The sequence below is a fragment of the Apodemus sylvaticus genome, chromosome 2 (assembly GCF_947179515.1).
Source record: "Apodemus sylvaticus chromosome 2, mApoSyl1.1, whole genome shotgun sequence".
In the NCBI taxonomy this organism is placed as follows: Eukaryota; Metazoa; Chordata; class Mammalia; order Rodentia; family Muridae; genus Apodemus; species Apodemus sylvaticus.
In genome coordinates, this window is record NC_067473.1 from 121434401 (window position 1) to 121494345 (window position 59945).

At 51.2% G+C, this 59945-nt stretch overlaps 1 protein-coding gene across 1 annotated transcript; it reads left to right on the forward strand.

The window, feature by feature from the left end:
• Window positions 1-5180: 5180 nt before the first annotated feature.
• Window positions 5181-55459, forward strand: Aldh1l1 (aldehyde dehydrogenase 1 family member L1). The gene is made up of 23 exons (XM_052174312.1): window positions 5181-5298; window positions 10260-10406; window positions 12334-12568; window positions 13217-13382; window positions 16274-16375; window positions 17015-17104; window positions 18021-18158; window positions 20638-20763; window positions 23608-23699; window positions 25830-25977; window positions 26853-26972; window positions 27915-28042; window positions 32005-32155; window positions 33519-33589; window positions 35974-36079; window positions 39090-39177; window positions 45354-45447; window positions 46709-46808; window positions 48146-48244; window positions 50795-50960; window positions 53256-53361; window positions 54455-54654; window positions 55166-55459. Exons 2-23 carry the CDS (start codon window positions 10280-10282, stop codon window positions 55219-55221), a joined length of 2709 nt encoding a protein of 902 aa, XP_052030272.1. The 5' UTR covers window positions 5181-5298; window positions 10260-10279; the 3' UTR covers window positions 55222-55459.
• The last annotated feature ends 4486 nt before the right edge of the window (window positions 55460-59945 follow it).

Consider the following 59945-nt stretch of genomic DNA (forward strand, 5'->3'; position numbering starts at 1 on the left):
TCCATCATCCCCTCCCTCACCCTCCATCATCCCCTCCCTCACCTTCCATCATCCCCTCCCTCACTCTCCATCATCCCCTCCCTCACCCTCTATCATCCCCTCCCTCACCCTCCATCGTCTCCTCCCTCACCCTCCATCGTCTCCTCCCTCACCCTCCATCGTCCCCTCCCTCACCCTCCATCATCCCCTCCCTCACCCTCCATCATCCCCTCCTTCACCCTCCATCATCCCCTCCCTCACTCTCCATCATCCCCTCCCTTATCCTCCATCATCCCCTCCCTCATCCTCCATCATCCCAGCCCCCACCATCCTGCTCTACCCATCGCCAGGCTTTTCTGCTCCCCAAATAAAGCCATCCACTTCAAACCCCCAAGGCTCCCCAGGCCCAGCTCACCCCACACTCCCTTCTGATTGCCCTAGGGACCTCACCTCTGAGGTCCCAGTCCTTAGGTCCTGTTGATTCTGGCATATTCCAGTGTATTTCAGTTAATGTGACTTAACCTCATTCAGTACAACAAACTCAAGACTCATCCATGTCACCACTGATCTTATTTTCCTCCTTTTTAAAGTCTAAATTATATCTCTTGAATTTTTTTTTTATAAAAAGAAATGGCAATTAAGAATCTGTTAGTCACTAGGATGCTTTGCGAGGATAGTCTTACAAAATCATAAGTTCTGGTTACTACTGGGACACAGTGTCCAGTGACACAGCTGCTGGTGACCCCTGACCTTTCCAGCTTCTCCACTGCTGTCTGGTGAGCTGGGCTTCACCCCTCACAGCTGACCCCGCCCCTCCCTGCACATACTCTGAACCTTTCTCTGTTCCCTGGCTGGAAGTCCTCATTTCTTCCTGATCCAGGTCACTTGCCAAACCTGTGATCTAGGCTTTCTTGGCAATCCTCTCTCTGTTGACCTCTGTTGAGCTCCCCTCATCGTCTTCCCTCTGGGTTTGCAGCTGCCTCCCTCTGTGTCAGCCCATGGAGGTCATCTGCAGGCCTGCTCTCCTGGGCACTGGGATATCAGGGTTTGACCTGACAGCCCACAGGCTCCACCCAAGGCTGCAGAGGTATGGTGTGAGGAGGGCCTTGAACTTCCAGATCACACCTCATCTCTCCTGGAAGAGTGACGCTGTGGTTTTAGGGGCCATGATCTCTGGTTCAAGGTGGAACTAGAGTGGGGTCTGACTCCAATACCTGCTTTTGCCTTCTACGTCAAAAGCACATGTTGGGCTGTTCCCTGGGGGAAAATATGGTGACCACTGTGATGTCTGGAAAAATGAATAGGGTGTCACGTGTATCTCACAAGATGGGATGCAGGTGTCTGAATAGGAGTGGGGCCCAAAAGAGGAGAACTCTGCCCCAAATGAACATTTGCAGCTGAGTTTGGTGATTCCCACCTGCAATCCACCCCCCCTCAGGAAACTGAGCTAAGGAATCAGTCTTGAGGTCCAGGCTGGCCTGGGTGTACACAGTGAGACCCTGTCTCCACAAAACACAACAGTTTGGGTCACTTACCCTGCTCACCTCGACTTTCCAAGGCCATAGCCCTGGTTAGGTTAATGTTTCCTCTACTTGGTGAGTTCCAGAACCAGCTGAATCATGCTTATACAACAGAAGAAAAGCTGTTCTGCCCATGGGCTCCCCTGTGCTCCAGCTTCTGAGCCCAACCCCCCTCCTAACTACCTCAGGATGAAGCAGCAGCCCTCCCGACTCCCAAGCCCTCATCCCTTCTAACCCTCCTTCCCCCCATCCCCTCATGCCCCATCCCCCCATCCTCCCCATCCCCCCATCCTCCCATTCCCCCATTCCCTCCACCTACTTACTCTCAGCCTAGAGATTAGCCAGTTCACACCACTCTCTTCCTAGGGACCTAGTCACAGGGTCCTGCAGAGAACTCTAGCAGTTGTCCAGGCAGTACCAGTGCCCCTGCCTCCTGCCTCTGCCTCCTGCCTCCTGCCTCCTGCCTCCTGCCTCCTGCCTCCTGCCTCCTGCCTCCTGCCTCCTGCCTCCTGCCTCCTGCCTCCTGCCTCCTGCCTCCTGCCTCCTGCCTCTGCCCCATGATGCTTCCTCAGCATCCCCTGCTCCCATAGAAAAATAGAGAGAGGCTCATACGGGAGTATGGCATTGGAGTGTGGTTTGTGTAGGACATACGTGCCACTCCGTGCAACTGCTGGACACTGCTGGCATGGTGGGGTAGAGTGATCATTCCCTGGGTATCATACAGGTTGGGACACAGGCTGGTTCTGCCACTCTCTGACCTCAAACATGTTTTTCTGTCTGTCTTTGAAGGCATGAATCCAGAATTCACACAATGTGGCTTCTGCCATTTTCCCTTTGTTAGAAACAAGTCATTATATCCAGCCTACACTCATGGGAGGAAATGAGACTCCACAGGCCCTCAAGGAGGGATTTCAAAGCTTTTTCAACTGCCACAGCCTGTGTACCAGCCCTGGTCACTGACACTTCCCCCATGTACAGAACCAGCACACTGAGCTGGGCACTACGAAGGGAACCATAATCCCATAGTTGGAGGCAGAAACAGGAAAATTCCCAGTTCAAGGTCAGCCTGGGAAACCTTAGCTCATCACTTCCCTAGAATCCATTCAACTGGCAGGAAGTGTCACAGTTGCAAGTCAGAGCTGCTTTCCACAAAGAATAACAGCAAGAAGCTCAAAAGACAGGCAAGAGCTGGGCATGCACCCCGACATCTTGGTCAGTCCCTCACGCACAGCCCCTCTGTGCAGGTAGGCTAGTGGTGGGGAACAGGCTCCTGGGGCAGGTCCCAGGACAAGCACTCTGCTGTTCAAAGCCAATGGTGGAGACAGGGAGGCCCAGACTCTCGGTTCTGCACCCTGAGCTCCTCTCCTGAAGAACAGCCCACATTGGCATCTGTGACACTTCCTGCCAGTTAAATCTGGAGAGTCAGGGGCGTCTGTGTTTGGCACTCCGGCTAACCCTGTGCATCTTCGCTGGCCTTTTCTCCAGCGTGTGATCTAAAAACTTGGTGTTTCTTTTATGAACCTCACTGTGGCAGCTGATCTCCGCTGTCCATTTTATGGGATTTCAGGTCTCCCTGGAAACAAACCTCTGGGCGCCACTGTGAACGAGTTTCTAGATTCGAGTTACATGAAGACACCCTGGGCCCCTTAAATGTGGGTGGGTCTCACCCTGCTCTGGGCTGGGGTTCAGTATTACATAAAAAGGAGAGAGTGGGCTGAACACAGGATTCTTCACCCTCCGCCTCCTGACTGCAGGTGTGATGTGACCAGCTGCCTCCCGCTCCCGCCACCATGCCTTTGCCTCCACGATGGGCCATACCCTCAACCATGGGCACTAGGTCCCCTCCCCCATCACTACAGGAAGCTCTGCTATGTCCCCCTCTGCTCAGTGCCTCTTATAGGATGGATCCCCTCAGATTTCCCTGGATCTTGTTTTGACAGTCAGCTTCCAGACTGACCTTTGGGGGATTCCACCGCCCGCCCTTCTGCCAACTCCATTCCAACTGCAGAGTAGAGAGCACACCAAATCCTGACATTTAATCCTGCTACCTAGAGATTTACCCCTTTACAGGCAAGCATGCCACTCAGTGCTGGAATTGCCAGCAGGACAGGGTCATCGCATACTCCTGTGAGTGGCATAAGATGGATAAGACTGAAATCAGAGGGTCATAAAGGAAAGTTAGAGCCTCACCCCAGGCTGCAGTCAGGGACAGCGTCTCTGAAGATGTGGTGTATTAATAACTCATAGGGATAGTAAACAGCACACAAAAAAGTGGAGGACTTTTTGAGCAACTATTAGATGCCTTGACGAGGAAGCAAGAAAGGTAACTAACTGTTGCATTTCCTGACCTCAGAGAGCTTACAGTCTGGTGGGAGAGCAGGGGAGCACAGACGACAGGGGAGACTCAGAAGAGGTAGGGTCAGTTCTCTATGGGGAGTAGCTGAGAGTGGTGGAGTGCACAGGAGCCTAAAAGGCTCCTTAGGTTGTGTGAAGGGGCACAGTATGTTTGGGCTGAGCAGCCCGGAGCCTGGCATCAGCTGGCTGGTAAAAGACAGAGGTGCTTGCTAACACAATCCAGGGTCTGCTCAAGGCAGAGGCAGTGCAAGGGTTATGGTTAAGGCAGCCTGGTGTACTGAAGAGGGGGGCAGGGCTTGGGCAGGAAGGAGGCTCAGGGGTGGTTTGAGTGGCAGGGCAGCTAATGGAGTAGCACAGGAGGCATCCTTGGAAGGGAGCCGGCAGGACAGAGCTTTGGTTAGGAAGTGATGGACATGTTCCTGGACCCTCTATTGTCTTCTAACTTACCTCAGGTAGGACAATGACCATGCCCAGGGAGGAGGTCTGTGGCACCTGGACAAGGGGGAAGGGCCAGAGGAGAACTTCTGAGAAGAAAACAAGAGGCAGTGAAGAGGTAGGAAGGGCATGGGATTCAGAACCTCGGGCCCACCAGGACACAACCCCAGGTCCGCAGTAGATGGATGCAAGGTCCACCTTGCATGTCTCAGTCAACAGCATAGGAGTGCTCCTTGCTTAGCATGCTTGGGTGAGGGAAATGACCCAGGTACTGTAAAGCCTGAAAGCAGGGACTAGGCCACACAGCTAGGGCTAGCCCTTTGCCTCCCCTCCCAGCTGCACTTTCCATAGGTCCCACCTTCGGCAGATTAGACCCGCCTCCTGCCCCCTTGCCTCCCGCCTCCTGCCTCCCGCCTCCTCACCCATGAGTCTATGCTTTCTCCAGGCTCAGGACTCAGGCTCACTGAAGTCCCATCTCTGACTGGTCTGGTGAATCAGCGGCTAGCTCTGGAATGTGGGTGACCAGCTAGGCTCCGGGCTTGCTAGGCATGGAACTCAACCCGGAATGGGGGTCGGGGAGGCGGGGAGGTCTCCAACCCAGCTAGGGGTACTCAGCCTTTTGATGTCGCGCCTGTGGCTGCACGGTGCTTTATAGACGTTGGTGGCCCATTTCGCAGAAGGGAAAGCCGGAACCCTCTGGGGATCAAGGTACCAGGAAACGGACAAATGACCTGCACTTGGTTCTGCTAGTCCACTTCCCAAATCCTCACCCCATTCTCGGGACTGGGGAAGGATCCCCGGATTGGTCAAATCTGGGGGCCTGGCCGAAGGTCCTCCTATGATTGGAGAGATCTAGGCTGGGCGGGACCCTAGGGTCCGCCCCTTCCCTCGCCTGGAGGAGGAGCGCTGACCCCAACCCTCTGCACAAGACAGAAGCGTGTGCACCCTTCTGGGAGCTCGCTACCCCTGTGCTGACTGCTGACAGCTGACTGATCCTCGCAGCTAGCAGGTACTTCTGGGTTGCGAGTGCAGGGCTCTGGGCTGGTGACTCTGTTTTCCCTAATCCCGGTCTTTGACCTTGGGTAAGTTTCTTTTTCTTTTGTTTTTGAGAGAGCCTTTCCGCTACAGGGAGACGCTGAACCTTGGAACCATAGCTCCTGCCCTGCGAACTATAGTTCGTGCCTTTTTTTACTCCTTGAGGGAGGTTTCTTTCAGAGTAGCCTTAGCTGTCCTGGAACAAGTTTTGTAGACCAGGCTGGGTCTCTGGAGTGCTGGGATTAAAAGCGTGCACCACCACCACAGCCTCATGTCCTGGGAATTTTCTTAAGCATGGCCGAATCTTGGTTTCTGGTCTATAAAATGTGGAGGTGTGGTGGCTAACAGTGCACTTCTCCTGAGGTTCCTGGAGAATTCTGGTCCTAGGCAGCTGGTGGTGAGTGTTGGCACTGCCCTCTGTCTAGATAAGTTCTCCATGCCCAGGAGACAGCACAGTCATATTTTACAGAGGCACTTGAGACGCAGGGAAGGTGACGATTCACGTAGGCCTTGCAGGCTTGAGAGCTGGGTTGCTCTATTTTAGCCTGTAGCCACACCCAGGACCATGGAAGTGTCTGATCTTGACCCTCTGAGGGACATATCCACCCCCAACCTGGAGCCTGGCAAAGAGGCTATCACAGGAGAGGGACAGTCTTGAGCAGTTGTGGAAAGAGGTCCCTTCTATTCTAGCAGAATGCCTGGCCATGGGGTGAACCCTGACTACCACCAGGTCTGCTCCTAGCCTGGGACTGCAACAGGCTATAGACAGAGGGTTCCTGCCGCTGTTCTGCTGTCCTGACCCAGGAAGATGAGGTTGCAGAGCAGGAGCGTTCTGAGTCCCTGAAGGCCCGAGTCTTCAGCAGCCCCTGGGGGTATCCATGGCAAGAAGACAGGGCTGGCAGTCTGCACCATATATCCTTGGGGCTCAGTGGGCCCGCCAGATCCTCATCTGCTATCTGTGTGGCCAAAGGCAAGCTTTAGGTGACAGTCCTCACTCCATGTTCCTTCTTCTCCCTGAACTGTGATAATGGCCGATCTGTAGCTATCCTGACTGAAGCCAAAAGTGGGGTTTTGTTTTGGTTTTGTTTGCTTGTGTTTTTCTCCTTTACTCTTTCTATAAATAATAGATGTTCACAGGGAAGGGAGGCAGGTGAGGGAGCACAGATCTGAAATCTCAGCACTCTAGGGGCTGAGATGGGAGGATGGACATTTCAAGGGCAGCCTGGGCCATGCACTGAAACTCCCTTGGAAGAAGGCAACAAAAACACACAGCACACATGCACCATACTGCAGACACATATAGACACACACATAGACACGCACACCATACCCCAGACACACACACCATACCCCAAACACACACACAATACCACAGACACACCGTACCAGACACACACTGTACCACACACACACACAAAGATATACCCACATACCACAGACCCACACACATGCAGAAACAGACACACACACATGCAGACACAGACACACAGACACACACACACATACCATAACATATACACACCATACCACAGACACACACACATGCAGACACACATACCATAATACAGACATACATACCATACCCCCCCCACACACACACACACTACTGCTTTGGGAAATAACAGTGAGCTGCTATCTGCTGGATCATGCTGGCTCACACATCCACGCAGCCACAGTTTGCTACATTCTGGTGGCATGGCCTACAAACTGCAGTTCACCACAGCACAAACCACCTGTTGTCCTCTGATCCTCCTATAGCTTATAAGGGAACTATGAGTCAGGACTGAGCTATTTTCATGCCCCCTGAGGGGAGTTTGTACCCACTTACTGTTTCCCAAACCTCGCCAACACTGGGTATAATATTATTTTCAGTACCTGTCAGTTTTACAGGGGAGTACATACTGTGTTTGACACTACATTGTTCTAATTGGTTGTGATTTGAACATGATTTTGTCTGTTGGCTGTAAGTTTTTCCTTTGAGTAAATTGCTTTATATGTGAAATTTTGTCATGTTCAATTTGCATTCCACTGTAAGAGCCAGGTTCTCTCTCTCTCTCTCTCTCTCTCTCTCTCTCTCTCTCTCTCTCTCTCTCTCTCTCTCTCTCCTCCCCTTCTCCTCATCTTTCTTCTCTTTATCCTCCATTTTTGAGAGAGGGCTTCATGTAGCCCAGGCTGGCCCCAAACCCTCTATGTAGCTGAGGATGACCTTGACCTCCAGTCCTCCTGCATCTGCTTCCCAGAGAGCTCTGTTAAGAGCCTGCACAGGCACGCTTGGTTTCTGTGGAGCTGGGGATGACACTGCATGCATGCTAGACTGATGTTCCGTCAGCTGAGCTGAATTCCCTCCCACCTTACTATATTTTTTTCTTGTCTTTGGTATAAAAATATTTACTTTTAACCCAGCTGGACCTTTTATTTTGAGCAAACTGTAGACCAGAGAGTTCTATTTGTTTCTTTAAATTAATAATCAACCCTCAGAACTTGTTTTAAGTTTATGGGAAACATGAGGGCAGAATTGGGTTCCCATATGTTCACTCCGCCCGTGCCTTCTCCCGTTAAACATTTACTGTGCTGTGCGAGCCGACGCCAGTGCAGCGTGATGACCTTAAATCCATGTTCTGCAGTGGGCTGTTCCCGTGCTCTTCAGGTTTGGGCGGTGTGTAAGGACGTGTATCCAGCCTTGTAGTCTTAGATCCCACGAGTGTTCTTTACCCACTGCCCTCCCCTCCGCCCTGGAAACCACTGGCCTTTGCACTCTCTGGTTCCCTGCCGTGGCTTTTCAGAGTGCTGTGCACTTGTGATCATAGCAGACGGCATCTCTGCAGATGAGCTTCTCTCTCAGCGGTTTGCGTTTAGGTGTCCCGAGTGTCTTTTCACAACTTCCTAGCACATGCCCTCTCCATCTGGCTCATGGTCCATCATCTGAACCTCAGCACCACAGTCTTTTGTTTTGTTTTTCCATTCACTCCCTAATGGGTGACATAGTTGCTTCCAGGATTGGTCAGTTCTAGGTAATGCTGTCATCAACATTTGTATGTGGGGCTTTATGTGGACATTAGTTTCCTGTGCCGTTGAAGAAATGCCCATGCGGGGGTGTCCTAGTTAGGGGTTGCATTGCTGTGATGAAATGTCATGGCCAATAGCAACTGGTCATCATCAACGGAAGTTAGGGACTCAAACGTGGCAGGTGCCTAAGGCAGGGGCTGATGCAGAGGCCGTGGAGGGGTGCTGCTTTCCGGCTTGCTCCACGTGGCTTTCTCAGTGTGCTTTCTTAAAGAACCCAGGACCGCCAGCCCAGGACCCCAACCAAGATGAGCTGGGCCCTCCCACCCCAGTCACTAATTAAGAAAATGCCGCGTAGGCTTGCCTGCACCCTCATCTGATGGAGGTGTTTTCTTGCCTGTGGTTCCCTCCTCTTCCGTGCTCTAGCTGTGCCAAGTTGAAGTAAAAGTAGCTGGCCCAGAGTGGGTTCTAGAACCCATAGTTAAAGTGAGCTGCGCCTTAGAACAAGAATGCTTTTGGGAACTGGAGGTGGGGGGCTTACTGGGTAAGGAAGAGTGCTTGCCGCTCTTGCAGAGAGAGAACTTGCATTCTATTCCTAGCACCCAAGCCAGGCAGCTTACGACTTCCTGCGGCTCTAGCCCCAGGGGAACTGGTGCCACCTTCTGGCCTCCACAGGCTCTGCGGTTTGATGATTTAAATCTTGTTGAAGCATGTTTGAATTGAGTTGTTGCCCTTCTGACAGAGTTCTGAGGGTTGGCTTTTCAGGTCTCCAAGTTTATGGATTCTTGTTTTATTTTCTTGATGGAGTCCTTTAAAAGTAGAAATATTTAACTGAATGAAGGAGGACTTAACTCTCCTTTTCCTGAGCCCTCCTGTTCTGTGCTTTCAAAGCTATTGATGAATGCAAGGCTGTCCACGTCACTCTTCTCATCTTCGGCTTATGACCTCAGGACTGTGATTCATTGGGACGTGAGTCTTGTGGAGGTTGTGGATGTTTGAGCCAGTGTGGCCTCCTCTGACAGAGCCAAATGCTGACCCGTGACAGTTCACACGCTCACAGGCTAGTGAGACGGTGGTGGAATGAGGCACGGGGTTGGGTCTGAAAGCAGACGTGTGAGGTTGGCCAAGGCATCGCTGCTCTGTGCTGAGAGGGCTCTGGGTGTCTGGTGAGCAGCAGGCATTTCCGGTGCTCATGCAGAAGCTTGCTGTGCGTGGGGGGGGGGGGGGTTTGTGAGGCTGCTTCACACTTCTCTCAACATTCTGCACTGCTGAGTGTGTGAAGTGCGCACTGCTTCGGTCTTTTCCCTAAACCGTGTATATGTGCTAAATGGACAATTTAAGGAAAGGTACCAGAGAGTGCCTCAGGTTTTACAGGAAGGTACTGAGCTTAGCGGCCATTCTCACTGCCTTCTCTTCATTCCAGAGTCTCTCTTCAGCCTTCCCCATTAGCACCCAGTCACCCTGTGCTCTGGAGGCCGATGTCAGCAAAGCTCCTTTCTGTCTCTCTTATGGCTTCTGGGCCTGGTGGACTAAGCTTGGTGTAGCCTCAAGAGAAGTGTGGTGGCTTTCTCATTAGCAGCAAGGGAACAAAGGCTTAAAGTGGTGTGACCAAGGTCACAGACGGGTCAGTTCCAGGGGATGTTCTAAAATGTCTCTGAGGACTTGCACCAGGTTTGCTCTGACAAGTTTGCAGGGATTAATGAGGGGAGCCCCCTAAAGCTACGGCCACTGTCGGAGCTAACAGATGCCATCAGTCTTCACAGTCACAGATGTCAGGGTTACCCCTGCCCCCTTGCACAGTGGCAATCTCCCCAAAGCAGCCTGCTGTGCCCCAGGGATGACCAGTGCAGGAGAAAGCACCCATTGGAGCCTGGGCAGTTTCCCCCTGACTTCGGCGAACCCTTTCTAACCCTCCGGCTGCTCCTTCTACAGGCGCCTTCCAACCTGTTACCATGAAGATCGCAGTCATTGGGCAGAGCCTGTTTGGCCAGGAGGTTTACTGCCAGCTGCGGAAAGAAGGCCACGAGGTGGTGGGTGTGTTCACCATTCCAGACAAGGATGGGAAAGCGGACCCCCTGGGTGAGTGATCTGCTCCCGGCCAGGGGGAGGGTGGGAGGGGCAGAAGCCCTACAGCGGGCTGGTGGGTAAAGTCCAGGGTCTCATAGCATGGCTTCTGCTAGAGGACACTTACACATCTTCCATCCCGAATCCACCCTGATGCCAAGCGGCTGCCGGACGGCTCTGGAATAAAGTGTCTATGGGGTGGGAACTGTATCCTGACCGACGGCTATGGAGAGCCCACCTTGTCCCACACCTCTCTTCTCTGACCCAAGTGTCTAAGCCCTGAAGGGTTCCTAGGGGTGGTTACCTGGGGTTGTTAATTCCCCAAGGTGGATGTGCTTCATGTCACGTCTCTGGGGCTCTGTTAGCCCTGAGTGCTCAGTCCACACAAGGGTTCCTGCACACAGAGTTCGCAGAGCTGGGAGGTTTCCCCTTTAGCATCTTCTGGGTGTTCCTACGTCGTTGGGGAGGAGCCACTGGAGAATCACAGTCCTGGACCCTTGCCTTGGACCTGGAGCCCAGCACCCAGGATGGTGGGGCTTCCATATGATGAACAGACCCTTCTCAGGCCTGGTGGAGAAGGACTGTAGGGCACAGCTTAAGGACAGGAGATTGAGAGTAGGCAGGTGGCTTTACAGGGCCAGCCAGATCCAGGCAAGCAGCCACAGTCTGACCCCTGGACTCTGCTGATACCTGCCAGGTCTCAGCCCTGCACCTGACCACGGCATGATATCCATGACCCCACTGCCTGAGCTCTACAAACAGATACTAGCAGTGAACAGACAATTTCTGCCCCCAGTGCCATCCCAGGCCTGGTTGGGACCATTGCTTGGCCTTGACCTTGGATGGCCTGCAGGAGTCTCTCTGGCCACAGGGAGGCTGCTTTGGAAGTGTAGTCTGACCTAGCCTCATCGCAGCTGGCCACACTGTGAAGCAGAGGTTTGTCCTGGTCTTCCGCTGGCTTCCTCTTTCCCCCTGTTTCATTTACCCTGGTACATGGGATGCCGTCACCCACATCCCAGAAACTCTCCTCTTTTCAGTGAGCATCTTGGCAACACCCTCCTACTAATTCCAAACCTGGTAATACTGACAGTGTAGACTAGCCTTCACATCAGGTCATGGTGACAGAGATGAGGACAGAGAGCAGAGTCAGGCCAGTCAAGGGTGGCCAATACAACAGGAGTGCTCTCAAGAGACTTGCTAAGGATATTCATGAGTACTGAAGATTGGTTGGCCAAAGAGAGCCCCTTGTGGTCAGGGTTTTGCCTTCCAGAGGTAGCTGCTACCACCAACCTGAGGATAAGAGGGGATGGTGTTATGTAGAAAAAGGCCTGTAATGAGGCAGGAGGAGCCCTACAGGCTAGGACTGGGCCTCCAGATTGCAGGTGTTAGGACCAGAGTGTGTACATCGGTGCCAGGTCTATGTGCTGGGAACAGGGATTAAGCAGCTTCTCCGGAAGGAACTCCTGTAGCTGGGGTGAGGCATCTGGCTAGGGTGGTGGACAAGATGCCCACCGGAAGGATCCAACCCTTTCCTCACCTTCTTGCCCTCCTCCCCCCGGCCTCTTCACCTCCTCCTGGTACAGCTGACACCCAGAGGGTGGAGAGGTAGGGAAAGGAAAAGTAGAGATGGTGGAGGAGAAGAAGAAGGCATAGCGTAGGGCATGGGTGGGCCTCTGAAAAGGACTTGTAAGGAGAGCAGCCATGGGGAACCTGTGAGATCCGAGCAAGGGAGGCATTCGGAGGCCTTAGGCTCGCCGCGGCAGAAAAGTCCTTGCCCAGTACGCACCCATGGCTAGCCCCACCCACATCCTAGCAGAACTTCGCTGGACAGTGGGGACTGGAAAGGGCACCAAGAATGGCCCCGCAGCCTTCTCTGGGTAGAGACAGCTGACAGCGGGTGGCTAGGACAGAGAGGAGGATTGCTCACCTGCTCTCTCCACAGGCCTGGAGGCTGAGAAGGATGGTGTGCCCGTGTTCAAGTTCCCTCGGTGGCGGGCTCGAGGACAGGCTCTGCCCGAGGTGGTGGCCAAGTACCAGGCTCTGGGTGCAGAGCTCAATGTGCTCCCCTTCTGCAGTCAGTTCATACCCATGGAGGTCATCAACGCCCCCCGGCACGGCTCCATCATCTACCATCCATCTCTGCTACCCAGGCACCGAGGGGCTTCAGCTATCAACTGGTAAGATGGAGTCCTACCCCAAATTTGCCTGGTACGTCACCCTCCCTCAGCCTGAAACATCTCTCTGGGGCAGTCAAGTGCATTGTGCAGACGCCGACCCTGCCCTGGCATGTGGCTCCCTGAACCACAGCAGAGGAGTGTTAAGACAGCATGTTTGCTGGGTGGTGGTGCACACTTTTAATCCCAGCAAAGGCAGGAGGATCTCTGAGTGTGAAGATAGCCTGTTTTACAGATTGAGTTCCAGGATAGCAAGGGCTATACTGAGAAACCCTGTCTCAAAAAATAAAACAAAACAAAACAGATAAGGCTTTGTAGCAACAGGAACAAGAGCTTTGCTGGTATTGCACCCGCAGGAGGACAGAGGGTGCAGGGGGGCCGTGCTAGGATGTAGTGGGGGCTGCAGAGGGTGGGGCATCAGTCCACTCATCTCACCTGTTTTGGGGGGTATTACCTAAGGCAGGATGATTGGGCATGTAACTGGCAAGGTTGGCCATCATAAACACTGTTTCTTTCCTTCCCTTTCTATAGGGGCAGGTGTCATCCCTCCTATGGGAGGAGGTATCCGCCCCCCCCCCCCCAGAGTGGCAGCTCTCGGGGCGTCCTCTGTGACACTTCCTATCAGAGTGGCATTTTCCTCCTATCTTCCAGGACCCTCATTCATGGCGATAAGAAAGGAGGCTTCACCATCTTCTGGGCTGATGACGGTCTGGACACTGGTGACCTTCTGCTGCAGAAGGAGTGTGAGGTGCTCCCAGATGACACCGTGAGCACGCTGTACAACCGTTTCCTCTTCCCAGAGGGCATCAAAGGGATGGTAAGGCTGAAGGCTGGTCTCATCTGCCCTCCTATCACACGCCTGCCCTGACAGAGTCTCTCGATTCTTGGCACTGCTGCCAATCCCCACTGGCCAGGCACACAGCCCCAATTTCAGGACATGTGAAAGAGGGTGCTCCCTCTTTAGGATCTCAGAGGGATGGGATAATAAACACAGCTGAACTGTGGGAGGGCAGGCAGAGTCCAACTCAAGAGGGAGTTAACCCAGACGGGCAGTTTTGGTTGGGGTCATTGACTAGACAAGTCCAGACACAGGGTGGGCCAGGTGTGCTTGAACCCGAAAGCCTCTGAATCTTTGGGTTCTCACATCTCAAATTGGCCCTTCTTCTGTTGGTTCATTTTATAATATTTTTTAAAGATTTATTTATTTATTATATGTAAGTAAACTGTAGTTGTCTTCAGACACCCCAGAAGAGGGCATCAGATCTCATTATGGATGGTTGTGAGCCACCATGTGGTTGCTGGGATTTGAACTCAAGACCTTCAGAAGAGCAGTCAGTGCTCTTAACTGCTGCGCCATCTCTCCAGCCCCCTAGTTCATTTTATACTCAGGTCAGGTGTACTCTGTGACATGAAAGGTCCTCGACTCCTATGTTCCAGGAAGTTTTCAGTTCCTTAGTCCATAGGGTGACAAACCTCATTTCTCCAAGATACATGGATGAAAGATCAAGGAAGACTCTGATTGGATATCCTGGGGTCATGTGGTTACTACTGACTCAGTTGCTGGCCAGAACAACAGGAATGTTCTGATCTGTGGGGGACTCTGCAAACATCACAGCCTGTAGAGTGTCATCCAAGAGAGGCAAGTAGGAAAGCTGGTTCACTATGACTCAGTAGCCAGTATTGGTTCACACTTCATGTTTTAGGCATATTTAAGAACAGCACAATTTGGTGAAAAAAGATTTCCTGGTGATAAGTTACTCAATCCTGTGTGCACAATAAAGCTTAAGACTGCTTTGTAAAGTATATATGATGCCTTCCATAAAGATGGGTTCTGTAGATTGACTGAGGAAAAACAAGCTCATGATAAGGGTCTGGAGGAGGATGTAGTGGTCCCAGCTACATAGATAGCACAGCAAAAATGTCACCAGGCTATTAACCATGCCCTTCCCAGACTTTTCAGCAGACCACGGGTTATTACACACCTCTCCATTTGAAGAGACACCCTGCATGGTTTGTTTGTTGTTGTTTGGTTTGTTTTTGATTTTTGTTGTTGTTTTTTGGTTTTGGCTTTTTGGGCTTTTATGTTTGGTTTGGTATGGTTTTAGAGACAGGGTTTCTCTGTGTAGCTCTGGCTATCCTGGAACTGGCTCTTCAGAGCAGACTTGCCTCAAGCTCAAGATATCCACGTGTTCTTGCCTCCTGAGTGCTGGGATTAAAGGTGTGCACCATAACTCCAAGCTAATCCTGCTTGTTTAACATTCCTGATTTCCCTAGTCCTTATCTGTGAACACAGGCATCTCTGCCTCCTGCGCTGATTGGCTGCCTCAGTGCATCCTGCTATGACCAACTGGGGAAGACAGGCACTCAATTGCAGTGGTGTAGGGCAGGGCTGTGGAAAGACAAGGAAGGACATGGGTGCCTTGTAACCAGTGCCCCCAGGAGGTCCTACTGGCTGTGTGTGTGTGTGTGTGTGTGTGCTGATGTTGTTCCTGTAGAGGAGTCTAGTGAGAGAGGACCAAAGCCCTTGATAATCAGGCTAGGACCGTTTCTGGACAAAAAGCCTTGTCACATGGCAGTAAGCAAGATGTCACTAGACCAGTGCAAGCCTTGGGCCATCCACCCCTCACCTCAGTCTGTTTTCACACCAACTGCCTTTTTGTCTTTAATGTTTGTGTTAAACAGTAGCGAACAGAGCGACCTTGTTGAATACTTAGCCGAGACAAGATGACTTCACATTCCACAGCAAATGGCTCAGATGGCCATTAGCGAGGGAGTATCCATGGTAACCACTGGTCACATGTGTCTACTTGGAATTAATTATAATTAATTTCCATTTAGGTATTTGGGGGTGGGATCTAGTTCTGTAGTATAGTGATTACTTTGTATGTGGGAGGCCTGGGTTTCATCCCCTGCATTATAACACACACACACACACACACACACATATATACCTCGCCTACCTTTGAAGTCCCCAGGAGCTGCAAGGTCCCTGGCTATCATACAGATTGTACAACACAGCCTGCTTCTATCACTAAAGCATATTCCAACAGGCAGCCCTCCCTACATTACAGTTCTGATGCCCTATTTTGCTTTTCTTTAATTTTTTCTATGTATTTATTTTACATGTGAGCATTTGCCTGCATGTAAATATGTGCACCGTGAATGTTAGAAGAGGTCATCAGAGCCCATAGAAGTGAAGTTACAGGAGGTTGTGAGCTGTCACATGAGTGCTGGGAATGGAACCCAGATCTCACAAGGACAACCAGTGCCCTTAACTGCTGAGTCAGCTCCCAGGCCCTGGCACTCTATTTCTTGTCAACAATAGCTCTTTTGGGTCTTCCTTGGGGGCCAGGGCGGTTCCTTGATTCAGACCCTGGGGAAGTTACTTTACTACAGATGCCCCAGATCAGGGCTTGAGAGCTATTCTCCTTCAAGAAGGCTCCAGACAGTAACCCATGGGCTTATGTGCATGTTATACCCCCCCCCGGGGGGGGGTGTCTGACAGTTTCCTCCCCAAGAGATCTAGAGAGTCTATATATAATCTAAGGCCATGATGTGTTGCTGGCGGTCTGGGTGTCATTCCACTCACCCAAATCCTGTGTCCCTGTGTCCACGCTGAAGGCTTGTCATGTGCCTGCAAGGTGAGGGCAAGGGCTGGGTGTGCACAGGACACTGACACTGGGGAAGCTGACTGGAGTCTCCTTGCAGGTCCAGGCTGTGCGACTGATCGCAGAGGGCACAGCCCCCCGCCGCCCCCAGCCTGAGGAAGGAGCCACCTATGAGGGCATTCAGAAGAAGGAGACAGCCAGGGTGGGTACCAAACCCAGCTACCAAACATTTCCCGTGAGTGTCTGGAGTGCAGAAGTGGCTCAGGGAAGAAAGGTCCAGCTAACATTATAGAAACAGCACTGGAGAGCGGGTTTCCAGCACAGCGTCGAAACACGGAGGGACAAGGTCCCTTCAGGGCTCGTGTGCTTCCTGTTTCTCTTTGAGTAGAAGGAGCAAGCATCACTCCACGGGGGAGGAAGGACTAGGGATATGGCATATCTCAGCCTCAGTGCTGGACTCTGCAGGACATTGAGAGGTTTCTCGGAGCAGCCGTGGGTAGTTGTCCCGTGGCTGCCTCTACTTGGGGCTGGTTAGCTCTGTAAGGAGGGCTGCATGAGCCTTGTGTGCATAAAGATGCTGTCGTGGGGCTCCTCAGGATGGGCCTAGGAACTCTGTGGGGCCTCAGCCACCTTGTCAACAGTAGAGTAGCCTCTTCCTAAAGCCATTCTATAGGCTGTGGAGGGAGAGAACTTGGGTCACAGCCCCAAACCAGGGCACCCACTCTGCATTCAGACACACGCCTAAGAAGAAGCCCAGGTCCTACCTGCGAGGCTAGGCCCACTGTGCAGCAGTCTTCAGGACTAAGAGAAGCTAGCTGAGGATACATCTTGGATCCTACAGATCAACTGGGACCAGCCAGCAGAGGCCATTCACAACTGGATCCGCGGGAACGACAAGGTGCCAGGTGCCTGGACAGAGGCTTGTGGGCAGGTAGGTTCCCATGAGATGGGTGGGGTTCAGCAGGAGAGCTGCACGCCCCGACCCCACAACCTCGAAAATCACCCACTAGGTTTAAAATGCTTGGTAAATTCCTCAGCTTCGATTCTGCCTCCTCCCAAATGCCCCCGTTTCAGGACGAGGAGATCCTGGACCATTCAGAGCTAAAAGTGAGAGGTCTGCTGCCATTGGTGGCTCCAGAAACCTACTGCAGCCTGGGATCCTGTTGAATTTGCTTGTCTTGAGCCTCACCCCTCTGCTCTCAGACGCCATAGGCCCAGCTCTGACTTTGCCCCAGGGGAGAGGCAACTTACTTTGAGCTGAGACTGGGCAGCAGCCGGACTTAGGATATAGAGAAGCAAGTTTTGTGTACCTCTGCCTGGTGTACTGTGTGTAAAGTCTGCCTGGTGTCGATACAGTCTGCTGTCTAATCCCCTGAACCCAGCTCACTGTAAACAAACTATGCAGAGAGCGCTTAACTTTCTTCACTGATACACCACCCTTCGCTATAGCTGGTTCATTTGTAGAAAGACCAAGGGTCTGGCTTTGTGACATACCTTGAGAAGACTTTCCTGGGCATCTGTGCCTCTGAGATTCAAGGCTCTGAGTCAGTGCAAAGTTCTCAAGGATGCCCAGGCTTGAGGTATCCAGGTCCTCAGATTTGCTGGTTCTCATCTCTGGTGCCAAAGACTGGATCTAGGTCCACCTCAGCCTTGTGTGTAGGTTACAGCTCTTCTGGGTCTCTCCTGTTCCCCCTGAAGGCTGGTCTCAGGCCCACTCAGCTTGCACACTCCAGGGTCACACCAGCCCCCATACCGCTTGGCCTTCCCAGCCCTGTGGAGCTTCCACTGCACTGCAGATAGCAGGGCCTTGTCTTATCTGTTGTCCCTTGGCTTCTCTCCCTCTATAGAAGCTGACATTTTTCAACTCAACACTCAACACTTCAGGACTGGTTGCCCAGGGAGAAGCTTTACCCATCCCAGGAGCCCATCGTCCAGGCCTGGTCACCAAAGCAGGGCTCATCCTCTTCGGGAACGACGATAAAATGGTAAGTAACAGCACACTGCTGTGAGTCTCCAGCCTGCATCATAGGTTCAAGGTCACCCACCCTGCTGTCCTTGGGCTCAGGCCCTACAGGAAGACCCCAGGCTGCCCTTGAAGAGACAAGAGTCAAGGGAGAAGCTGCCACCTGACGAACACAGGCTGTGTGGGTGGGGTTGCATTTTCTCTGACAGACTGAACACCCTGTGTGACAAAAATCCTTACTGGTATCCCTGGCCTAGGAGTTAAAGGCATCAAGGCCATGCCTTTAATGCCTTGAATGGGGAGCTGCTGAGCTCTGGTAGTTATTACTGGACTTTGCATATCATAGTAGCAGCTGAATTGAATGGCATGTACTTAGGCACGAACCATTATTTAAAAACAATAAACAGGCATTCCATTTCATTCTCCAGACAACTCTATGAGATAATTATAGGTGTCGTTTGCATATTTCAGAGGAGCAAACCACAATGAAAAGACCGAAAAAGTTTGCCCAAGGTTGCTCAGGCTAGTCAGTGGCTCTGAGGCTGCTGTGGCTCTGAGACTCCACTCTGGGGATTTTCTCACAGGTGTGGGGAAAGGCACATCTCCAACACTTTTCGACCTCGCCTGTGTGAGTGTGGCTAAGGAGCAGTACTGAGAGTTGTGCTGACCGACAAGGCTCTCTCTTGTGTTCTCATGCTGTGTAATGAGAGGCCGAGGCTGTCTATCGGCTACCATTGGGCCTTGCGTGTGCATAATGCATGTGTGCGATTGATGCTGTCTGTGTGTTGTTGAGGTCCCTAGAAATAGCTTCTGAGAGGGGAGTTCTCACACAAATGATCATTCAGGAGCACTCTGGGAAAAAAGCATCCCATGAGGCTTTGAGGGCAGAGCTAAGCCATGAGGTAAGGACTGTGTTTGCCTGATCCAGGTGTCTCTGAGGATCTGTTGACTTTGCCTCTGCCCTGAACATATGCACACGGGTCAGCATCTGCTGTTCTCGTCCTTGGATTAGTGTGGAGCCCTTGACCTCTCTGGTCAGAGGTGCTTTCTCGTCAGGAGCAGCAGGAGGGGAGGATGCAGTAGGCTGTCAGTGGCTAGTTCCTTGCAGAGTCTGGAGGCATTCAGGAGGGGTGGATTCCCCAAGGCCCTGGCTGCCTCTGTCCCTGCAGCCATTCAAACAACAGAGCACAGAAGTCCTCAGGAAGCATTCCTCAGGCTTGTCTGCTGGGTCTAGCTGACCTTCTGCTTGCTGAAAGTTCTAGAATATCTTCAAAGGCAACTTCATTGGAGCTATAGACACTGTGTTCAACCCTTGTGACTCTGGAATATTCTTTGTTTTTTTTTTTTAAGATTCACTTACTTATTTTATGTATAGAAGTATATACTGTAGCTGTACAGATGGTTGTGAGCCATCATGTGGTTTCTGGAAATTGAACTCAGGACCAGTACCTGCCCTGGTCCTGCTTACTCTGGCCCAAAGATTTATTTATTATTATATCTAAGTACACTCTAGCTGTCTTCAGACACACTAGAAGAGGGCGTCAGACCTCATTATGGATGGCTGTGAGCCACCATGTGGTTGTTGGGATTTGAACTCAGGACCTTCGGAAGAGAAGTCAGTGCTCTTAATCACTGAGCCATCTCTCCAGCCCTGTGGAATATTCTTATGTTTACTTCAGATTGCCAGATTTGACATTAGTATTGTATGAGTTACTTGAACCCTGTTTGCTCACACATAATTGTCTAATACGTGTTAGATGGTTGGGCAGAGGAGAGGCAAGATAAGTGATTTTGGTGCGCTGGCAGCAAGCTGGCCTGTCTTCATTGATAAGGGCAACTCTGCCTGCACTGCACACTTTCCACAAGCTCTGCAGAGCTAGAGCCAAGCTCTGCCTAGAGTGCCGTCCACGAGGAGGCGGACCAGGCTGGCAGGACTCTCCTTGTATCCTTTCCTCTCTCTACCTGCATCTTAGTCAGCCATTTGTCCTCCAGATGTTGCCGTGGGCTTCTGGGAATGATCTCATGACTAACAATCCATCGGTGACCCAGTTGACTTTCACAGTAGTTCTGCAAACTTTTTTTTTCTGATGAGAAGCTGTGTTTTTTTTAGTAGAAATAACATTATTCAACAAAAGAAAGCTCTTGGCTTGTGGCACTCAGTGGTAAGGGCCTGCTTGACATGAGGGAGGTCCTGGGTCACACACACATACACACACATGAACACATGCATACACACATGTGCACACACATGCACACTGCACACATAGAGTCTAGAAAGCAAGCAGCAAGCACAGTGTGGCGGGTGATGACAATTAGGGTAGGATGGACATATATTGTGTGGTTTCTTCCATATGCCTAGGACAGTGTGTCTCAGCTCTGAACGGCCTGCATTCTCCCGTGGTTCCTGCTTGCTCTCAGCTGTAAGGGCTGGAGGGAAAGTGCGGATTCCCTGCTCAGCTGCCCATCCCACGCTGCTCCTACTGAGGTTTTCCCTTTTGCAGCTGCTGGTGAAGAACATCCAGCTGGAAGATGGCAAGATGATGCCAGCCTCTCAATTCTTCAAGGGGTCTGCTAATAGTGCCCTGGAGCTGACAGAGGCAGAACTGGCCACAGCAGAGGCCGTGCGGGTAAGAGACGCTGTCGGTGGGACCACCCAGTTGAGCAGATTGCACACTGCACATGTGTTTTCTGAGTTCACATTCCCTGGAGTCGGGGCTATGCGCTGGCCTTAGAGCCAGCTCTGCCTCTGTCCCGTGTTGGCACTTTCTGATGTCTCTTCTTCCTTTGTACCTGGGCCCCTGGGATCTGGGTCAGCTGAATCTGGCTTTTCTAGGAACTCACTCTAAACAGTTAACAAATGAAATTTAGATTTGGAATAGTTAAAGGAGGTGGGGGCTTAACCCCTTCACCTGTGATGAGTGTGCGTCTGGAACTGGCCCAGAGAGGGTCACTCACACAGTGACACCCAGACGGTGACCAGCACAAGCTTCAGGGGCAGGTTCCCTTCCAGCTCCTTCCCTACATGGTCTGTCATTGCACCCCCTCTGGGTGAGCACACCAGAGAGGGGAGGGAGGGAAGAACAACTTCAGGCAGCAAGTATGTGCAACAAGAAACAGACTTCTCTAGGAGACAGACTTCAGAGAGTTTGTTTTTATTGGGGCGAAGATAAAGTCTTTTTAAACCTTTAGGGATGAGTAGGTTATATGGGGTGTGTATACAGCACTGGTCAGGACCAGGGTGCTGGGGATTCCCAGTTTGCATAAGGAGGAATTGCAGGCACTACTAGACATGGTCTTAACCTGGCTTCAACTATGACACTCCCTCTGGTGTGGGCAAAGGTGGGAGGTGCAGGACTACATGTGCCTGGGACATGCAGGCCTGAGTCAGGACAGGGAGTAAGTAGTCCAACTTCCTACCACTCTCAAACATGACTTCACCACACTCCTGCTCCCGGCTGACTCTCTTCTACAATGGTCTGCAGGTAGCTTCCTTCTCTGGGTGTCTAGCCTGAGGCTGGGTCAGCAGTCACCTCCCAGGAACTGTTCCTGGCCCCTCCCACTCTGTCTCCCTGTCCTCAGAGTCACATGTGGTACTGAGCCTTGCTGAGCAGATGACACCGAAGGGTTTCAGCTTTAGTCATCCATCCAGTCAGGGCTCAAGGACAGCTGTTCCTCTGCCTGCGATGGCTCTAGCCAGATAAGCCCATCTGAGAGGAAAGCCTTGTAAGTTGAATCTCCACTGAGTGCACAGGCCTCGGCAGCATCATGTGCAGTAGAGGGTGTTGGTGTGACCATGAGGCTGCCCCAGGGCTGCAGCTTGCCCCACCCCCAGGCATCAGGAGTGGATCCCAACCATACGGGTAGGACTCCCAATGCAGAATTCCATGTGGGCTCTACAGCACACAAAGAATCCATGTTTGTCCCTTCCGTAACAAGTTCCACCCTCATACCATATGAAGAAGAGAGTGACAAGTTCTCACAAGCTGAGGGACTTGGGGACACTTGCTGAGCTCCTCCTGATTGCTGAGTGGGTGGGAGTGGTGGGTGAAGCTGCTGTCTATGTAGAGCTCCCAGCGGTGCAGTAAGACAGCTTTGGAAGACATTCTGTACAGAACACGGTCTGTGAGACAAGGCCTCAGAGATGGGGTCAGCATTGAAGGGAAGCTGAGAGCTGGCTACAGAGAAAAGATCTGGATAAACCTTAGAACAGAGGACTATAAGTGTAAGGACACTGCAGGTGCAAGAGCACCACAGATGCAGGGACAGCACAGGTGCAAGGACAGCACAGGTGCAGGGACAGCACAGGTGCAGGGACAGCACAGGTACAGGGACAGCACAGGTGCAAGGACAGCACAGGTGCAAGGACAGCACAGGTACAAGGACAGCATAGGTGCAGGGACAGCACAGGTGCAGGGACAGCACAGGTGCAGGGTCAGCACAGGTGCAGGGTCAGCACAGGTGCAGGGTCAGCACAGGTGCAGGGACGCCAAAGTGCAAAGACAGCCCTGTTTGAAGAGGTCACCTCTGCCATTATTCAGGAACAAAAGAGGGATCTGAATGGAGGTGGGTCACAGCTAGGACCAGTGTTATAACACTGAAGAGTAAGACTCTACAAGAGACAGTCATGAGGTGTCATATGGTCTAGGATAGCAGAGAGCCAGCATCTTCCCTAGGAATTCTGAGTACTTTAAATGTCTGGGAGGAAAAGGAGAAGAGAAGGGAGGGAGGAGGGAAAGAGAGAAAGGAGCAGCTCCACATTTGCTGGATTTAAACTCCTCCCTCCAAATAAAGAAAATTTCAGAATATTCTTGGGGCAGCTGCTGTGGCTGTGATCCTGCCTCTGAGCCTGCTCAGGGGTCACTGGACCAGGTGGACCCACAGGCTCTGAGCCAAAGATGGTTGCTTACCTGCTGCGGTGGAGTCCCGTGCAACAGGGTGAAAGTTGTCCCAGTGGACCTTACGATTGGGTAGTTCAGTCTGGCATCTGCTCAGAACAGTCATCCTACCACAACCACTGGGAATGCTGGCTGCTGGGCTCTCCTCATTCGCCCTGTAGGCAAGCAGCTTGTTCTGCTATACTTCAGAGGGCCCAGGTCAGAGGCGTGCTAGCCAGTCAGTATCTCAGAGCAGACAAGTCCATGAGGCCCTCACTGTGTCTGGCCTTCACTATCATAAGCATTCCATGCTGCCATGGAGTCCTGCACTGGGAACTCTGGAACCCTGACCACTGCACCAAGGCCAGGAGTGAGCCTTTCTGATACCCAGCCATTTTCCACTGCCTTCACTGTACTGGGAGATCAACTACATGGTAGCAGACCAGCAGCCTCCTGTCACAGTGGCCAGAGCTGTGGCCCACTCTGTACCTTAGGGACAATGCCTTAAAGACCACAGAGCTGAAGCCCTCAGCCAGCTGTGAGAATGACACCCTTCCTCACCCAGCACCTCTGTCTCTCATGGCCTTTGTTTTCCAGAGCTCTTGGATGCGAATTCTGCCCAATGTCCCAAAGGTAGAGGACTCTACAGATTTCTTCAAGTCAGGAGCTGCATCCGTAGATGTTGTGAGGTGAGTCCCAGGGGCATGGCTGTCCCTTCCAACTATCTGCTGTGGCCCCATTGAAGCCACCGTCGGTTGTATTTCTGATCCATAAGGAGATCAGAAAGGGCCCTCTGTCAAATACAGAAGCTAAGCCTAAATGTTTGCCCCTAAGCTGGCCTCTCATCCCGGAAGAGCTGCTGATACCCAACTGTCATTGCTAACCCTTGGCTGATGTTGACTGCTGCAGATCAGGGAGTTGTGCTCACATGTAGCGATAAACACCATGACCAAAAGCAGTGTGGGTAGGAAAGGGTTTACTCGGCTTACAGGAAGGAAGCCTAAGCAAAGGCTGTATGGGGCCTCTGCTTTCCATGCCCTGCTTTCTGCTCATCCCATTCTCCATTCCCACTCAGCACTGCCTGCCCAAGGGCAGCACTTCCCACAGTGGGCTGGGCTCTCTGGCATCAATTTTTAAACAAAACAGCACTAAGCAGACTTGTCTCCAGGCCAATCTGATGGAGGAATTGTCCCAGTTGAGGTTCATCTTCCCAGAGTGTTGGCAACTTTCAGAAGGGAGGCTTATTTTAGGCTCCAGTCCAAGAAAGATGATAGGCCCCGATGGCTGTACAAAGGTGTGGTGGCGCTAACAGTGGAGAGAACTCAAAGCATCTGAAACCCTAAACAGGAAACAGAGAAGGCTAGTCTTTTTGAGCCTGCCCGCCGTGACATACCTCCTTCAACAAGGCCACACTTCCTAGCCCTCCCCAAATAGCTCCACCAACTGGGGACCAAGTATTCAAATGTGGGAGACTATTAGGGGTGCATCTCATCCAACCACTACCAAATGTAGCTTGTGTCATCAAATTGACAGAAGAGACCAACACAAAAACTAGCCAGTGACCCTGTGACGCTGGGGAGAGAACATAAGTCCTAAAGCAGACAGAGTACTCAACCCACCCACCCCACCTACCACCCCACCCCACCCTGCCACCCAGCCCCCCCAGCCATTCCACCCCACCCCACCCCCAGCTGCATCCTGCCCTAGGCCTTGTCCTTCTAAACACTCCCTGAGTGTGTTGACCTGGCTCCTTGTTGCTCACACTCCCCTAAGGGCACTGAGCACTGAGCAGTTCGGATCCCCCCCCCCCCTACAGCTGATCTGCCCCCCCCCCCTCCCCCCCGGGCTCAGCCCACGTCTAGCTGGGCTTCGTTTTCTGAGGACTGGGTTCTTTAACTATCCCAAACCCAAGCCCTTTATCGCATGCTTTCTCAGGACATACTTTCGCCCAGTCTGTCCTGTGCAGGTTCGTATCAACCTATTAGTTACTGCTGCATCCAGTGTGTCTGTGGGATATACAGACACGACCAAATCTGCGAGAGCCCTTCTAGTTTTGTTTCTGTTCTATGGGTGACAACACTGGAGGCATAAGTGAGTCAGCCGCCACTTGTTCGGCATCACTGGTTAGTACCTGGTTAGTACCTGGTTAGTACCTGGTTAGTACCCGATGGAGAAAGAATTGAAACCAAGGCCTCCTGCATCCACAACCTGTTGCACTTAACATTATTTGGGGGGTTTGACCCCACCTTTGATCATTTAGCTCCCAAATAAAAGACACAAAACCTTTATATGTACAATAAGCTTTAAAGTGCTAGAGCTGGGCAGATATCAACCCTGTATGCTGTTATCTACTTCCCTGTCAATAACCCTGAGATAAAACAGGTCAGCCCTCATGGCCAGGAGCTTGTGATCGACCTACCCCATGGTGACTCCCCTCCCCACCCCTATCTCACTGCCCCCTCTCTCTCCTTTGTGGTCTTTGTCTCTGACCCCAAGCCTGGAAACCCGCCTACCTCTCTTCTGCCCAGGTACAGGCTGTAGATATCTTTATTCAACCTCTAGTTTAAAATTAAGGCACAAGCTTTGCCCAACAAAAGCTGCTGTACCTGAGAATCCACTCATCTTGAGGCCACTAGGCCTTGGGATTCAGAATTTAGCATCACAAATTATAGCACAGAGCCACCCTCCAGCAACACTCTGGTCCCTGGCCAGGCCGGGCTCCTGAGCCCCACCAGGTGGTTATTCCGACCCCCCCTCTTACCCAGGGTGCACAGGGTCTGCTGAGCCTCTGCTAGGCTCTCCGTCCTTTTCTCCCGCAGGCTGGTGGAGGAGGTGAAGGAGCTGTGTGACGGACTGGAGTTAGAAAATGAGGACGTTTACATGGCCACCACCTTTAGGGACTTCATCCAGCTCCTAGTGAGGAAGCTGAGAGGAGAGGAGGACGCGGACGAGTGTGTCATTAACTATGTGAGTGCTGCCCTGGGCCTGCAGGCGACCATGACACCGCCAGGCACCTGAGCACCTGGAAGCCAGGAGCCTGACCCTCACCCTCCAGCTTCACCAGCCCCGATAACATTTCCCGCAGAAGATAATGCTGCCCAGTGCACAGAGTATGGGAGAGTCCTACATTTCAAAGCTCTAGAGGGGCAGGAGAGGAGAGGCTTCTGTTCCCCGTGAGGAGGGCAGTCGACCCTGCGTGTTCTGCTCGTGCAAGGGGAGGTGCCACAGTGACTATAAATCCATTTACGAGAACATTCCTGAACAGTTTCCCTTAGGGCAGATGGCCAGTCTGCCATCCCCAGAGGAGGGGATTCTGGGTATTTTGTTCACCTCACATGTTTTGGAACAAATCTGGAGAAGTACAGGTGGCCAGGGTGGACTCCGGGTCGCCCGTAGGATAGTGGACGAGTAGCCAGTGGACAGACTTGAGGACGGGCTGGTGTTCCTGGGAATCCTGGGTTCAGGGTGAAGAAGTTCATGGAGGACTGTCAGGCAGCATGTCTGAGAGTAAAAGGACCTTGCCGCCCATAGCGAGCTGCCACCAAGAGTCCCCCACCCAGCCCCGTGTCTCCTGAGGAGCTGGCAGACCCGGGGCTCCAGCCCTGGCACTCTGCCTGAGTCTGTGCACCTTGACCCTCCTTACCACCCAGGGGCCCCACTAGGGCAGTTCCCGGAACCCCAGCCTTTGTGTGGTTATACGTCCATGTGTGTGTGTGTCTGGGCATGTCACATCCGCCTGTGAGGCTCTGGGCAGGTCACATCCGCCTGTGAGTCCCTGGGCATTCATGTGACACCGATGCCTGTGTGTGAGCGACCCACTGTAACTGAGCCTTCCTTCCCAGGTGGAAAAGGCAGTGAACAAGCGGACTCTCCAGATGCCCTACCAGCTCTTCATAGGCGGCGAGTTTGTGGATGCCGAGGGCGCCAAGACCTACAGTACCATCAACCCGACGGACGGAAGTGTGAGCAGGCCGCATCCCCTCCTTTCTACCCACCTCCAACCTGCCTGCTAGGGACAGCGGCTGGGCCTGGGCCTGGATGGGTGTGTCTTTATTGCAGACATGCAAGGGTTCCACCCTAGGCCCCAGGAGTGGTCCATGAAGAGAGGAGTGAGAAGGGGCAGGAAGGCACTGAGGAGCCAGAATCTTCTTTATAGAGCAAGGATGCTTAAGATCCATTGCTCCCCTCCCTGCTGCAGCCATCTTCCTCAGCAAGTCTTCCTCAAACAGAAGTCTGTGTGTGCCAAACTTTCTTGACCGTGAATCTCTCATGTCATGCCCAGGGCACATGATCACACAGGAGGGTCTCCAAGAAAAGACCCAGCACGGGGATGAGCTTCCGTCCTCAGGGACCCACTCAGTCCACAGAAAATAGAGAAACTTAGAGTGGGCCATCTAGGGGAAGGTGACAAGATGAAGTCCAAGGGGCTGGCAGGATGGGAGGTGCCCTCAGGATGACAACCCTGCAAGTGTAACATGCATGGAGCTGCCGGCCAGCCTGGGGCCTTGGGTGGGACGGGCAAGGCTGTCCATTGCAGCCTACAAGGAGATGCTGGTCTCGAGTCTCTGCCCAGCCCCGTGGTTCCCACAGGACCTGTCAGGCCAGAAATGGGTCTGGGACACGGATATAGGCTTTCTGGCTCAGCTCATGAGCCTCTGGATCTCAGCTGCCACTGTGGCCAGCACTAGGCTGCCTGTGTCCCTCACGTGCTGCTGGGCTGTCAGTCCCTTCAGGCTCCGTGGGAATGTGAGAGGGATGTGCAGAGACCTCGAGCCCCGCCCTCCTTTGCTGTCTAATTCCTCCCTGTCCACCAGTGGCAGAACTTTCCCTCTGTGCCTGCCTCTGAGTGGCCTCAGGGGGAGCCAGGGAGCCAGGGAAGGCTGTCATGACTATCTTTTCCACAGGTCATCTGCCAGGTGTCCCTGGCTCAAGTGAGTGATGTCGACAAGGCGGTGGCAGCAGCGAAGGAGGCCTTTGAGAACGGACTGTGGGGAAAAATAAACGCACGTGACCGGGGCCGGCTCCTGTACAGGTGAGAATTATGAATCACCTGCTGCCCTCAGCACCCTCAGCTGGGAGCAGGGGCAGGATGGGACCCCTATAGAGGGCTCTATACCTGGGGTCCCCACAGTGGGAAATGGCCTGGGCACTGTAGCATAAGGCTTAGAAGATGTCTTGCAGAAAGTTTGGAAAGGCAGGGGAGGTGTCCTCTGCTAGCTGTGACCTTAGAGGAAAGGTGGTGGGGACAGTGAGAAGCGGCAGAGGTGAGAGTGTGCTCCAGAGGGGCCACAGGCTGAGAGCCTGAGAGTCATGGCTCAGGTGTCAACCAGCAGGGACTCCAGGATCCGCCTCAGAGGACAACAAACGGGAGGTGTGGCTGGCCCTGCTTGTCACAGCTCAGCCTGGCTGGACCTCCTGGTGTCATGTCTTCATCTTTCAGGACTTTTAAAAACTATTATAGTTATAATGTGTGGTGTGTGTGTGTGTATGTATGTGTGTGTGTGTATGTGGTATGTATGTATGTGGGGGGTGTTTGTGGTTTATGTGTGATGTGTAATGTTATAATTAAAACTGTTATAATTATAGTGTCTGGTCTATGGTTTGTGTGTGTGTGTGTGTGTGTGTGTGTGTGTGTGTGTGTGTGTGTTATGAACTGGGTGTATATGTATGTGGTATGTGTGTATATGTATACATTATGTATGTGAGAGTGATGTTTGTGGTGTATGTGTGATGTGTATGGGAGTGTGTGTATGTGGTGTGAGGTGTTTATGTGTGTGTGACGTGTATGTGTGTGGTATGTATGTGGTATGTGTATCTATGTGTGTGTGTGTGTGTGTGTGTGTGTGTGTGTGTGTGTGTAAGTTAGAGAACAGCTTTCCTAAGTCAGTTCTCTCTTCCCATTGTGGGATCCAGGTCTCAAACTCAGGTTGTCAGGTTTGCATAAAAAGGGCTTTTAGTCACTGAGTCTCTTGCTAGACCACATCTTTCTCAAAGTAATGTGTTTTAGTAAGAGGAAGGGGCCTCCCCCTGTAGTACAAGCCAACAGTCTTGGATTTCTGGTTGCTTGAGTTTGTGACCGAAGGTTGCAGCTCTAAAGGAGCCTAGATGAATGAAACCCTGTGCCTCTAGAGCCTGGGCCACGGTGTGGGGACACAGCAGCCCCCCTTGTAGATGTGAAACTTAGCTCTCCTTTCCAAAGTGGCAAGAACACTCGAGCTAACTGGCATGCTCATGGCTGGGAACTGCAGGTCCAGATCGCCCCAAATAACATGTTCCGACATTAAAGCAGTTCCATACAATTTAAAAAATGTTGTGTATGTATATATATTCTGTGCATGTGTGTTAGTGTATGCGCTTATTCATGTGTGTGACATGTGCATGGGTGGAAATTAGAGCAACCCAAAGGGTCAGTCCCAGTCTCCCACCTTGTTTGAGACAGGGTCTCTTGTCATTTCCTAGTTGCATAAGCCACGCTAGCTGGCCCTCCGGCTTCAGGGAGCTCCCGTTTCTGCCCCCCACCTCACCGCAGGCATGCTGGGAGAGTGCCTTATGTGGATTCTGGGGATCCTGACTCAGTTCCTCACACTTGCAGGGCGAGTACTTTAAGCACTGAGCCCTTCAGAAGGCTTTACAGGCACACCACAACAGAGAGCCATACTTCACGGCATTTGAAAGATGCAGAATAGAGTCAGACACATGGCTCAGCTGTTTAGAGCACATGCTGCTCTTGCAGAGGACTCGAGTTCGGTTCCCAGCACCCACATGGCAGCTCACAACCCCTGCAACTCCAATTCCAGGTGGTCTGATCCCCTCTGTTGTCCTCTGAGGGCCCTGAACATAACATGGCACACATACAGTCCTGCAGACAAACACAAATAAAATAAAAATAAGTAAGTCTTAAAAAAAAAAAAAACCCTCACAGCAGTAGAAACATCAGGCTAAGGAGGGCACAGCAAAGTGGGGGAATCTCTGCTGTAAGTCTCAGATGCTCTCTGATTACATCCCTAGCTTCGGGGTTGGTGGGAGTTAGAGGTCTGATAAATCCAGACATTTCAAAAGGTACCTGAGAGTCACGGAGTTGTTAGTTCAGAGACAGAGGTGGGCAGTGAATGCCTAACGAGGGGACCAAAACTAATCTGTGAGAATTTGGCTTGGGATCTGCATCATCCCAACCCTCCACCATCATACCTTCTACTCAGTCAGTCTGCCTTGGAAAATCTTTAATCAGGCATGGTCGCCACCCCACCCCCTCAGCTTCAGCTCACACTCTGAACTGGGGAGTGAGATTCCCAGAAGCAGGAGGTAATGGGCAGATGAGCCAAACAGACTCAGAGGAAGCCAGTAGAGTCTGCTTGGCTTTCTTCCTCAGTGTCCCAGAGGACCCTCAGCACTGTGGAGGGCAACCCACCACACATAGATTGTGGCTGTGTCCTCAGTGAAGAGGGAAACGATGTGGGTGTCCTGGGGGCGGGCCATACAGTCCTTCTGAAGAAGTGGAGCTCAGTTAGATGCAGGCCTACCAGGGTTTGTCTGGTGACTGGCAGGAAAGTGGGGTCCTGCAGTATGAATGGTGGTTTCACCTGCTTCTGAAGCCAGATACTCCAGGTGACACCGCAGCAGGGAACCAGAGGGGGGCCCTTTGCTGCACGCAAATAGTCCAGACTGGGGAGTTAGCCATACAAGGCTGAGGTCAGCCATGCACTGCCTGCTGAGGTGTCCAGACTCCACTAAGGAGCCATAGAGTTTAGGAAAGAGTCAGTTACTGACCCAGGGTTCCCAGACCTGCCAATGGCCTCAGCGGTGCCACCCCAGACTCCCTTGGGCCTTAAACTGGAAGCAAATTCCATAAGATGATCTGCTGCCACCTAGTGGCCACTGTTATAGTTATAATAACCCCAGCTAGCTTACCCTAACAGAGACTGTGGCAAGCACATCTCTAAGGGGCACTGCCATGTGTGCCCTTGATGGTTGTGCTTAGGTCAGCTCAGCTCAGCCCACCTGGGGAGGACAGGACAGTCTTTCTGAAGAAGTAGCCACAGAGTGACCCTGGATTAGTGCCATGACCCTGGGTCACCTGAGTAACAGGCAAAACCAGCAAGAAGCAGCTGGAAGCTGGAGCCCTGAAATGACCTTGGCATGGGACCTGCGGGCAGCCCAGTCACTCATAGACTGTGGCTGGGTTCTCAGTGAAGAGGGAAATGATGGGGTGTCCTGGGGGTGGGCACTGACTTTGTCTAGAGGAGGTGGAGCCTGTGCAGAGAGGGGCAGGGTAGGAACTGACCAGTCAGCTTCAGTCAAACTTTATGACTTGGACCCAGATACCTCTGCAAGGCTGAGGCCTGCTCCCTTAGCAGCAGACCCTCCTGTCGGTGAGGGGACGCCATTACTAACTCCAGGCTGCTCACAGTCGCTCAGAAGCAGAGCAGGGTAACCAGATGCTGATGAGAGCAGATTCACAGTTGCCTGAGAAGCGCGCGTGCGCACACAAACACACACACACACACACACACACACACACACACACACATCTCTCCTACTTACAGGGCTGGGACCACCTCTTGACCTCCAGATCTCAGCCTCAGGAACATGACTCCTGGACTGAGCTGGCCATCAGGTTGGATGCAATTTCTCTCTTTTGGAGCTATCCAAAACCAGAAAGAGTAGCCGAGGACATTGGCCTCTCTGCTATCAGCCATAGGCAGGTGAACACCTCTTCAGGATAACTTCATGAGGACATTGTAAAGTTGTCAATCCATGGGTCTTCCAGGAAGGAAGGAAGAGGAAAGGAGGGGACAGAGGATGTCATTCTCACATCCATCCAGGAAGAGAAACTGATTGTCTCATCTTACAGATGAGAACAGTGAGGCCAGAGCATCTTAGTGACAGTTCTGGGCGTGAAGGGCAGATTCCCTGACTCCTTAAGGAATGGCATTGAAAGAGCAGGCAAGACAGTGCCAGGCCTAAGCCAGTTTCCTTCCCTCCCTGCTGTTCCAGGTTGGCAGATCTCATGGAACAGCACCAGGAAGAGCTAGCCACCATTGAGGCCCTGGATGCAGGTGCCGTCTACACGCTGGCCCTGAAGACGCACGTGGGCATGTCCATCCAGACCTTCCGATACTTCGCCGGCTGGTGTGATAAGATCCAGGTGGGGTGTGGGCTCCATCTCCTCCTGGGGAGGGTGGTGCCCTGCCAGGCACGCTGCCTAACAGTTACCGCAGCAGTGGGTTAGAACATTGGCAAATCAAGGTTCTGCAGGTGGGAGTCCAGCAAGCATGGTCAGCTTTGTGCCCGGGTCTCACAAGGGTGCCAGTCAGCTTCCTGGTGCAGTTAGAAATAGCTAGGGTGTCAACCTGTAGGATGAATGGATATGGTTTGGCTCATGGTTTGGACGGTACAACCTGCTGGCTCCATTGTTCTTAAGTCTGTGAACACACATTACAAGAGTGAGTGACAGCAAACCTGCTCACGTCACGACAGGTGAGTCTTACAGACGAGAAGACTGGAGTGTGAGGAGCTCCTTAAAGCACACCCCCAAGACCTAACCTCCACCACCCTCCCTCTTAAGAATTCCCCTACCTCCCAGCAATGCCCTTCTGGGTAACAAGCCATTCGCATGTAGGGCTTTGAGGGACACTCAAAACACAGCTATGACAAGTGCTTTTGATGGGTGGGCTTTATCCTAAGGCTCTGAGGTGGGCTTGTTCCCAGGGCCATTCAAGTGTTCCTGGAGTCCAGTTCTAGTGGTGTCAGGGCATGTGTCTGTGAGGGCTACAGGCAAGGGCCTCTCTCCACAATCCTCACAAGGCCTCCAGTACCCAGTGACAATGTCATTTGTGAGCTTTGGGTCTCTGCCTCTGACATATAACTGTGGAATGTCATTCTGGGGGTTCCTGTGGTGCCTCTAGGCCTTTGTAAAGTCCTCCCACCTCCTAAGGTCCTCTGTGAGAGGATAGATCTTGCATATACCTTGCCTTGGGATCAAGCACTCAGTCTTAAAAGGTTCCCCAGGGAGAGGAAGGCTCAAGGCTCCTCTCCTCCCCACTGGGGGCTGAGAACTAGGGAGCAAAGATGCCACATGAGAGGAGGGCCTCCATCACCACCACATCCTGCTTCCTTGTGACTTCTCTGGAGCCATCTCTTCCTGGGCCTCCCGGGCCCCCTCAGAACTAATGTCTCTAGGGGCACCATGGTCTCCTCCACGGGACTCCTCATCTTTTCTTTGCCCAGATATCAGAGCAAGAGGCCTTGTCCCTGACAGGGCTAGCCTGTCCAAGGGCTGTGCTGAAATGGAACTGTTGTCTTACTCCGCTGCTTATCCAACCCGATACCTCTGGACTCCTGCCAGGTCCCCGTCGAGTGTAAGCTGGTGGCTTTGGCCTCCTACCCAGCTCATCACGTGACAATCAGTACCTAAACAAGACCCTGTTTCTCCCGGGTCTCCTACAGGGGCTGGCTGACCAAGGATGGGAATCCCCCCAACCCTGGTGACGCTGCTCTGCTTCTTCTAGGGTGCCACCATCCCCATCAACCAGGCTAGACCCAACCGCAACCTGACCTTGACCAAGAAAGAACCTGTTGGGTGAGTGACAAGGCCCAGGTGTGCTGGTGTGTTCTGTGATACCACACGCCAGCCTGCAGTTTGCAGCATCCTCTACATATAGCCATGGATGGCTACGCCATTCATACCTCAAGCATGAATGCTCTGTCCAGCACCGCTGTGGTCGCTGTGTCATTATTTAAATGCACAGTAACGGTCAGTCAGAGCCATGACAGTAAAGAGGAGGGCTACATCCAAAATGGTTGCGAAGCAACTGTGTCCATACAAATGAGTCAGTGTTAGCCAGAGGAGAGAGCCAGCAGAATGTACCTATAATTAAAAGAGCAGATGGTTTGGCCTCCACCGTCAGACACTCCATAGCCAGATGGCCACCTGCGAACTGGGGAGACAGCCACTCAGTCTGAGAAGCTGGAAGGCTTGGAACAAGAGCGGCACATGGCCCATTCCAAGGCTGAAGGCCTGGCATCTCTCTGGAGAGGCGCTGCTGTGACTCGGTTCCAAGGCTGAAGAATCTGGAGTCTGATGTCATGGACAGTGCTGCTGGAGAATGGTGCACGTGAGCAGCTCTGTGTTCTGCTGATTGCTCCGTCCAGGCCCCCAGCCTAGTGGATGCTGCCACCCACATTCAGGGAGTGGCCTCCCTTCTCGGTTCCCAGATAGCCCGCAAAGTTAGAGCCAGGGTTAACCACAATGACAGAGCAGTGCAGAGCTCGGCAGGGCCAAAGCAAAGGCTGCAGGGCAAACCTGGTCACCTAGCCTCACCCACAGAGGGCCTCAGGGCACTGCGGAAAGGAGAAATCATGCAGGGATAGATATCCTAGTCACAGGCATTCGGAATTCTGAGTCACAGACATGGCGAATCTGTCACAGGTATATGGAGACTTAGGAGCCTGCATGTGGCCTGCATGTGACTCTCTAGGATCAGGGGCTCCAACAAAAACACTCAAACTGCCATGGTCTTAACACATTCTTCTGAATCTCTTAAATGGGAGGGAGGGAGGGAAGGAGGGAGAGAAGAATGGAGGAAGGGGGGATACTGTAGGGCAGCTGGTATCGTGGGTAAACCAAGGCAAGAGGCCTCCTACCAAGACCTGCATGGCTTAGGGATTGACCTAACTGGGGTAATGGGGACCTAAGAAATGACCACACACATACAGATGCTGAGATTGGGTGAGCCTTGTGCTTTGATGGACATGTGCCCATGGCAAACCAGAAACTTCGTGTATTTCTTTTATGTATCTGAATCTAGGAGGTGGGTTCATTATACACAGCTGAATAAGGGGACAGGCTTAGCTAATCTCAGTAGGAGACAGAATCTCTGTAGGGGAGCAGCCTCTGGCTGTAAATATCCTAGAGGAGGGAGCTGTAGTTGATATCTCTGCGTGCACTGTCAATATCTACGCACAACTAAGGCTGAGACACATGGCTACTGGGCCCTGTGGCTTCGGGCCTGTGGCTACACTGCAGCACAACAGAGTCACATAGCCCAGGAGGCTGCTCACCTCCAGGAGCCCTTCAGCACATGGGGACATGTGCGATCCAAGTTTGCATGCTGGTGGCTGCTGCCAGCCTTTGGCATTTCTTATAGAACTGTCACCCTGACCTCTGTCTCCATGACCATGTCCCATTCCCTTTGGGATTCTGGAGGTGTGGGTTTGGGGAGGGGACACAACTCACCCTACAGCAAGGGGACTCTTCTGACATCTTCCTTCTTTGGCTCTCCTAAAACCCCTGCTCTCCTAAAGGCTCTGCTGGGAACACCTGCTACCCACCCAGAGTCTCTGTTATACTGGGTGTATGTTGGACAGGCAGGTGCAGCCTCCTAACACTCATGTGTTCTACCACTCACAGGGTGATTGATGCACAGGTTCTCGATTGGCCTTTTCCCATGCAGGGACTGGCTAATACTTACCGTGCCTCCCTTGAGATGCCTCACAGCCCTCCTGTCAACTCTGCATGTGCTCTCTCAATACCTGGGCCCAACTAAGAAACCTCCTTTCTGGTTCCCTGATGGTAGTGATGGTGACACAGAAGAGCGGCAAAACCACACAGAATTAGGCTGCGGCCTGCATGCCTGCTGCCCACACACATCCCCCAAGTCTATGCTAACACTGGTGTGAATGTGAGGCTCACACAAAGAGCCAGATGTTCCCAAGGATGACTGACCTCACCAGGCCTCCACACCAGCATCTGTTCACTCTACCCACCTGTACCTCTCTTCCTCCCTAGAGAGCTCCCCTCAGACACTGACCTCCATCCCAGCCAGTCTGCATGGGGGCATGGGCTGCCTCAGTAGGACCATTGCCTTTCCTGGAAATCCTGGCTTTGACAGTGGCTGGAGTTGACAGGTCCACTCTGGACAGCCTGGCTGAGAAGGGACAAAGACCTTCTGCTTTTGTTTGCAGAGTCTGTGGCATTGTCATCCCCTGGAACTATCCCTTAATGATGCTCTCCTGGAAGACTGCAGCCTGCTTGGCTGCTGGGAACACCGTGGTGATCAAGCCTGCCCAGGTGAGTGCACACTCTCTGGACCAGGCTGTGTTCCATGAAGGGAATGGGGAACTTGCTCTCAGGAGACAAAGGTCCCTCGCCCACACCACACACTGAGGAGCTGGCCCTAAAAGGCCAGCTTACCATGATAGAGACACATGGGGGGTGGGGAAGATGGGAGCTAGTTGGCTAAGAAGACTGCAGCTACCAGTAATGGAGACCTGGAGATTGTGTTGACATATGCCACCACTCAGAGGACAGGGTTTCTACTGCCATTCTGCACCCACACCCTGGATCTTGTTTTCTGTCGCTTGCCTGTCCCATGTTCAGGGCAGGCCAGTGTTGTCAGTAATCTTAGTTCCTTGTCTCTCCTCTGGTTTCAGATACCAGAAGGCCTAGAACAGTGCTTCTCAACCTGTGGGTCACGGCTCCTTTAACAGTTGAGCAACCCTTTCACAAGGGTCTCTTATCACACATCCTTCGTACCAGATGTTTACATTATGATTCATAACAGTTGCAAAAGTATAGCTATGAAGTGGTAATGAAAGTAATTTTATGGTTTGGCATCACCAAAACATGAGGAACTGTATTAAAGGGATGCGCACTAGGAAGGTTGAGAACCACTGCCTAGGCGGAGGCAGTGTGGATAGTGAGACTGAGGGACCTTCCAGCCCTCAGCAAGGAACTACAGATGGTAAGAGAGGAGAGGTGGGGTTTCAGGGGCCACAGGTGACCTCCCAGGGACACTGACAGCACTGACAGCCTCAGTCTCACATGTGCGTGGGTCACCATTCATCCACTGCTCACCTCTTGCACAGGAAGGACTGGGCACAAGATGCCATCTTTAGGGTGGCAGGTGCCCAGGAGATGCTGCCTCTCGGGGGTATCTGAAGCACCTTAGTCTGGAGGCCAGCAGCACAAACCCAATGATGATTCTAGACTGCCAGAGCCACGCTCCCTCAGGATTTTAACACCTTTTTTTATTGTTGTTGTTTGGGTTTTTTTTTTCCCTTATTCCTCAAACTAAATACAGAAATAGAACAGCAATTGAGCAGTTAAAATTTCCACTTGTATTTTCTTTCTGGAAATACCTTTTCACAGTCATCTATTTTTGTTTAAGAAGATTGCAATTAGGCCAGAAAAACTGATAAGCTTGTTTTCTGAAAATAAAATATCAGAGGGAAAAAAAGATGGTTGGTCTGAGAAGTGGAGTGGCAGTTAGGAAGTTTGCTGCTATTCCAGGGGTCCCAAGCTCCCAGCACCCACCTCGGGCCACTGCCAAGTGTCCACAGTTACACACACACACACGCACACACACACACACACACACACACACACCCCACATATACCAAACACACACAAATACATACAAACACACATACATATGCACAGAAACACAAATACACAGAAAGATACACAGAGATACACACACCCATACACATGCACATACAGACACACACAAATACACAAACGCACATACACATACAAACACACACATACACAGATACACACACATACCACATACACCAAACATACACAAATACATACAAACACACATACATATGCACAGAAACACAAATACACAGAAACATACACAAACACAGATACACACACCCATACACATGCATATAAACACATGCACATACAGACACACAAATACACAAACACACATACACATACAAACACACACATACACAGATACACACACACACACACAGACACACACACACACATACACACACACACTCCAGCTATAGCAATCTCTTACCTGGCTCTTTCTGTTTCTTCTTTACTTTTTAAAAAAAAAAAATTTTTTTTAGAGTGTCTTCTTTCCCCAAGACTGGCTCCTACTTGCTATGTTGTTGAGAAAGATCCTTAGCTCCTCTTTCCAGCTACTGAGTGCAGTTTATTCTGTACTGAGGCTGGAGCCCCGGGCTATAGGCATCCTAGATAGGCCAGGGTTCCCCTAATACTACCTCCCCACCACACACACATGAGCCAGATCCCCGGAACTGCCTCACCTTGTTTTTTTCTAAGTTAATTATGTTTATTTGTTATTTTATTTATTCTTCTTATTATATTTATTTATATTATTTCTATTTACTTTTGTTTTTTGAGACAGGATCCCCCTGGCTGTCCTTGAAATCACTAACACATTCAACAAATTATCAGTTTGCATGTGCTAGCTTATTTGAGCTTGACAAAAATCCTCTGAGCTGGACCTTGACTTCCTGCCAAGTGGGTGCTGCTGGAGGGTCATGGTCATTGTTTTGGCTCGGGTCATCCTCGTCCTTGTCCAGAACACTTGGTCCTAACAAGGGCTGAGGTCCCAGAATTTCAGCCAAGGCACTGTGGGGTATGAAATGGCCGAAACTTGACTGGAAGAAACCACTGACCCAGCAGTTTTTAGAAATAGGGGGAGGAGTGGTTGGGAACTGGAAGGGCTGGAAAGTGACCTCCCTTTGGTTTCCAGAAACAGAACAATTCTCAAGAGTTACACATAGGCATGGATAGCTGGTTCCCAGAGCCCTTGTGCTCAGTATAATTCCACCAGAGTCCTCTTCCGTAGGCTGACACCTGCAGTTTTCTGAGCTGAAGCTGGTCTGCTGAGGGGCTAGTGAGGGTCACCTGGTTGGTGGAGCAGAACCACTGTGAATGGGCCTGCTAGCCTGCATCGAACACTGATGCTCCCTGCAGGGATAAGTTCAAACACACTGAGAAGACACGAGTGTGGGGTGGAAAGGGATCCAGGACTGGCTGACGAGCACCAGTGGGAGAGTTCCGCATACTGGGGGCTTCCAAGGTCTAATTCTCTCTGAGAGATGTTGGGGATGCTGGCTGTGTGGGCAATGCCTATGGTGACCGTGAACATGGCCTCCCTATGGTCTTCTGCTACCCCAGGCACTGCTGCTCCTTCTGCTTCAGAAAGCTAGTTTCTTGGGGTACAAAGAGTGACAGCTGTGAAGGGGGTCTGGATGCACTCTGCATCCGGATCCTCCACACTCAGACGCCTGCCCTGTTCTCTATTCAGGTGACCCCACTCACAGCCTTGAAGTTTGCAGAGCTGACACTGAAGGCTGGCATTCCCAAGGGTGTGGTCAACATCCTTCCAGGATCTGGTAAGGCCTGGGGTGAGAAAAGGGCTGGGGCTCAGAGCATCCAGGTACACACATGGCCCGAGCAGTGTGGGAAAGGCAGTGCCCATGACCAGCCTCTGGTGGAGAAGGCCCTACCCTGGGGAGACACAGTGGCTTGAAGGGTCATGACATTCAGATAACTCCTCAGATGCTTTCTGTTTTGTGTATGAATGTTCACTTTCGTGTATGTTATACAACAAGAGTGTGCAGTACCTATAGAGGCCCAAAGAGAGCGTTGGATCCCCTATGACTGGAGTTACAGATAATTGTAAGCCACCATGTAGGTGCTAGGAATCCTTTTGCTTTGAGACAAGGTCTCATTGTGTGTCCTAGCTAGCCTGGAGCTCACTAGTTAGCCAGCTCTATGAGCCATCGTGTGTTTTTTATTCTTCTTAGATCTTCTCTAGGACTCACCACTTACTCCTTATTTTGTGAAAATCTACTTTACAAACAGAAATGTTTTATGTAGCTCAAGACCTCCTTTTGTGCCTTTACCTTTTGTGTATATACAAATGTATCATCAGTGCAATTATGTGGCAACTAGTGTAGCTACTGATGCTACTTTGTATCATTTCTTGTCTGCTAATGAAGCTGGAAGGGGGGCTATCTTCTGCAGTTCTTATCTGTCCCCTCCTTCCTGGTCATGGTGGATCTGAGTCTGTCTGCCATCCACTTTCTCTGGTTTGCTCCGCCCCTTTGTTATTGGTGTCTAAGCTGTTACATTTCTACCTGTTTTAAGGTCAGCAATGAAACTGTACCGCTGCTTTTGTACTGTACAGGTTGCTTTTGAAATCAGTTAAAAGATGAAAGCGAAATGAAGTGTGTGCCGCAAGGCTTGAGTAGCCATATTCGTGGTTCGTGATGCCCCCTCGTGGATTCTGACCACTGTCAGGAATTCTAGATCACCTGCTTTCATCTCCGAGAACCTCCTTCAGTATTTCTTCTACTTGCCAAAATCTCTCAGTTGTCTGTGGGATGATGTCCTTATTTTCCTCCATTTTCTGAAGACCTACATGGCTTTCCTGTGTGTGAAACTGCTTTTTTGCTGTATTTTCAGTATTTTGCCCCGTATGCCATCCCATATTGTCCCACATGCTGTCCCTATGCCACCCCACATGCCTTCTTGGGTCACCCCGTGTGCCTTTACTCTCACATCATGTGCCTTCTGGCCTCTGGTTTCTGATGAGACATCTGCTCTTGGTCTGATTGGCATTCCTGTGTATCTGAGAGGCCATTCCTCCATCACTGTTTTCCCCTGCATTTCTGCCTCTTGTGTCAGTGAGTGGATTTCATTGTATCCATTATTAGAAACTCTTGCAGCTTCTTAGATGCACATTAGTTCTGGTCTCAATTTTTTTTTTTTTTTTGGCCATATTCAGCATGGTTGTTTGTGCCTTTTAATTCCTGCTCCTCTCACTATTCTTATGACATGTGTATCGCTACAACTAACAGTGCCCTGCTTTCCCCAGAGGCTCTGGTCATTTTTTCAACCCTTTTTGCTCTGTTTTCTTTTCTTTTTTCTTTTTTCTTCAGCAGGAATGAGAGCAGGAATGGAGATCGTGCATATAGCTAGTCTTGGAAGCTCACAAGCCTTCTTCTCAAGCAGTTCTAGGATCTTCTTGACTCGCCTCTCGCTGGCAGCACGGACATAGCTGTTGGCATCCAGAGCTTCTGCTCTCTTTTGCTGCTTCTGTCAGCTCATGTCTGACGCTGAGCCCTTGCTTTAGCTGTCACATGTCCTGCTGGGTTTCCTCTGTGCTCTGCTCTGTTGACTGCCAGCCCTTCCTTTGTGAAGCACCTCCGTTGTTTCTCAACTTGCCCCGTTCTTTCTCTCTCTTTCTTTTCTTCTTTCTTTCTTTTTTCTAAAAGTAAGCATTTTAAGCAATATTTTGTAGTGACGTTGAATACTGTTTCCCCTTCCTTTTCAAAGCTTATTTTTCTTTGCTTGACTGTTTAATGAATTCATTAGACACTTTCAATGAAACCTCTTTCCCACAATGTCTGTAGCTTTATTATCATGTCTGAGGGTTGAGCTGGAGCCTGGTAACCACAGCCACCCTCCAGGACAGCAGACTCAGGACGGTTCACTTGACTGCATTTCTCTGGCTGCTGTTAATCCTTCTGCCTCTGCCAATGTCTCTTAGCTGTTTAGCCCAGGTGCTCATCATCATCATGTGTGTGTGTGTGTGTGTGTGTGTGTGTGTATGTGTGTGCGCGCGCGTGTGTAAATACATGTATATATATATGCTCATCGTATATATGCATATATATATATATACATATATATATATATATATATACACATATATATGCCTGTAGGTTCTTTTTGCATATATGTTGGTATGCCATGTGCATACCTGGTACCCAAGGAGACCAGAGGAGGGCATCAGATTCACTGGAGCTGGAGTTACAGATGTTTGTGAGCCACCATATGGATGCTGGGAGTCAAACTTGCTTCAGCCAGTATTCTTTTTTCTTTTTCTTTTCTCTCTTTTTTTTTTAAGGCTTATTTATTTATTATATGTGGGTACACTGTAGCTGTCTTCAGACACTCCAGAAGAGGGCATCAGATCTCATTATGGATGGTTGTGAGCCACCATGTGGTTGCTGGGATTTGAACTCAGGACCTTTGGAAGAGCAGTTGGTGCTCTTAAGCGCTGAGCCATCTCTCCAGCCCCGTCAGCCAGTGTTCTTAACCACTGATCGTCTCTCTAGCTCCTGCTCATCATTTTTTGATGGTACTCCATGACATTCGACAACTTCAATCCTTTGAATGAGTAATTTTTTAAAGATTTAGTTTATTACTTTATATTGTGTGTGGAAGGGTATATGCACACGAGTGAAGGTGCCCACGGAGGCTCGCGGAGGTCAGCAGCTTTGAACTCCCCTGAAGCTGGAGTTACAGACGGTTGTGAGACACCCAGATGGATGCTGGAAATCAGACCCAGGTCCTCTGAGAAAGCAACCAGGGCTCTCCACTCCTGAACCGTGTCTCCAGCCTGTGAAGGGATAATTTTTAATGCCAGCGTTTGAAGTTTGAAGGGCTTCTCCCTCACCCTGCTCTCAGGTATCATATGACCCTCAGGTTATCTTATAACCTCCTGGAGCCTTCTGCGCCTTCTAAGTTGCTTACACTCGAACCTCTGTCCCTGAGTGCTCTTAAGGCTGAGTGTTTCTCTCTGGTTCCTTTTGAACGTGTTGATGCTCTGTTCTGATGGACAGCTTTCCTGTTGGTAAAAGTCTCTCCCATGAGGAAGTGGGGCGGGCACAGGCTGCTCTGGAGTGCTCCTTTACAAAGGGCCTGGTGAAGAAGAGATTCCCAACCACTCAGCCGTATTTGCCAAGTAGACGACCCTGCCAGTGAGATGCTGTGTGTCAGAGAGGAACATGAGGGAGTCGTTTCTCTCCTTCCACCACATGAGTTCCAGGAGCTGCCCCTCAGGCATTGAGGTTTGGCAGCAGGCATTTTATCCACTGGGATATTTTACTGGCTCTATTGTGTTGTGTTTTTATTATTCTTAAGTATGAGACAATTTTTTGTTTTTGTTTTTTTGGATTTGGTTTTTTCGAGACAGGGTTTCTCTGAATAGCCCTGGCTGTCCTGGAACTCACTCTGTAGACCAGGCTGGCCTCGAACTCAGAAATCTGCCTGCCTCTGCCTCCCAGAGTGCTGGGATTACAGGCATGCGCCACCACCACCTGGCTGAGACAATTGTAATCTTAACTTCTCTTTGAACCTATAAACACAGAGCAATTCCAGAACTTGTCAAGTGTGGGGCTTTTTTGTTTTGTTTTGGTTTGGTTTTTGGTTTTTTGAGACAGGGTTTCTCTGTGTATCCCAGGCTGTCCTGGAACTCACTCTGTAGACCAGGCTAGCCTCAAACTTAGAAATCTGCCTGCCTCTGCCTCCCAAGTGCTGGGATTAAAGGCGTGTGCCACCACTGCCCGGCGCCAGGTGTGCTGTTCAAGACTGTTGTTCATGAAGTTTCTTATTGCCCATTCTACCATCAAAGTACACAGCACGTATCTGTGACAGGGTGGTAGTGGCAAAGTCACAGATCTGAGGGAATTTCCCTGATGGCGCATACTGTTGAAGTGGGTAGGGCGGTACATACTGTAGTCTCAGTACTCGGTAGGCTGAGCCAGCAGGTTTACTGTAGCTGGACTTTGTCTGCTTTGCGGGTTCTTCTTTCTTCCACCCTTCTCTACCTTTCTACCCTTTAACCCCCTAACACTAGATAGGAGAGAGAAATGGATAGAAAGAGAAGGGGGAGATGTTATCATTAGATCACTTCCTGCTGACTAGGGGTGTTCCTTAGGGCAAGTCTGAGCTTCACCGTCAGAATATCTAATTTCTTCTTTTTCTTTTTTCTTCTTTGCACATGACTACCAAACAAACCATGACCAACAACAGCAAACAACAAACAACCCTTCCTCTTGGGGCCCTAGCATTTATATACCCTCTCAAAAGTCCCCATAATTCTAAATGTCACATAATCGCAGAAACTATCTGCAGCTGGCAAAATCATACCCCTGCTACAGCATGAGGCAAATCACAGTCAGCTGCTGTGGAGTCTGAAGCAGCCCCACATCCCACACCTGGGATTAAAACAAAAACATATCCCCATAATATTTCTGTGTTTTTCAAAGAAACCAAAAGTCCAAGATTGTCACTACAGCTTACTTCAAGTTTGAGACCCCGGGCTACACAGAAAGACCTTGTCATAAGCAATGTTATAGGTTTTCGTGCTGGTTTGCTCTCTTTATATCTGGAGAAGCATCTCTGCAGATATTTTCCTGGTTTTAAATAACTCATTTGTTTTCTTAAATAGTGTATTGTTTAAAAAAAGTGCTTTTGCATATTTTGGATTTGAGTCCCTTGTCACATACATCTTGGCAGACACTTTCTCCACTAAGCAGTGATTTAACAGTAGTATCAAAATGGAATTAACTTCCAGGCCAGCAGTTCCCATGTTCTCCTCTCAATTAAGCTAGCTGTATGGAGTATCCAGTTTACCAGAGTAGAGCCCTGGGATTGGATGCAGGGACCAGGGCTGGGAAAGATTAAAAGCACATCTTCAAAGGCATTGGATTTGAGAGGCCCCAAACCATCAAGCACAAGGCTGAGTAAGCTGAGGGTGAGAGATGGCTCTCATCCCAGGGAGTTTGGCTGGTGATGCATATTTAGGAGATGACGTATCTAAGAGTGGCCTTTGGAGATCTGGCCCTGATCAGCTGAGGAAGCCCTGTAAACTGAGAAATGTGCGCCTAGGGCAAGCTAGCCCTGGGTGTTTGGAGATTGCATAAAAGACAGAGATGGGAAGGAACAGTCAGGGAAAATAAACTATGAGAGCAGACACCAAATCAAGTAAGAACCGGGGGGCTTGGGGAGGGGTTTCTATTGATCCTGAGAAAAAGCAGCAACCCACCCCGTGGACCAGACAGACACCAAGGACTTGGCCACTGACCAGGCTGAGGGATATGAAGGAGGGAGGTGTACTTTGGGGCAGACCAGAGCTCAGTAGTACAAGTAGACATGGCAAGAGTATCAGCATCCCCAGGGTGGGAGCATCCCATGATACACATCCATGGACCACAGTCAGCCTTGACCCTGACAGTCACCCCTGATTTCCACACTCGATGCCAAGTGTAGTCTCTGGTGCTGCCATGATGAAATGTTGAGCCTGGGGGCTTCCTCATCAGACAGCTATGGTTACAGCACTGGGGGCCAAAAGCCAAAGAGCAGAGATGGCAGGGTGGCATCCCCTGATGCCTCACTCCCTGCTGTGAAGATGCCATTGTGTCTCTATCCTCACATACCCATCTCTCCATGTACATCTGGATCCTGGTTTCCTTTTTTTTTTTTTTTTAAATAAGGACACCAGTCACATAGGATAGAGTCCATCCTATGACTCCTTTAGAGATCCTGCCTCCTGATGCACTCACATTCAGAGGCAATGGGGTTAGTACTTTAGTGTTTTAATTTGGAAGAACATAGTTGCACCCATAAAAGGGCAAAATCCCATGAACCCTGACATGGCGTACCATGTAAAAAGCATGGTGTAGCATCCTCTGGTGGACATGTGAGGGACAGGTGGCTGGCTGCCCTTCCCAGACCCCAGAGGTCTCCTTGACTTTCTCACCTATTCTACCCACAGGCTCACTGGTTGGCCAGAGACTCTCAGATCACCCTGATGTGAGAAAAATAGGATTCACAGGCTCCACGGAGGTGGGAAAACACATCATGAAAAGGTAGGTGGGTCATCTGAGTATCTGGGTATTGAGATGGTGACCCCACAAATTGGGTCCTGGGTTTTGGTGGGTATAGCCAGCCCCAGCATGTTAATACAGATTCAGAATTTTCCATGAGCCCTTGCGAGGCTCAGTGGAGGCCACACAAGCCAGCAGGGTTCTGGTACTATGCTATCTCCTAACCCTAGCAGTGCCAGAAGTCAGCAGATCTGCCTTGAGATCACCATGAGTATAAACTAGACACTAATTTTAAAACCTCAACACACACTAAGACGTACTCATCCATAACTTTTATATTGATTACAAACTGACCTGGCAGTGGTTTAGATACATTAGATTAAATGAAATCTATTACAGTTCGCTTTCTATATCCATGGCAGATTCAAACAACTGCAGATTAGAAATATTTGGAAAGTCAATTTTGCCTGCGCTGAACACGTATGACCTTACATTTACCTAGCCAGGACAAGTATTCATACCGTGCTCACACTGTGTTAGACATCATGAACAGAGAGCTGTGGGTACAAGAAGGCAGCATAGCTTCTGTGCACACTGTCCACAAGGAGCCTCAGCACCTGAGGGCTTTGGTACATACAAGACTGCTGTGGGTCACCTGTGGGCAGTGCTGAGGCAGGGGAACCCCTACTCTTGGGTGGCCAAGAACAAGAAGATCTGTGCTCTCAGGCCATGCACTTACGGTGGCATGGCTGAAGTATGGATATTGCCCATGGACACACGTCTGTGATTCCTGACATCTTTCTGCTTGGTCACTAAAACCCTGAGATATCCCTATCTGGCCAACACAGCTCTCCGGCCACATCTGCTCCAGCTGAGGGATGATTCTCTTTAGGATTTTCTCAATCCACATTTCGGGAGCACCAACCGTGTGCTAGGCACTGGGATGTCATAGGAACCAGACAAGTGCGTGCTACTGTAGGGAGGCCTGCCTTCTCACAGACGGAGTCATTCATAAACACACAGTGGAGCAAAGCATCTGAGAGAGACACAGGGAGGTGAGGGTCAGAAAAGGGCTCTAAGAACTGGACAGGAGGGAGAGGAGGACACCTATGAAAAGCCTAGCCTGGGCTGTGTATTAGGGGAATAGAGCAGGCCCAGTGGTAGGAGGTGGAATGGATTGTGGGGGCGGTGGGTCTGGTGGCTCTTTGGAGTCTAACATGCTCTGGCCTTGCCTTGTACCCCACCTGCACACCCCTGTGCTCGGGGCCACCTGAAGTTAGCGCCACCCCTCTGTTCCTTCTAGCTGTGCCCTGAGTAACGTGAAGAAGGTCTCCCTGGAGCTGGGTGGAAAGTCACCCCTTATCATCTTTGCTGACTGTGACCTCAACAAAGCTGTGCAGATGGTGAGGCTGGGCCAGGGGTAGAGATGGGAACATACGGGAGGAAGAAGAGGGAGGCATGGGGCAGAGGCAGGGAAATGGGAGTGCAGCATCTCTCGGCGTCTAGGGCTAGCCCAAGCTGCACAAGCATCCATGATGTCACACGTATAAGTAGCCCAGTGAGAAGCACCCTTGGGGCAAGGATGTTCGCCACAGTGTATTCCCAGCATGTCCTGTCATACCATTGAGCTAGCTGCACGGATTTGGGAACATGAGCAGGCTGCCTCTCATGGCATTTGTGAAAACCTAAGTATCTCTTGGGCATGACCCTGCTGACAGCCAATGACCCTGTGCACACATGCTCAGGGTCTCTACCTCAGTGCTGGGTAGCCACAGGCTAGACCTCAGCATACCCATCTGCACAGGGCCAAGGAAGTACCCATCTGTGCTGACCTCTTAGATTGGCTGGACTAGGGACTCAGGACAGTGACTGCATGTGACACATGCGATGGAAGTGGAGCGATTCTTACCATTGGTGTGTGCCTCAGTCCTCCTGTTCTTTCCACATCAGTCAGGCCCACTCAGGTATCCTCCAGCCATCTTAGCAGCCTGCCTAACCTCCTTCTGCCTTGGAGGAGCCATGACACCCAGGATAGTCCTAAAACGGAGTCCCGCCTTGCTTGGCGGGAAGCTGAGGGAGGCCAGGTCCTTGTTCATGTCCCCTTGAGCCCAACAGCCCAGGGTCTTGGTTCAATGCAAGATGCTGCTGCCGAGCCCTGCACCTAGAGGGAGGCCTATGCCAACTGTTGGGCTGTGTCGTGCAGGCCAGGAGAGCTGGACTGGACTCTGCCCCCCATCCCTGGCCTCCTGCTACAGGCTTCTCAGCTTCTGGTGTGTCCTAATGGCTTTCCTCTACTCCTGCAAGGGCTTCCCTGGAACCAGAACTGTCCCCTCAGCCTTTCCCTCAAGCTATGCGTGCAGCCTAGTCCCAAGAAAACCTGGTACCTTTTGGGTCACCCTGTTACTACCAATGGTCTCGGGGAGCAGGCAGGCTCAAACCCACCCCATACTGTTCTCTATTGTTTGTGTGACTAGCATCGCTATGTGGCAGTGGGGGTGAGGCCTCTATGGCTTCCTCTGACCATGTATCCTCATTTCCCACTGCTATCCCTTACCTCCTCAGGCTGAGGGTTGCATGGGACATATGTGTCCAGTGCGGGTCAAGCCTGACCCATGTGTGGGAGGAAGGCAGGATGCAGGCACACACCCCTCTTCCATGAGAGAGAATGGAAATCCTGACAGGCACTAGGGCGGAAGCACTGTGGAGATCCCTGACCTGGCATTTCTGTTCTTCTCTGAAGGGTATGAGCTCCGTTTTCTTCAACAAAGGGGAGAACTGCATCGCGGCAGGACGGCTCTTTGTGGAGGACTCCATCCACGACCAGTTTGTGCAGAAAGTGGTAAGCTCGAGGCTGGCGGCTGAGTTGGAGGAGCAGGATGCAGGAGAGGCAGTGGTACCCAGTGAGGAGTGGCTGGGCTCCTCTCATTGGCTACCACCATCCGTTCAGAGGATCCCTGGGGAACTCTCTTGAGACTTCAGCTCAAATTGACATAACCAAAAAGGCACGTGGGCTGAGGGTGTCTCAGTGGCCTATGCTTGCTCAGGCCTTGGAGTTCCATTTCCACCACCACCACCACCACAAAGAAGACATATTCTCCAATAACAGAGCCTCGGGTGAGGGTCAGGTGTACAGGATTCATGGAACTGCCCCCTTAGGTGGGAGGGAGCAGGAGAGGACAGGGCAAGGGAAAGAACAAGAAAACATGGCCTCAGAAACCCCCAGCAGCATCCCAGGAGGAGGACCTGCCCCCAACCCACAACGTTGGGCAGTGGTTGTCATAAGCTGGCCTTGGGGTGAGGAAGGAAGCTTCTGACAGCTCTCGATCTTAGCAGCAGCAACCTGCCAGAGCCTCTGGGGACCTGGCAGGTGCCAAGCAGCTCCCACTGGATTTACTGGCTGATTTAACAAAACACCAAAGGGCCAAAATGGCTTTTGGAACAAATGGGTCTTCTTGGCCCTGTAGGCTTGTCTTGTTTGCTTGCTGTTTGTTTGCTTGCTTGCTTGCTTGCTTGCTTGTAGTGCTGGAATGGATCCCAGGGCCTTAGCTAGTGAGATTATTGCTCTGTTACCCACCCTGAGCCTCAGCGAGGAATGTTTTTAATGCCTGACTTCTGGATCTCTGTGGATTGGCTTATGACCAGCTTCATCATGTGAGGTTAACAGTTGTAAAACGAGGAATGTTTTTAATGCCTGACTTCTGGATCTCTGTGGATTGGCTTATGACCAGCTTCATCATGTGAGGTTAACAGTTGTAAAACGACACTCTCCTAACATAAACCAGAGATGGGGAAACTCCAGCTGTTAGGATGAAGTCATGCGTGGGCACAGGTCGGCCCAGCCAGAGCCACCACCCATCTTCAAAGTCTAGACAATAGTGTCAAGGTGACAACTGTAATCCCATTTTAGGTCCTGAAGATCAGGCAGGAACCTGACAGACATGTGCAGGCGTGGGGAGAGGCAGCAAGTCTACCTGTCATTTAACGTACACTGTGGCTAGGACACTCTGAGGAAAAGATAGGGTGACATTGCCACTTAGAAGTATTTCCTGGGGGAAGGTCTGTGTAATCAAGTACCAGAGATAAATGATTCATATGGAAGAAGGTTTGTTCTGGCTCATGGTTTCAGAGTGTGTGGTCCCTTGGCCCAGTTGCATTGGGCCTGTGGTAGGGCAGAGTATCGTGATAGAGTAGAGCAGAAACAGTGACCTCATGGCTCAGAGAGAAGAGACGAAGGGCCAGGATCCCAATGTCTCCTTCAAGGGAACAGCTCTAGTGACCTCACTCCCCTCTGCTCTATCCTGTCTCCTAAAGGTCCCGCCACATCCCCCAGCCCCCAACCTGGCAACCAAGCCTTCAACACTGGTGCCAAACCAGAGTAGTCAGGAATGGCTCTCGGTATGAAAGGCAACAAGGACAGGAAAGGACCAGGCAGCTGTGCCGCATAACAAATGACACACAACACCCACCCGGTAGCGAGTTTACCTGGCTCCCAGTCCATCCCGACCGGAGTGAGCGCTGAAGTGATGAGTCTGGAGACAGCTCTGTGTGATCTCAAGATCCAGGACAGGAGCCTCGGAGCCAGGCCACACTAGAAAAGGTCTGCTCTCCCAGAGATCTGTCTCGTTGGCCTCTGATTCTGGTCATCTGCGTTCTTCTTATTTTCAGTTGTGAGCCTAGCCTTTGATGGCTGAGCCATCTCTCCAGTCCACGGACCCTTTCTTAATCTTACATCCTGGCTCTTTTTTTTAAAGATTATTTTGCATGGATACATGTTTCTCCTGCATGTGCATATGTACACTGCATGCTTGGTGTCTGCAGACGTCAGAGGGCACTGACTGCCCTGGAACTGGAGTTATAGATGACTATGAGCCTCCATACCTGGGAACCAATCACTGGACCCCTGGAAGAGCAGCTGGTGCTTTTAACTCACGAGCCATCTCTTCAGCCCCTGACTCAGATTTCTGTTCCCTACCATTCCAAGCTCCAGAGCTTTAGATCACCTCCTCTGTTACACCCTGGGAAGCATCTCTAAGTCACAAAACCTAGACTCACTTAAAGCTGCCTGTGGCAGAGGGAAGGCTTCCTGGAGGAGGCCACTCTCAAGCTATTTGTTGAAACAGAGAAAAATGAAGGCGGAGATTGGTAGACTTGATCCTCAGAACCCTTCTCTCTGTCCAGTGTCTGTCCTTCTATCTGTCACTGAAACTGCTGCAGAAGATAGGTTTGAAGCCAGGCTTAGAAAGCCCCATTAGCTGGGAAATGGTCTCCACACGTTCTTCCGGCATCTGCGGTCAGTACAAAACCGCAAAGGTCGGAGGTGTCCTGGTCCTGACTGTCACAGAACACTGTAGAAGAGTTGTTCAGGACTTGACCAGAGGATTTTCTGCAGGTGGAGGAGGTAGAGAAGATGAAAATCGGCAACCCCCTGGACAGAGACACCAACCACGGCCCACAGAACCATGAGGCCCACCTGAAGAAGCTGGTGGAGTATTGCCAACGCGGTGTGAAGGAAGGGGCCACACTGGTCTGTGGTGGGAGCCAAGTCCCAAGGCCAGGTCAGTCAGAATTCTCCAGCTCACTTGGGTAAACTGAGGCAGCAAACACTAGGCCTCTGGTTTCCAGCCCAGATCTAACTCGATATAGCCAAAGGCCAAGTACTGGTATGGTAAGGATTCAGGCCTGCAGCTCAGATCTTGGACATAATGGGCCTCGGCCATTTGGTCACTCTCGGGACCCAAGTCTAGGACTGAGAAGGTGAGGACTCCAGAACATTTCCTCTGCTGTTAGGGAGTTGCCTTTGGGGACACTCCACCATGGGGGCAGTCTCCTCTAAGATTTCAGAGCCCTCCCATTTTGGCTTCTCTTTCAACCAGTTGTTTTGTAGCGTTGTGTGACTTCTGGAGAGGCACGGACTAATGCCTACTCACCCCCGGATAGAGCACCAGGAACTGACCAAAAATGATGGATCCACTGAGGTCTAGCTTACTGAGCCAGTTTATTGGAGTCATTTACACGGACATGAACGGTTCAAAGGCAGCTGCATTAGAGCCTGGGTGACGACCTCCAGGCTTGTGTCACTTATTTACTATGAGCTTTTATCGTCCTTCCCTTCTCCTTCTCCTCCTTCTCCTCCTCCTCCCTCCTTCCTCCTCCCTCCTCCCTCCTTCCTCCTCTCTCCTCTCTCCTCCCTCTTCCCGCCTCCCTCCCCCCCTGCTCCCACCTCCCTCCCCACTCCAGGGAGTGTTTTAATTCAGAGGAAACAGCTAGGCAACAGGTGGAAACTTGACAGTGTCCCTCCAGTGTTGGTAAGCTGCCCTTAGCTGGGAGTGAGCCTTAGCCTAGAGCAGGCAATCCTTGAGATGGTGCAGATCTTCACAGACGCATGGCTCAGGCTTCCCATTCGCAGCTCTACAGAGCCAGCACTAGTTAGATACTTCTGCCTGATGGTCCTGGGCACTTGGCTTTATCAATCCTCTCACTGCCTGTCTTAGTTTTTTGGATTTTTTTTTTTTGTTTTTTGTTTTTGTTTTATTTTGTTTTTGCCACAAAGACCCCACGACCAACACAATGTACAGAAGAGTTTATTGGGTTTCCAGTTTCAAGGGGTGAGTCCATGATCATGGCAGAGCGCATCACTGTGGGCAGTTACATCGCTGGAGCAGTAACTGAGAACTCACATATTAAGACAAAAATTATGAGGCAGGGAAACTGGAAATGGTGTGGGCTTTGGAAACCCCCAAACACACACCTTCTTCAACAAGGCCACGCCTCCTAATCCTTCCCAAACATTCTCACTAACTAGGGACCAAGCATTCCAATACATGAGCCTACGAGGGTCATTCTCATTGAAATCAGCACAGTGCCTGAGCCCAGGCCCACCTGCTTCTCTGGAATCTCCTCTCACTTCTAGCCCCCCAAACCAGGACAGCAGAAGCCCCATGGATCGAGTCTTGTGCTGCCTACCCATGGCACCACAGCTCCACATCCTGGCTGCCTTTGCTATCTGCCTTATTTATTCTATACAGAACCCTGCACAGAAAGGCTCTCCTTAGCTGAAGGAAAGAAGGAGGGAAAGAGAGGACAAACATCCCTTTCTGATTCCTTGATTTTAATCCTCTCCTGGTTCTGTGAAGTCTGGCACCTCATTTGTGTTTGGGCTCTCCTGCACCTCATCCTGCCGAGTGCCCCCACAAGTCAGCCATACACCCTTTGTTTATTCACCCTCTGAGAGCTCTCAGGTCCTGATAGCCAGCAGTGCCCTCCTGCTTCGGAGGCAAGTTCCCTGACGGTCTCATTGGTAAGCAGTCTGTCTTGCCCTTGACCCCCAACCACCGTCTTGCATTCTCTCTTGATGCTTCTCATCTTCTGCCCTCTGTATTGGCTGTTCCTCAGCTTGGCAGGCAGCCCCCAGCATCCCACCCAGAGAACAACTTGTCACTTAGCATAAGTGGCTTTCAAGCACAAACTTCCCTGTATCGCCGATGTGGGGAGTTCCTTAAGGCTGGGTACGGTGTGACAAGCCCTAGCAGGGGGCAGAGGCAAGCCTTGTTCATAGAGCAGGGAGAGGGACCCAATGGGCCAGTGCAGCCCCCAGGAACCTAGGGTAGCACATCAGCTCTCTGAAGAGGAGGGTGGAGAGTTTTCTAGAACCCTGTCAAGAACAGGACAGATTAGGGATGACTCTTTTTGGCCATTTCTACCTGGAAGGCAGATGATGAGGTGCCTGGGTCTATAGTGTACCTGTTAGAACCAGAACAGAGTGCTATGTGAGCCAGGCCCTGGTCGGGGCAGGAAGAGACTGTCGGAGACTTACACCTCCAACATGCGTCAGACCACTGTCTCTCTTACAGGCTTCTTCTTTCAGCCAACCGTTTTTACGGACGTGGAGGACCACATGTACATTGCTAAGGAGGAGTCCTTTGGTCCCATCATGATCATCTCTCGGTTTGCTGATGGGTATGTGATCCGCCATGCCTCTCCAGGCTTTTTCTCTGTGTGCATGGAGTCTTGACATGAGTTGTAAGAGATGGTCCATGAGGAGGAAACTGAGTCCGCGAAGAACCTGTGCACCACGCCTGGGCTGCCTGCCTCTTAAGACTCAGGAGGTTCTGGCTTCCCTTTGCCTCCCCTCTCCCTGGGCCAGGATGGCCTCCAGGCCCAGATGAGCAAAACCAGTTTCCTCTCATGTCCCTGCTTCCCTCGGTCTGCCCTGCATCTCTCTGGCATTACTTACAGCCTGCCAGGTCCAGTTCTCATGGTGTCTTATGAGTAGTAAATTGACCCTATACAACTGGCCTGGACAACTTGGGTCTTAGGAATGAGCTTCAGGTTGGCTGGATGGAGTGAACGTGTCTCTGCTCCGTGCCACATCTGTTTTTTCCTGGTACAAAGGAAGAAGCTGTGCTCGCCTGGATCCGTGAGCCTCCATGGCAGCCTCGGGCAGCTAGGTCCAGTGGCCTGGAGCCTGGGTCACATGGAAACCGACTGAAGGTAGCAAGGATCCTTGGGAGCTAACTTCAGAGCACACTCCTCAGCTCAGTGGTCATTTGAGGCCGTCGGGTTAAAGAGAAAGATCCACTCATAGTGGAGGAACTGCAGATCTTTGGTCACATTTGACCATCCATTTTTTTAGGCAAAATGACACCTTCCCCTTTCCCAACTAATGGTCACTATGTGACTACAATCACTGTGCTGACTATATTAGACAGGCTTCACTTTCTTTGCCAAACAGGCACAACCGTAGCTCTTTGATCCAATGTCTGCTGAATTCCCTAAGCTGCCTCTCTGGGCTCCGTCCCTGAGTGAGGTCCCATGCCCAGCTCTGCTCTGTGAAGTGCCTATGCCCTGTCCCCTCCACCTTCTCTCCTGCCACATTTTCCTCCAGTCTTGCTCTGGCCTCCACATAGTTTTTTTTTCCTTTTAGAATCTCATGGGTGTGAATCAAGGGAGCTAGGAACTTGGTAGAGGCAGATTCTGATCTTGCCTTGTCCCCAGTCCAAAAATGGACGCTCTGAGCATCCCTCAGGGATCCTTGGATTTTCCCCCACAGGGACGTGGATGGGGTGCTGTATCGGGCCAATGCCACAGAATTTGGCCTGGCCTCCGGTGTCTTCACCCGCGATATCAACAAGGCCCTGTATGTCAGTGACAAACTGCAGGCGGGCACTGTGTTCGTCAACACGTATAACAAGACTGATGTGGCTGCACCGTTTGGAGGATTCAAGCAGTCTGGATTTGGCAAAGACCTGGGTAACCAAACCCTGTCTGTGGGACTGTTTTTCAGCAGACACCTGTCAAAGGCCACCAAGGGCCAGGTTTTGTCCTCAGTGCTGGGGTGTCACACTAATCAAGAAAGCTGGTGGCTGATCAGTTCTTGCTGGGAGGGGACACTCCTGAGACTGATGTACTTTCTGAGATAGCAGATGGAAGCGGAAAGTATATGTATGCATAATAGGTTCTTGTCACAGGCAGACAGAGAGTCAACTTCTTGGCTGCCAATAGCTAGTAGGGCACCCATCCCACCTCTTCTACCATCAGTGTAGTAGGGAAGGTTCTGGAATGGTTGCCCCAGTTCATTCTCCTGCCTGCACTGGTACCCAAGCCCACAGCTTACTACAGGGATGGCCTGGGTTGGATGCGTGATTTCCCCAGGACCTTGGTTTCTCATCTGTGGAGAGAGCCAGGCTACCCACAGGTGTGTTTCCCAGAGAGGTTCCCTGCACACCCATAAGGTGTCCCAACAGTGTGTGCTATCTTGCAGGAGAGGCGGCCCTGAACGAGTACCTGCGGATCAAGACCGTGACTTTTGAGTACTAAAGCCGAGTCTCTGTGATACTTGTCCTGTACCCTGTTGGCCTCCTCTCAGGGAGCCCTGTCCCCTGTCTGGTGGACTTAGCACCCTCCTGTCCCCAGCACTGTTCCCTTCAGCTGCTGGAGCTATCGGCCTGGACCCCTGCTGGTGACAAAAACCCCTCTGAACAATCGGAAGTGGTTCCAAGTGGAGTGAGCAGTCATGTCCCCCATGAATAAAAATTGTGAGCAGAGGTCACCTGCACTTTGTGTCACAGCTCTGTCTATGGGTACCTCGGATGGACCCAGAAGCAATGGTCACCCTGAGTCCTGGCTATGTAGCATCTCTTGGCCTTCAGAGAACGAGACTCCATAATGGGGGCACAGGAGGCAATGCATGGGTTACCACACACCTCCAAAAGCAGACTGGGTACAAGAGGCTGTGGAAGAGGGTATGCCCCAGAAACAGGAAATGAGACTTGGGGAGTGAGCCCTGGGCCATCAAGCACCCCAGTCTCCTGCAAGGACTCAGGCTCTCACCAGCCATTCAGTGGACTTACTTGGACAGCCACCATGGCAGCCTGGGGTCTACAGCAGGAACTCCACCCTGCCTGGCATTTCCCCGGACAGCACTCCCATCTTCTACCATCTTTATTTCTTGTCATCTTATGCCACCCCAGCCGAGAGCACAGCCCCTGCAAGGCTTCTGCCTCCTGTGCGTTCACCTGTGGGTGCCCAAGGCCCTCTCCCCTGTGCCTTCATCCTGGAGGTCCCACACACCACATCTCAACAGATTTGCTATTGCCTTGGTTTACCCAACATTCTCTTCTTGACATGCCAACCACTACCACCTTTCTTTGGCTCTGCCTCTCTGGGCCCAAAAGTCTTTAAAGGCCTTTCTGCTCTTCCTCAACTCCCCTGGCCAGGCAGGCAGTGACCTGGATCAGCCTATGCTTGTATGGCAAAGACTTCAGGCCTATGTGTTATCTTGGACTTCCTCTGCATCCCTGTCCTTCTCCTAAGCGTGACACATGCCTCAGAGTAACATTTTGGTCAATGAGAAGCCACATACCCCGATACTAATCCCAGAAGATGATAGATCTGAGAGTTCTTATCACTTATAATGTCGCAAGTGATGTGATGTAAACATGTCATCCTGTATATGTGACGGGGCGGTGTAAACCCCACCATATGGCTGCTGGAGCATGAAACTGGGGTGGTCACAGTGGTACTGTCACTGGCCGTGTGTTCACTAAGTGATCATCAGTGATAATCAGTATATATGTTCTTTAAAAAGATTTATTTTTGTTTTTTGTCTCTGTGTTTGTGTGTATATGCACATGCATGCAGGTACCAGAAGAGATCAGAAGAGGATGTAAGAGATATCAAACCAATGTTTAGGGTGTTATAGGCTGACAGACATGGGTGCTAGGAATCAAACTCAACTCATCTACAAAAGAAGCAAGCTTGTAACTCCTGAGCTGTCCCTCTAGCCTATGTATGTGTGTGTGGCGGGGGAGGGAGGGTTGTTGAAACCAGTTATGGTGTTATACCTGCAGCAGCCTTATCTGTCTGGTGTGTGTGTGAGATGTCCCCAGCAGATCATGTCCAGTGATGAGTTTACTCTGCTGTGTCGTGCTCAGTGACATTGCCTGACAGCAAAGTCCTTGGACCTTATCCCGGTTCCGAGGTGACATAGGACAGTAGATTGTGTGACGCCCACGTGTGAACACTGGTAGTAGCCATGGTAACCACGATAGCTTTGTCGAGTGCTGCTTGCCATGCAGCCTTCTAAATCTTCTCCACACATTGCACTGCACACGCTGTGGTCCAGCGAAGGACTAGCCCATGGAAGCACAGAAGCTAGCTCGCTCGGGGCCTGTGGCTGCTACGAAGCTCCTTTTCCCCTTCCCAAACCAAGAGACCCTTGAAGCCCACGATGTGAAGTGACACTGAAACCCAGGTCCTGTGTCTCTGAGAATATCTCCAAAGCCTTCAGTTTCAGGCCACAGTTATAGGACACCAGTTCCTAATGGGAAATCCAGACTATGCCCACAGCCCATGTAGGAGGTAAAATGGGCTGCTCCCCAGGGCTCACTGCGCCTAGGCTGCAGCCTCTCAGGTCTCCTTACAGGTCTATGAAAGATGTGAGACTCGTGTTGGGTCCCATTGTGTGTGTGTGTGTGTGTGTGTGTGTGCGCGCGCGCGCGTGCATGCATGTGTGTGTGTGTGTTGGGTGGCAGGGGATTTCTAGGTTATTTCTTTTCTGCAGTCCCCCTCATCCTGCTGAAAGGTTCTGGGCGTGTCCAACCTTTTCCCCTGACACCCGTGGAAGGGAAAGATGTGTGCTTACTTCCACAGCCCATTTTAGAGTGGGATCAGGACGTACCACTGGGACACTAAACACCGCCCTGCCATTTCCACCTGCCCCCTCCCTCCCTTCCCAGAACCTTTTTATCTTGTAAAGCTTAAGGCTTTTTTTCCTGCCTTTAAACACAGGCTTTTCATTCTCAGGTAAGGCAAGCTGAGCCTGTGAGCCCAGGTTCACATTCAGCTGGGATGGAAATAGAAACATCCCACAATCTGCAGCCTTTACCACACGCCCCGCAGCCAGCTAAAGGGAGGATAGCTCAGAGGGAGAGCAGTCATGTAGGTGCGTGGGGCTCTGGGTTCCAGCCTCTGCACCCGTACACACATACACGGTAGTAATCTGCAGTCATTCTTCTACACTTTGTATGTGTAATGCCTGTGCTCCATGTAACATTTAAAATATGCCACAAGCTTTGTCCTCCCGTTCTGACATGTCTTCTTTTCATATATGCTGCCCTTTGCAAGGTCCCGGGTAGAAAGATTTGGGTCCTGTGAGGAGACCCTATGCTCTGGTTCTCCCAGCTGCCCTGGGATCCCCTCCCCTTGCCAGCTCCTCCTCATGTGCAGTCAGCTAAACCTATCTTTAGCATCAGGTCAGTTTCCTCAAGGCATCAAGTCAGTCCTGAGAGGAGGGGGGTTTTAGCTCCCTGGGTGCTGTCCCTGAGGATTGCAGCGAGTCAGGTCTGCAGACGGCAGCAGTACTTACATGCAAGCTGTCCCCGCTGTGGTCCCACAAGCTGATCAGCTGCTCCTGACTCCCACCTTCCTCCTCCAGACAGAGCATCAGTGCTGAGGCCACCGCAGAGTCCACACTGACAAGTGCTGTAAGTCATTGTCCCTGGAAGTCAGTCAGTCCCGGGTTAGCCCAGGACCCATAGGGAGGGGCTTGCTAATGGGTCAGGAGCATACCCAGCCTTCTGAATAGGGCACTGCCTGACACGCTGTGGTGGGCAAGACTTGCTTTCCTACCTAAAAAAGCAACTGCTGTGCCTGTCTGCCCAGTCCATCTTCTCATGGTGATATGTGCACCATGGTGTCAGCGGGTGCCGTCAAGTCTAAGCGCTACCATTGCCGCATTAAATTTTGCTCACACTGTGGTTTTGCAAATTACTGGCGGGTTCCCAATGACAGCCTTGTTGTCCTGGTAGTGCTTGTCTACATGCACAGCTGCCAGGAAGGACTAGGGATGGGGTAGGGTATGGTAAACTGCTTCAGAGTTGGCCTAGCCCAACGCCAGTCAGGGCCTGTCCTCTGCAGAGATCCCTGGGAGGCCAACTGACCTGACAGGACAGGAGTGAAGATGGACTTCCCTATCTGTAAAATGAAAGCCAGGGGTACCATTGTGCCCTAGACGGACAGCCTGGGGAGGGGGTTGTCCTTAGCTAGCTCTTGGATATCAGGAGGGGAGCAGTGAGGGGCCACCCTGGGTGGACTTGAAGTATCTTCTAATTAATCAGAAAGGACATTTTTGCGTTGGGGAATTTTCTTTTTGTTTTGTATGTGAACTTGATATTTTAAATTTAATATCTGAAAGATGTAGGTCTGGTGTTACAGAGCTGTAATCCACACACATACATGTCAAAGACAGGTTTTGTGAGTTTGAGGTCAGCCTGGTTGACAAAGCAAGTTCCAGGCCAACAAGCATGATACAGTGAGACCTTATATTAATACCAAAAAAAGAGATAACCTACTGGAAAGTCTCTCCTCTCTCTCTCTCTCTCTCTCTCTCTCTCTCTCTGTGTGTGTGTGTGTGTGTGTGTGTGTGTGTGTGTATGTGTGTGTGTGTGTGTGTGTGGTGTGCAAGAGCACATCCATCTGTCTGCCTTTGCATGTGTGTCTGTGTGTCTGTGCCTTTGTGTGTCTGTGCCTTTGTGTGTCTTGCAGGTCTTACATAGCAGGTTTCTGCAGATGCAGTTGGCAGCTTAGAGCCCAGCTAGAGCTCAGGATTCTTGAACAGTCAAGAGCAGTAAGTGGGGACACAGGATTGATTGTAGGAGCTAGTGTCCACTGAGGCTCCCCACTGCTGGCTGAGTCTTCCAGGGCTGTATCAGCCTGGGCAACCCACAGCTACTCCCTCCCCACCGCAGGTGAAGATTGCAAAAGACCTCCTTCCCCCGTCGGCCCTTCTACCTTCTACAGGGTCAGAAGTGATTTCTGCAACTCTTTCTGAGAATTACCAGTTACTTATTACCATAAGTGTGAGAGCATCACACATGTTGAAGTGTCATGACACAAACTTTCATGACACAAACACAAGTGAAATATCTAGAAGTATCAGACTGAAAACAGAACAGGCAAATGTGGACCCTACTCTGGAGGCTGGGAGATACAAGTTTCTAATTTGCAGTGTGCTCTGGAGGGTGGCAGTACTCCGCCTCCCA

Excerpts from the sequence above, each read along its gene's own strand:
- Aldh1l1 (XM_052174312.1), top strand. The coding sequence starts at position 10,280 with ATGAAGATCGCAGTCATTGGGCAGAGCCTGTTTGGCCAGGAGGTTTAC. Across the intron at positions 17,105-18,020 it reads GGACAGAGGCTTGTGGGCAG|AAGCTGACATTTTTCAACTC; the intron begins GTAGGTTCCCAT and ends CTCCCTCTATAG. Across the intron at positions 23,700-25,829 it reads GCATCCGTAGATGTTGTGAG|GCTGGTGGAGGAGGTGAAGG; the intron begins GTGAGTCCCAGG and ends TTTCTCCCGCAG.